The sequence below is a fragment of the Pristiophorus japonicus genome, chromosome 4 (genome assembly GCF_044704955.1).
Source record: "Pristiophorus japonicus isolate sPriJap1 chromosome 4, sPriJap1.hap1, whole genome shotgun sequence".
NCBI classification, from domain to species: domain Eukaryota; kingdom Metazoa; phylum Chordata; class Chondrichthyes; family Pristiophoridae; genus Pristiophorus; species Pristiophorus japonicus.
In genome coordinates, this window is record NC_091980.1 from 291,378,939 (window position 1) to 291,451,027 (window position 72,089).

The following is a 72,089-nucleotide window of genomic DNA, read 5'->3' on the forward strand; positions in this document are numbered from 1 at the left end:
TGACTAACACATGTCTGTTCATTGAGTGATTAACCCACACCTGTTTGTTGAGTGATTAACCCACGCCTGTTCATTGAGTGATTAACCCACACCTGTTCGTTGAGTGTTTAACCCACACCTGTTCTTTGAGTGATTTACAGACGCCTGTTCATTGAGTGATTAATCCATGCCTGTTCATTGAGTGATTAACCCACATCTCTTCATTGAGTGATTAACCCATGCCTGTTCATTGAGTGATTAATCCACGCCTGTTCATTGAATAATTAACCCACACCAGTTCATTGAGTGATTAACCCACACCTGTTCATTGAATGTTTAACCGTCATTTGTTCATTGAGTGATTAACCCATGTCTGTTCATTGAGTGATTAACCCATGCCTGTTCATTGAGTGATTAACTCACACCTGTTCTTTGAGTGATTAACCACGCCTGTTCATTGAGTGATTAACCCACACCTGTTCATTGAGTGATTAACCACGCTTGTTCATTGAGTGATTAATCCACACCTGTTCACTGAGTGATTAACCCATGTCTGTTCATTGAGTGATTAACCCATGTTTGTTCATTGAGTGATTAACCCACGCATGTTCATTGAGTGATTAATCCATGCCTGTTCATTGAGTGATGAACCCATGCCTGTTCATTGAGTGATTAACCCACACCTGTTGTATGAGTGATTAACCACGCCTGTTCATTGAGTGCTTAACCCACACCTGTTCATTGATTGATTAACCTACACCTGTTCATTGAGTGATTAACCCACACCTGTTCATTGAGTGATTAATCCATACCTGTTCATTGAGTGATGAACCCACGTTTGTTCATTGAGTGATTAACCCACGTCTGTTCATTGAGTGATTAATCCGCACCTGTTCATTGAGTGATTAACCCATGCCTGTTCATTGAGTGATTAACCCACACCTGTTGTTTGAGTGATTAACCACGCCTGTTCATTGAGTGATTAACCCACACCTGTTCATTGAATGTTTAACCGTCATTTGTTCATTGAGTGATTAAGCCACGCCTGTTCATTGAGTGATTAACCCATGCCTGTTCATTGAGTGATTAACTCACACCTGTTCTTTGAGTGATTAACCACGCCTGTTCATTGAGTGATTAACCCACACCTGTTCATTGAGTGATTAACCACGCTTGTTCATTGAGTGATTAATCCACACCTGTTCACTGAGTGATTAACCCATGTCTGTTCATTGAGTGATTAACCCATGCCTGTTCATTGAGTGATTAACCCACACCTGTTGTTTGAGTGATTAACTACGCCTGTTCATTGAGTGCTTAACCCACACCTGTTCATTGATTGATTAATCTACACCTGTTCATTGAGTGATTAACCCACACCTGTTCATTGAGTGATTAATCCATACCTGTTCATTGAGTGATTAACCCACGTCTGTTCATTGAATGATTAACCCACGTTTGTTCATTGAGTGATTAACCCATGTCTGTTCACTGAGTGATTAACCCTCGCCTGTTCATTGAGTGATTAACCCACGTCTGTTCACTGAGTGATTAACCCATGCCTGTTCATTGAGTGATTAACCCAGGCATGTTCATTGAATGATTAACACACGTCTGTTCATTGAGTGACTAACACACGTCTGTTCATTGAGTGATGAAACCACACCTGTTCATTGAGTGATTAAACAAGGCCTGTTCATTGAGTGATTAACCCACACCTGTTTGTTGAGTGATAAACCCACGCATGTTCATTGAGTGATTAACACCACACCTGTTCATTGAGTGATTAACCACGCCTGATCATTGAGTGATTAACCCACACCTGTTCATTGAGTGATTAACCACGCCTGTTCATTGAGTGATTAATCCATGCCTGTTCATTGAGTGATTAACCCACACCTGTTCATTGAGTGATTAATCCACGCCTGTTCATGGCGTGATTAACCCATGTCTGTTCATTGAGTGATTAACCCATGTTTGTTCATTGAGTGATTAACCCACGCATGTTCAATGAGTCATTAAGCCACGCCTGTTCATTGAGTGATTAACCCATGCCTGTTCATTGAGTGATTAACCCACACCTGTTGTTTGAGTGATTAACTACGCCTGTTCATTGAGTGCTTAACCCACACCTGTTCATTGATTGATTAATCTACACCTGTTCATTGAGTGATTAACCCACACCTGTTCATTGAGTGATTAATCCATACCTGTTCATTGAGTGATTAACCCACGTCTGTTCATTGAATGATTAACCCACGTTTGTTCATTGAGTGATTAACCCATGTCTGTTCACTGAGTGATTAACCCACGCCTGTTCATTGAGTGATTAACCCACGTCTGTTCACTGAGTGATTAACCCACGCCTGTTCATTGAGTGATTAACCCAGGCATGTTCATTGAATGCTTAACACACGTCTGTTCATTGAGTGACTAACACACGTCTGTTCATTGAGTGATGAAACCACACCTGTTCATTGAGTTATTAAACAAGGCCTGTTCATTGAGTGATTAACCCACACTTGTTTGTTGAGTGATAAACCCACGCATGTTCATTGAGTGATTAACACCACACCTGTTCATTGAGTGATTAACCCACGTCTGTTCACTGAGTGATTAACCCACGCCTGTTCATTGAGTGATTAACCCAGGCATGTTCATTGAATGATTAACACACGGATGTTCATTGAGTGACTAACACATGTCTGTTCATTGAGTGATTAACCCACACCTGTTTGTTGAGTGATTAACCCACGCCTGTTCATTGAGTGATTAACACCACACCTGTTCATTGAGTGATTAACCCACACCTGTTCATTGAGTGTTTAACCCACACCTGTTCTTTGAGTGATTTACCCACGCCTGTTCATTGAGTGATTAATCCATGCCTGTTCATTGAGTGATTAACCCACGTCTCTTCATTGAGTGATTAACCCATGCCTGTTCATTGAGTGATTAATCCACGCCTGTTCATTGAATAATTAACCCACACCAGTTCATTGAGTGATTAACCCACACCTGTTCATTGAATGTTTAACCGTCATTTGTTCATTGAGTGATTAAGCCACGCCTGTTCATTGAGTGATTAACCCATGCCTGTTCATTGAGTGATTAACTCACACCTGTTCTTTGAGTGATTAACCACGCCTGTTCATTGAGTGATTAACCCACACCTGTTCATTGAGTGATTAACCACGCTTGTTCATTGAGTGATTAATCCACACCTGTTCACTGAGTGATTAACCCATGTCTGTTCATTGAGTGATTAACCCATGTTTGTTCATTGAGTGATTAACCCACGCATGTTCATTGAGTGATTAATCCATGCCTGTTCATTGAGTGATGAACCCATGCCTGTTCATTGAGTGATTAACCCACACCTGTTGTATGAGTGATTAACCACGCCTGTTCATTGAGTGCTTAACCCACACCTTTTCATTGATTGATTAACCTACACCTGTTCATTGAGTGATTAACCCACACCTGTTCATTGAGTGATTAATCCATACCTGTTCATTGAGTGATGAACCCACGTTTGTTCATTGAGTGATTAACCCACGTCTGTTCATTGAGTGATTAATCCGCACCTGTTCATTGAGTGATTAATCCACGCCTGTTCATTGAATGATTAAACCATGTTTGTTCATTGAGTGATTAACCCATGTTTGTTATTGAGTGATTAACCCACGCATGTTCATTGAGTGATTAACCCACGTCTGTTCACTGAGTGATTAACCCACGCCTGTTCATTGAGTGATTAACCCAGGCATGTTCATTGAATGATTAACACACGTCTGTTCATTGAGTGACTAACACACACCTGTTCATTCAGTGATTAACCCATGCCTGTTCATTGAGTGATTAACCCACACCTGTTCATTGAGTGATTAACCACGCCTGATCATTGAGTGATTAACCCACACCTGTTCATTGAGTGATTAACCACGCCTGTTCATTGAGTGATTAATCCACACCTGTTCATTGAGTGATTAACCCACACCTGTTCATTGAGTGATTAATCCACGCCTGTTCATGGCGTGATTAACCCATGACTGTTCATTGAGTGATTAACCCATGTTTGTTCATTGAGTGATTAACCCACGCATGTTCATTGAGTCATTAACCCATGCCTGTTCATTGAGTGATTAACCCACACCTGTTGTTTGAGTGATTAACTGCGCCTGTTCATTGAGTGCTTAACCCACACCTGTTCATTGATTGATTAATCTACACCTGTTCATTGAGTGATTAACCCACACCTGTTCATTGAGTGATTAACCCACGCCTGTTCATTGAGTGATTAACCCAGGCATGTTCATTGAATGATTAACACACGTCTGTTCATTGAGTGACTAACACACGTCTGTTCATTGAGTGATGAAACCACACCTGTTCATTGAGTTATTAAACAAGGCCTGTTCATTGAGTGATTAACCCACACCTGTTTGTTGAGTGATAAACCCACGCATGTTCATTGAGTGATTAACACCACACCTGTTCATTGAGTGATTAAACCACGTCTGTTCACTGAGTGATTAACCCACGCCTGTTCATTGAGTGATTAACCCAGGCATGTTCATTGAATGATTAACACACGGATGTTCATTGAGTGACTAACACATGTCTGTTCATTGAGTGATTAACCCACACCTGTTTGTTGAGTGATTAACCCACGCCTGTTCATTGAGTGATTAACACCACACCTGTTCATTGAGTGATTAACCCACACCTGTTCGTTGAGTGTTTAACCCACACCTGTTCTTTGAGTGATTTACCCACGCCTGTTCATTGAGTGATTAATCCATGCCTGTTCATTGAGTGATTAACCCACGTCTCTTCATTGAGTGATTAACCCATGCCTGTTCATTGAGTGATTAATCCACGCCTGTTCATTGAATAATTAACCCACACCAGTTCATTGAGTGATTAACCCACACCTGTTCATTGAATGTTTAACCGTCATTTGTTCATTGAGTGATTAAGCCACGCCTGCTCATTGAGTGATTAACCCATGCCTGTTCATTGAGTGATTAACTCACACCTGTTCTTTGAGTGATTAACCACGCCTGTTCATTGAGTGATTAACCCACACCTGTTCATTGAGTGATTAACCACGCTTGTTCATTGAGTGATTAATCCACACCTGTTCACTGAGTGATTAACCCATGTCTGTTCATTGAGTGATTAACCCATGTTTGTTCATTGAGTGATTAACCCACGCATGTTCATTGAGTGATTAATCCATGCCTGTTCATTGAGTGATGAACCCATGCCTGTTCATTGAGTGATTAACCCACACCTGTTGTATGAGTGATTAACCACGCCTGTTCATTGAGTGCTTAACCCACACCTTTTCATTGATTGATTAACCTACACCTGTTCATTGAGTGATTAACCCACACCTGTTCATTGAGTGATTAATCCATACCTGTTCATTGAGTGATGAACCCACGTTTGTTCATTGAGTGATTAACCCACGTCTGTTCATTGAGTGATTAATCCGCACCTGTTCATTGAGTGATTAATCCACGCCTGTTCATTGAATGATTAAACCATGTTTGTTCATTGAGTGATTAACCCATGTTTGTTATTGAGTGATTAACCCACGCATGTTCATTGAGTGATTAACCCACGTCTGTTCACTGAGTGATTAACCCACGCCTGTTCATTGAGTGATTAACCCAGGCATGTTCATTGAATGATTAACACACGTCTGTTCATTGAGTGACTAACACACGTCTGTTCATTGAGTGATGAAACCACACCTGTTTGTTGAGTGATAAACCTACGCCTGTTCATTGAGTGATTAACACCACACCTGTTCATTGAGTGATTAACCCACGTCTGTTCACTGAGTGATTAACTCACGCCTGTTCAATGAGTGATTAACCCAGGCATGTTCATTGAATGATTAACACAAGTCTGTTCATTGAGTGACTAACACACGTCTGTTCATTGAGTGATGAAACCACAACTGTTCATTGAGTGATTAACGCAGGCTTGTTCATTGAGTGATTAACCCACACCTGTTCTTATAGTGATTAACCACGCCTGTTCATTGAGTGATTAATCCACACCTGTTCATTCAGTGATTAACCCATGCCTGTTCATTGAGTGATTAACCCACACCTGTTCATTGAGTGATTAACCACGCCTGATCATTGAGTGATTAACCCACACCTGTTCATTGAGTGATTAACCACGCCTGTTCATTGAGTGATTAATCCACACCTGTTCATTGAGTGATTAACCCACACCTGTTCATTGAGTGATTAATCCATACCTGTTCATTGAGTGATGAACCCACGTTTGTTCATTGAGTGATTAACCCACGTCTGTTCATTGAGTGATTAATCCGCACCTGTTCTTATAGTGATTAACCACGCCTGTTCATTGAGTGATTAATCCACACCTGTTCATTCAGTGATTAACCCATGCCTGTTCATTGAGTGATTAACCCACACCTGTTCATTGAGTGATTAACCACGCCTGATCATTGAGTGATTAACCCACACCTGTTCATTGAGTGATTAATCCATACCTGTTCATTGAGTGATGAACCCACGTTTGTTCATTGAGTGATTAACCCACGTCTGTTCATTGAGTGATTAACCCACGCCTGTTCATTGAGTGATTAACCCAGGCATGTTCATTGAATGATTAACCCAGGCATGTTCATTGAATGATTAACACACGTCTGTTCATTGAGTGATGAAACCACACCTGTTTGTTGAGTGATAAACCTACGCCTGTTCATTGAGTGATTAACACCACACCTGTTCATTGAGTGATTAACCCACGTCTGTTCACTGAGTGATTAACTCACGCCTGTTCAATGAGTGATTAACCCAGGCATGTTCATTGAATGATTAACACAAGTCTGTTCATTGAGTGACTAACACACGTCTGTTCATTGAGTGATGAAACCACAACTGTTCATTGAGTGATTAACGCAGGCCTGTTCATTGAGTGATTAACCCACACCTGTTCTTATAGTGATTAACCACGCCTGTTCATTGAGTGATTAATCCACACCTGTTCATTCAGTGATTAACCCATGCCTGTTCATTGAGTGATTAACCCACACCTGTTCATTGAGTGATTAACCACGCCTGATCATTGAGTGATTAACCCACACCTGTTCATTGAGTGATTAACCACGCCTGTTCATTGAGTGATTAATCCACACCTGTTCATTGAGTGATTAACCCACACCTGTTCATTGAGTGATTAATCCACGCCTGTTCATGGCGTGATTAACCCATGACTGTTCATTGAGTGATTAACCCATGTTTGTTCATTGAGTGATTAACCCACGCATGTTCATTGAGTCATTAAGCCACGCCTGTTCATTGAGTGATTAACCCATGCCTGTTCATTGAGTGCTTAACCCACACCTGTTCATTGATTGATTAATCTACACCTGTTCATTGAGTGATTAACCCACACCTGTTCATTGAGTGATTAACCCACGCCTGTTCATTGAGTGATTAACCCAGGCATGTTCATTGAATGATTAACACACGTCTGTTCATTGAGTGACTAACACACGTCTGTTCATTGAGTGATGAAACCACACCTGTTCATTGAGTGATTAAACAAGGCCTGTTCATTGAGTGATTAACCCACACCTGTTTGTTGAGTGATAAACCCACGCATGTTCATTGAGTGATTAACACCACACCTGTTCATTGAGTGATTAACCCACGTTTGTTCACTGAGTGATTAACCCACGCCTGTTCATTGAGTGATTAACCCAGGCATGTTCATTGAATGATTAACACACGGATGTTCATTGAGTGACTAACACATGTCTGTTCATTGAGTGATTAACCCACACCTGTTTGTTGAGTGATTAACCCACGCCTGTTCATTGAGTGATTAACACCACACCTGTTCATTGAGTGATTAACGCACACCTGTTCGTTGAGTGTTTAACCCACACCTGTTCTTTGAGTGATTTACCCACGCCTGTTCATTGAGTGATTAATCCATGCCTGTTCATTGAGTGATTAACCCACGTCTCTTCATTGAGTGATTAACCCATGCCTGTTCATTGAGTGATTAATCCACGCCTGTTCATTGAATTATTAACCCACACCAGTTCATTGAGTGATTAACCCACACCTGTTCATTGAATGTTTAACCGTCATTTGTTCATTGAGTGATTAAGCCACGCCTGTTCATTGAGTGATTAACCCATGCCTGTTCATTGAGTGATTAACTCACACCTGTTCTTTGAGTGATTAACCACGCCTGTTCATTGAGTGATTAACACACACCTGTTCATTGAGTGATTAACCACGCTTGTTCATTGAGTGATTAATCCACACCTGTTCACTGAGTGATTAACCCATGTCTGTTCATTGAGTGATTAACCCATGTTTGTTCATTGAGTGATTAACCCACGCATGTTCATTGAGTGATTAATCCATGCCTGTTCATTGAGTGATGAACCCATGCCTGTTCATTGAGTGATTAACCCACACCTGTTGTATGAGTGATTAACCACGCCTGTTCATTGAGTGCTTAACCCACACCTGTTCATTGATTGATTAACCTACACCTGTTCATTGAGTGATTAACCCACACCTGTTCATTGAGTGATTAACCCACGCCTGTTCATTGAGTGATTAACCCAGGCATGTTTATTGAATGATTAACACACGGATGTTCATTGAGTGACTAACACATGTCTGTTCATTGAGTGATTAACCCACACCTGTTTGTTGAGTGATTAATCCACGCCTGTTCATTGAATAATTAACCCACACCAGTTCATTGAGTGATTAACCCACACCTGTTCATTGAATGTTTAACCGTCATTTGTTCATTGAGTGATTAAGCCACGCCTGTTCATTGAGTGATTAACCCATGCCTGTTCATTGAGTGATTAACTCACACCTGTTCTTTGAGTGATTAACCACGCTTGTTCATTGAGTGATTAATCCACACCTGTTCACTGAGTGATTAACCCATGTCTGTTCATTGAGTGATTAACCCATGTTTGTTCATTGAGTGATTAACCCACGCATGTTCATTGAGTGATTAATCCATGCCTGTTCATTGAGTGATGAACCCATGCCTGTTCATTGAGTGATTAACCCACACCTGTTGTATGAGTGATTAACCACGCCTGTTCATTGAGTGCTTAACCCACACCTGTTCATTGATTGATTAACCTACACCTGTTCATTGAGTGATTAACCCACACCTGTTCATTGAGTGATTAACCCACGCCTGTTCATTGAGTGATTAACCCAGGCATGTTCATTGAATGATTAACACACGGATGTTCATTGAGTGACTAACACATGTCTGTTCATTGAGTGATTAACCCACACCTGTTTGTTGAGTGATTAACCCACGCCTGTTCATTGAGTGATTAACACCACACCTGTTCATTGAGTGATTAAACCACACCTGTTCGTTGAGTGTTTAACCCACACCTGTTCTTTGAGTGAGTTACCCACGCCTGTTCATTGAGTGATTAATCCATGCCTGTTCATTGAGTGATTAACCCACGTCTCTTCATTGAGTGATTAACCCATGCCTGTTCATTGAGTGATTAATCCACGCCTGTTCATTGAATAATTAACCCACACCAGTTCATTGAGTGATTAACCCACACCTGTTCATTGAATGTTTAACCGTCATTTGTTCATTGAGTGATTAAGCCACGCCTGTTCATTGAGTGATTAACCCATGCCTGTTCATTGAGTGATTAACTCACACCTGTTCTTTGAGTGATTAACCACGCCTGTTCATTGAGTGATTAACCACGCTTGTTCATTGAGTGATTAATCCACACCTGTTCACTGAGTGATTAACCCATGTCTGTTCATTGAGTGATTAACCCACGCATGTTCATTGAGTGATTAATCCATGCCTGTTCATTGAGTGATGAACCCATGCCTGTTCATTGAGTGATTAACCCACACCTGTTGTATGAGTGATTAACCACGCCTGTTCATTGAGTGCTTAACCCACACCTTTTCATTGATTGATTAACCTACACCTGTTCATTGAGTGATTAACCCACACCTGTTCATTGAGTGATTAATCCATACCTGTTCATTGAGTGATGAACCCACGTTTGTTCATTGAGTGATTAACCCACGTCTGTTCATTGAGTGATTAATCCGCACCTGTTCATTGAGTGATTAATCCACGCCTGTTCATTGAATGATTAAACCATGTTTGTTCATTGAGTGATTAACACCACACCTGTTCATTGAGTGATTAACCCACACCTGTTCGTTGAGTGTTTAACCCACACCTGTTCTTTGAGTGAGTTACCCACGCCTGTTCATTGAGTGATTAATCCATGCCTGTTCATTGAGTGATTAACCCACGTCTCTTCATTGAGTGATTAACCCATGCCTGTTCATTGAGTGATTAATCCACGCCTGTTCATTGAATAATTAACCCACACCAGTTCATTGAGTGATTAACCCACACCTGTTCATTGAATGTTTAACCGTCATTTGTTCATTGAGTGATTAAGCCACGCCTGTTCATTGAGTGATTAACCCATGCCTGTTCATTGAGTGATTAACTCACACCTGTTCTTTGAGTGATTAACCACGCCTGTTCATTGAGTGATTAACCACGCTTGTTCATTGAGTGATTAATCCACACCTGTTCACTGAGTGATTAACCCATGTCTGTTCATTGAGTGATTAACCCACGCATGTTCATTGAGTGATTAATCCATGCCTGTTCATTGAGTGATGAACCCATGCCTGTTCATTGAGTGATTAACCCACACCTGTTGTATGAGTGATTAACCACGCCTGTTCATTGAGTGCTTAACCCACACCTTTTCATTGATTGATTAACCTACACCTGTTCATTGAGTGATTAACCCACACCTGTTCATTGAGTGATTAATCCATACCTGTTCATTGAGTGATGAACCCACGTTTGTTCATTGAGTGATTAACCCACGTCTGTTCATTGAGTGATTAATCCGCACCTGTTCATTGAGTGATTAATCCACGCCTGTTCATTGAATGATTAAACCATGTTTGTTCATTGAGTGATTAACTCATGTTTGTTATTGAGTGATTAACCCACGCATGTTCATTGAGTGATTAACCCACGTCTGTTCACTGAGTGATTAACCCACGCCTGTTCATTGAGTGATTAACCCAGGCATGTTCATTGAATGATTAACACACGTCTGTTCATTGAGTGACTAACACACATCTGTTCATTGAGTGATGAAACCACACCTGTTTGTTGAGTGATAAACCTACGCCTGTTCATTGAGTGATTAACACCACACCTGTTCATTGAGTGATTAACCCACGTCTGTTCACTGAGTGATTAACTCACGCCTGTTCAATGAGTGATTAACCCAGGCATGTTCATTGAATGATTAACACAAGTCTGTTCATTGAGTGACTAACACACGTCTGTTCATTGAGTGATGAAACCACAACTGTTCATTGAGTGATTAACGCAGGCCTGTTCATTGAGTGATTAACCCACACCTGTTCTTATAGTGATTAACCACGCCTGTTCATTGAGTGATTAATCCACACCTGTTCATTCAGTGATTAACCCATGCCTGTTCATTGAGTGATTAACCCACACCTGTTCATTGAGTGATTAACCACGCCTGATCATTGAGTGATTAACCCACACCTGTTCATTGAGTGATTAACCACGCCTGTTCATTGAGTGATTAATCCACACCTGTTCATTGAGTGATTAACCCACACCTGTTCATTGAGTGATTAATCCACGCCTGTTCATGGCGTGATTAACCCATGACTGTTCATTGAGTGATTAACCCATGTTTGTTCATTGAGTGATTAACCCACGCATGTTCATTGAGTCATTAAGCCACGCCTGTTCATTGAGTGATTAACCCATGCCTGTTCATTGAGTGATTAACCCACACCTGTTGTTTGAGTGATTAACTACGCCTGTTCATTGAGTGCTTAACCCACACCTGTTCATTGATTGATTAATCTACACCTGTTCATTGAGTGATTAACCCACACCTGTTCATTGAGTGATTAATCCATACCTGTTCATTGAGTGATTAACCCACGTCTGTTCATTGAATGATTAACCCACGTTTGTTCATTGAGTGATTAACCCATGTCTGTTCACTGAGTGATTAACCCACGCCTGTTCATTGAGTGATTAACCCACGTCTGTTCACTGAGTGATTAACCCACGCCTGTTCATTGAGTGATTAACCCAGGCATGTTCATTGAATGATTAACACACGTCTGTTCATTGAGTGACTAACACACGTCTGTTCATTGAGTGATGAAACCACACCTGTTCATTGAGTGATTAAACAAGGCCTGTTCATTGAGTGATTAACCCACACCTGTTTGTTGAGTGATAAACCCACGCATGTTCATTGAGTGATTAACACCACACCTGTTCATTGAGTGATTAACCCACGTTTGTTCACTGAGTGATTAACCCACGCCTGTTCATTGAGTGATTAACCCAGGCATGTTCATTGAATGATTAACACACGGATGTTCATTGAGTGACTAACACATGTCTGTTCATTGAGTGATTAACCCACACCTGTTTGTTGAGTGATTAACCCACGCCTGTTCATTGAGTGATTAACACCACACCTGTTCATTGAGTGATTAACCCACACCTGTTCGTTGAGTGTTTAACCCACACCTGTTCTTTGAGTGATTTACCCACGCCTGTTCATTGAGTGATTAATCCATGCCTGTTCATTGAGTGATTAACCCACATCTCTTCATTGAGTGATTAACCCATGCCTGTTCATTGAGTGATTAATCCACGCCTGTTCATTGAATAATTAACCCACACCAGTTCATTGAGTGATTAACCCACACCTGTTCATTGAATGTTTAACCATCATTTGTTCATTGAGTGATTAACCCATGTCTGTTCATTGAGTGATTAACCCATGCCTGTTCATTGAGTGATTAACTCACACCTGTTCTTTGAGTGATTAACCACGCCTGTTCATTGAGTGATTAACCCACACCTGTTCATTGAGTGATTAACCACGCTTGTTCATTGAGTGATTAATCCACACCTGTTCACTGAGTGATTAACCCATGTCTGTTCATTGAGTGATTAACCCATGTTTGTTCATTGAGTGATTAACCCACGCATGTTCATTGAGTGATTAATCCATGCCTGTTCATTGAGTGATGAACCCATGCCTGTTCATTGAGTGATTAACCCACACCTGTTGTATGAGTGATTAACCACGCCTGTTCATTGAGTGCTTAACCCACACCTGTTCATTGATTGATTAACCTACACCTGTTCATTGAGTGATTAACCCACACCTGTTCATTGAGTGATTAATCCATACCTGTTCATTGAGTGATGAACCCACGTTTGTTCATTGAGTGATTAACCCACGTCTGTTCATTGAGTGATTAATCCGCACCTGTTCATTGAGTGAGTAATCCACGCCTGTTCATTGAATGATTAAACCATGTTTGTTCATTGAGTGATTAACCCATGTTTGTTCATTGAGTGATTAACCCACGCATGTTCATTGAGTGATTAAGCCACGTCTGTTCATTGAGTGATTAACCCATGCCTGTTCATTGAGTGATTAACCCACACCTGTTGTTTGAGTGATTAACCACGCCTGTTCATTGAGTGATTAACCCACACCTGTTCATTGAATGTTTAACCGTCATTTGTTCATTGAGTGATTAAGCCACGCCTGTTCATTGAGTGATTAACCCATGCCTGTTCATTGAGTGATTAACTCACACCTGTTCTTTGAGTGATTAACCACGCCTGTTCATTGAGTGATTAACCCACACCTGTTCATTGAGTGATTAACCACGCTTGTTCATTGAGTGATTAATCCACACCTGTTCACTGAGTGATTAACCCATGTCTGTTCATTGAGTGATTAACCCATGCCTGTTCATTGAGTGATTAACCCACACCTGTTGTTTGAGTGATTAACTACGCCTGTTCATTGAGTGCTTAACCCACACCTGTTCATTGATTGATTAATCTACACCTGTTCATTGAGTGATTAACCCACACCTGTTCATTGAGTGATTAATCCATACCTGTTCATTGAGTGATTAACCCACGTCTGTTCATTGAATGATTAACCCACGTTTGTTCATTGAGTGATTAACCCATGTCTGTTCACTGAGTGATTAACCCTCGCCTGTTCATTGAGTGATTAACCCACGTCTGTTCACTGAGTGATTAACCCACGCCTGTTCATTGAGTGATTAACCCAGGCATGTTCATTGAATGATTAACACACGTCTGTTCATTGAGTGACTAACACACGTCTGTTCATTGAGTGATGAAACCACACCTGTTCATTGAGTGATTAAACAAGGCCTGTTCATTGAGTGATTAACCCACACCTGTTTGTTGAGTGATAAACCCACGCATGTTCATTGAGTGATTAACACCACACCTGTTCATTGAGTGATTAACCCACGTTTGTTCACTGAGTGATTAACCCACGCCTGTTCATTGAGTGATTAACCCAGGCATGTTCATTGAATGATTAACACACGGATGTTAATTGAGTGACTAACACATGTCTGTTCATTGAGTGATTAACCCACACCTGTTTGTTGAGTGATTAACCCACGCCTGTTCATTGAGTGATTAACACCACACCTGTTCATTGAGTGATTAACCCACACCTGTTCGTTGAGTGTTTAACCCACACCTGTTCTTTGAGTGATTTACCCACGCCTGTTCATTGAGTGATTAACCCACGTCTCTTCATTGAGTGATTAACCCATGCCTGTTCATTGAGTGATTAATCCACGCCTGTTCATTGAATAATTAACCCACACCAGTTCATTGAGTGATTAACCCACACCTGTTCATTGAATGTTTAACCGTCATTTGTTCATTGAGTGATTAAGCCACGCCTGTTCATTGAGTGATTAACCCATGCCTGTTCATTGAGTGATTAACTCACACCTGTTCTTTGAGTGATTAACCACGCCTGTTCATTGAGTGATTAACCCACACCTGTTCATTGAGTGATTAACCACGCTTGTTCATTGAGTGATTAATCCACACCTGTTCACTGAGTGATTAACCCATGTCTGTTCATTGAGTGATTAACCCATGTTTGTTCATTGAGTGATTAACCCACGCATGTTCATTGAGTGATTAATCCATGCCTGTTCATTGAGTGATGAACCCATGCCTGTTCATTGAGTGATTAACCCACACCTGTTGTATGAGTGATTAACCACGCCTGTTCATTGAGTGCTTAACCCACACCTTTTCATTGATTGATTAACCTACACCTGTTCATTGAGTGATTAACCCACACCTGTTCATTGAGTGATTAATCCATTCCTGTTCATTGAGTGATGAACCCACGTTTGTTCATTGAGTGATTAACCCACGTCTGTTCATTGAGTGATTAATCCGCACCTGTTCATTGAGTGATTAATCCACGCCTGTTCATTGAATGATTAAACCATGTTTGTTCATTGAGTGATTAACCCATGTTTGTTATTGAGTGATTAACCCACGCATGTTCATTGAGTGATTAACCCACGTCTGTTCACTGAGTGATTAACCCACGCCTGTTCATTGAGTGATTAACCCAGGCATGTTCATTGAATGATTAACACACGTCTGTTCATTGAGTGACTAACACACATCTGTTCATTGAGTGATGAAACCACACCTGTTTGTTGAGTGATAAACCTACGCCTGTTCATTGAGTGATTAACACCACACCTGTTCATTGAGTGATTAACCCACGTCTGTTCACTGAGTGATTAACTCACGCCTGTTCAATGAGTGATTAACCCAGGCATGTTCATTGAATGATTAACACAAGTCTGTTCATTGAGTGACTAACACACGTCTGTTCATTGAGTGATGAAACCACAACTGTTCATTGAGTGATTAACGCAGGCCTGTTCATTGAGTGATTAACCCACACCTGTTCTTATAGTGATTAACCACGCCTGTTCATTGAGTGATTAATCCACACCTGTTCATTCAGTGATTAACCCATGCCTGTTCATTGAGTGATTAACCCACACCTGTTCATTGAGTGATTAACCACGCCTGATCATTGAGTGATTAACCCACACCTGTTCACTGAGTGATTAACCACGCCTGTTCATTGAGTGATTAATCCACACCTGTTCATTGAGTGATTAACCCACACCTGTTCATTGAGTGATTAATCCACGCCTGTTCATGGCGTGATTAACCCATGACTGTTCATTGAGTGATTAACCCATGCCTGTTCATTGAGTGATTAACCCACACCTGTTGTTTGAGTGATTAACTACGCCTGTTCATTGAGTGCTTAACCCACACCTGTTCATTGATTGATTAATCTACACCTGTTCATTGAGTGATTAACCCACACCTGTTCATTGAGTGATTAATCCATACCTGTTCATTGAGTGATTAACCCACGTCTGTTCATTGAATGATTAACCCACGTTTGTTCATTGAGTGATTAACCCATGTCTGTTCACTGAGTGATTAACCCACGCCTGTTCATTGAGTGATTAACCCACGTCTGTTCACTGAGTGATTAACCCACGCCTGTTCATTGAGTGATTAACCCAGGCATGTTCATTGAATGATTAACACACGTCTGTTCATTGAGTGACTAACACACGTCTGTTCATTGAGTGATGAAACCACACCTGTTCATTGAGTGATTAAACAAGGCCTGTTCATTGAGTGATTAACCCACACCTGTTTGTTGAGTGATAAACCCACGCATGTTCATTGAGTGATTAACACCACACCTGTTCATTGAGTGATTAACCCACGTTTGTTCATTGAGTGATTAACCCACACCTGTTCTTATAGTGATTAAGCACGCCTGTTCATTGAGTGATTAATCCACACCTGTTCATTCAGTGATTAACCCATGCCTGTTCATTGAGTGATTAACCCACACCTGTTCATTGAGTGATTAACCACGCCTGATCATTGAGTGATTAACCCACACCTGTTCATTGAGTGATTAATCCATACCTGTTCATTGAGTGATCAACCCACGTCTGTTCATTGAATGATTAACCCACGTTTGTTCATTGAGTGATTAACCCATGTTTGTTATTGAGTGATTAACCCACGCATGTTCATTGAGTGATTAACCCACGTCTGTTCACTGAGTGATTAACCCACGCCTGTTCATTGAGTGATTAACCCAGGCATGTTCATTGAATGATTAACACACGTCTGTTCATTGAGTGACTAACACACATCTGGTCATTGAGTGATGAAACCACACCTGTTTGTTGAGTGATAAACCTACGCCTGTTCATTGAGTGATTAACACCACACCTGTTCATTGAGTGATAAACCCACGTCTGTTCACTGAGTGATTAACTCACGCCTGTTCAATGAGTGATTAACCCAGGCATGTTCATTGAATGATTAACACAAGTCTGTTCATTGAGTGACTAACACACGTCTGTTCATTGAGTGATGAAACCACAACTGTTCATTGAGTGATTAACGCAGGCCTGTTCATTGAGTGATTAACCCACACCTGTTCTTATAGTGATTAACCACGCCTGTTCATTGAGTGATTAATCCACACCTGTTCATTCAGTGATTAACCCATGCCTGTTCATTGAGTGCTTAACCCACACCTGTTCATTGATTGATTAATCTACACCTGTTCATTGAGTGATTAACCCACACCTGTTCATTGAGTGATTAATCCATACCTGTTCATTGAGTGATTAACCCACGTCTGTTCATTGAATGATTAACCCACGTTTGTTCATTGAGTGATTAACCCATGTCTGTTCACTGAGTGATTAACCCACGCCTGTTCATTGAGTGATTAACCCACGTCTGTTCACTGAGTGATTAACCCACGCCTGTTCATTGAGTGATTAACCCAGGCATGTTCATTGAATGATTAACACACGTCTGTTCATTGAGTGACTAACACACGTCTGTTCATTGAGTGATGAAACCACACCTGTTCATTGAGTGATTAAACAAGGCCTGTTCATTGAGTGATTAACCCACACCTGTTTGTTGAGTGATAAACCCACGCATGTTCATTGAGTGATTAACACCACACCTGTTCATTGAGTGATTAACCCACGTTTGTTCACTGAGTGATTAACCCACGCCTGTTCATTGAGTGATTAACCCAGGCATGTTCATTGAATGATTAACACACGGATGTTCATTGAGTGACTAACACATGTCTGTTCATTGAGTGATTAACCCACACCTGTTTGTTGAGTGATTAACCCATGCCTGTTCATTGAGTGATTAACACCACACCTGTTCATTGAGTGATTAACGCACACCTGTTCGTTGAGTGTTTAACCCACACCTGTTCTTTGAGTGATTTACCCACGCCTGTTCATTGAGTGATTAATCCATGCCTGTTCATTGAGTGATTAACCCACATCTCTTCATTGAGTGATTAACCCATGCCTGTTCATTGAGTGATTAATCCACGCCTGTTCATTGAATAATTAACCCACACCAGTTCATTGAGTGATTAACCCACACCTGTTCATTGAATGTTTAACCGTCATTTGTTCATTGAGTGATTAACCCATGTCTGTTCATTGAGTGATTAACCCATGCCTGTTCATTGAGTGATTAACTCACACCTGTTCTTTGAGTGATTAACCACGCCTGTTCATTGAGTGATTAACCCACACCTGTTCATTGAGTGATTAACCACGCTTGTTCATTGAGTGATTAATCCACACCTGTTCACTGAGTGATTAACCCATGTCTGTTCATTGAGTGATTAACCCATGTTTGTTCATTGAGTGATTAACCCACGCATGTTCATTGAGTGATTAATCCATGCCTGTTCATTGAGTGATGAACCCATGCCTGTTCATTGAGTGATTAACCCACACCTGTTGTATGAGTGATTAACCACGCCTGTTCATTGAGTGCTTAACCCACACCTGTTCATTGATTGATTAACCTACACCTGTTCATTGAGTGATTAACCCACACCTGTTCATTGAGTGATTAATCCATACCTGTTCATTGAGTGATGAACCCACGTTTGTTCATTGAGTGATTAACCCACGTCTGTTCATTGAGTGATTAATCCGCACCTGTTCATTGAGTGATTAATCCACGCCTGTTCATTGAATGATTAAACCATGTTTGTTCATTGAGTGATTAACCCATGTTTGTTCATTGAGTGATTAACCCACGCATGTTCATTGAGTGATTAAGCCACGTCTGTTCATTGAGTGATTAACCCATGCCTGTTCATTGAGTGATTAACCCACACCTGTTGTTTGAGTGATTAACCACGCCTGTTCATTGAGTGATTAACCCACACCTGTTCATTGAATGTTTAACCGTCATTTGTTCATTGAGTGATTAAGCCACGCCTGTTCATTGAGTGATTAACCCATGCCTGTTCATTGAGTGATTAACTCACACCTGTTCTTTGAGTGATTAACCACGCCTGTTCATTGAGTGATTAACCCACACCTGTTCATTGAGTGATTAACCACGCTTGTTCATTGAGTGATTAATCCACACCTGTTCACTGAGTGATTAACCCATGTCTGTTCATTGAGTGATTAACCCATGCCTGTTCATTGAGTGATTAACCCACACCTGTTGTTTGAGTGATTAACTACGCCTGTTCATTGAGTGCTTAACCCACACCTGTTCATTGATTGATTAATCTACACCTGTTCATTGAGTGATTAACCCACACCTGTTCATTGAGTGATTAATCCATACCTGTTCATTGAGTGATTAACCCACGTCTGTTCATTGAATGATTAACCCACGTTTGTTCATTGAGTGATTAACCCATGTCTGTTCACTGAGTGATTAACCCTCGCCTGTTCATTGAGTGATTAACCCACGTCTGTTCACTGAGTGATTAACCCACGCCTGTTCATTGAGTGATTAACCCAGGCATGTTCATTGAATGATTAACACACGTCTGTTCATTGAGTGACTAACACACGTCTGTTCATTGAGTAATGAAACCACACCTGTTCATTGAGTGATTAAACAAGGCCTGTTCATTGAGTGATTAACCCACACCTGTTTGTTGAGTGATAAACCCACGCATGTTCATTGAGTGATTAACACCACACCTGTTCATTGAGTGATTAACCCACGTTTGTTCACTGAGTGATTAACCCACGCCTGTTCATTGAGTGATTAACCCAGGCATGTTCATTGAATGATTAACACACGGATGTTCATTGAGTGACTAACACATGTCTGTTCATTGAGTGATTAACCCACACCTGTTTGTTGAGTGATTAACCCACGCCTGTTCATTGAGTGATTAACACCACACCTGTTCATTGAGTGATTAACCCACACCTGTTCGTTGAGTGTTTAAACCACACCTGTTCTTTGAGTGATTTACCCACGCCTGTTCATTGAGTGATTAATCCATGCCTGTTCATTGAGTGATTAACCCACGTCTCTTCATTGAGTGATTAACCCATGCCTGTTCATTGAGTGATTAATCCACGCCTGTTCATTGAATAATTAACCCACACCAGTTCATTGAGTGATTAACCCACACCTGTTCATTGAATGTTTAACCGTCATTTGTTCATTGAGTGATTAAGCCACGCCTGTTCATTGAGTGATTAACCCATGCCTGTTCATTGAGTGATTAACTCACACCTGTTCTTTGAGTGATTAACCACGCCTGTTCATTGAGTGATTAACCCACACCTGTTCATTGAGTGATTAACCACGCTTGTTCATTGAGTGATTAATCCACACCTGTTCACTGAGTGATTAACCCATGTCTGTTCATTGAGTGATTAACCCATGTTTGTTCATTGAGTGATTAACCCACGCATGTTCATTGAGTGATTAATCCATGCCTGTTCATTGAGTGATGAACCCATGCCTGTTCATTGAGTGATTAACCCACACCTGTTGTATGAGTGATTAACCACGCCTGTTCATTGAGTGCTTAACCCACACCTTTTCATTGATTGATTAACCTACACCTGTTCATTGAGTGATTAACCCACACCTGTTCATTGAGTGATTAATCCATACCTGTTCATTGAGTGATGAACCCACGTTTGTTCATTGAGTGATTAACCCACGTCTGTTCATTGAGTGATTAATCCGCACCTGTTCATTGAGTGATTAATCCACGCCTGTTCATTGAATGATTAAACCATGTTTGTTCATTGAGTGATTAACCCATGTTTGTTATTGAGTGATTAACCCACGCATGTTCATTGAGTGATTAACCCACGTCTGTTCACCGAGTGATTAACCCACGCCTGTTCATTGAGTGATTAACCCATGCCTGTTCATTGAGTGATTAACTCACACCTGTTCTTTGAGTGATTAACCACGCCTGTTCATTGAGTGATTAACCCACACCTGTTCATTGAGTGATTAACCACGCTTGTTCATTGAGTGATTAATCCACACCTGTTCACTGAGTGATTAACCCATGTCTGTTCATTGAGTGATTAACCCATGTTTGTTCATTGAGTGATTAACCCACGCATGTTCATTGAGTGATTAATCCATGCCTGTTCATTGAGTGATGAACCCATGCCTGTTCATTGAGTGATTAACCCACACCTGTTGTATGAGTGATTAACCACGCCTGTTCATTGAGTGCTTAACCCACACCTGTTCATTGATTGATTAACCTACACCTGTTCATTGAGTGATTAACCCACACCTGTTCATTGAGTGATTTACCCACGCCTGTTCATTGAGTGATTAACCCAGGCATGTTCATTGAATGATTAACACACGGATGTTCATTGAGTGACTAACACATGTCTGTTCATTGAGTGATTAACCCACACCTGTTTGTTGAGTGATTAACCCACGCCTGTTCATTGAGTGATTAACACCACACCTGTTCATTGAGTGATTAACCCACACCTGTTCGTTGAGTGTTTAACCCACACCTGTTCTTTGCGTGATTAACCCACGCCTGTTCATTGAGTGATTAATCCATGCCTGTTCATTGAGTGATTAACCCACGTCTCTTCATTGAGTGATTAACCCATGCCTGTTCATTGAGTGATTAATCCACGCCTGTTCATTGAATAATTAACCCACACCAGTTCATTGAGTGATTAACCCACACCTGTTCATTGAATGTTTAATCGTCATTTGTTCATTGAGTGATTAAGCCACGCCTGTTCATTGAGTGATTAACCCATGCCTGTTCATTGAGTGATTAACTCACACCTGTTCTTTGAGTGATTAACCACGCCTGTTCATTGAGTGATTAACCCACACCTGTTCATTGAGTGATTAACCACGCTTGTTCATTGAGTGATTAATCCACACCTGTTCACTGAGTGATTAACCCATGTCTGTTCATTGAGTGATTAACCCATGTTTGTTCATTGAGTGATTAACCCACGCATGTTCATTGAGTGATTAATCCATGCCTGTTCATTGAGTGATGAACCCATGCCTGTTCATTGAGTGATTAACCCACACCTGTTGTATGAGTGATTAACCACGCCTGTTCATTGAGTGCTTAACCCACACCTTTTCATTGATTGATTAACCTACACCTGTTCATTGAGTGATTAACCCACACCTGTTCATTGAGTGATTAATCCATACCTGTTCATTGAGTGATGAACCCACGTTTGTTCATTGAGTGATTAACCCACGTCTGTTCATTGAGTGATTAATCCGCACCTGTTCATTGAGTGATTAATCCACGCCTGTTCATTGAATGATTAAACCATGTTTGTTCATTGAGTGATTAACCCATGTTTGTTATTGAGTGATTAACCCACGCATGTTCATTGAGTGATTAACCCACGTCTGTTCACTGAGTGATTAACCCACGCCTGTTCATTGAGTGATTAACCCAGGCATGTTCATTGAATGATTAACACACGTCTGTTCATTGAGTGACTAACACACATCTGTTCATTGAGTGATGAAACCACACCTGTTTGTTGAGTGATAAACCTACGCCTGTTCATTGAGTGATTAACACCACACCTGTTCATTGAGTGATTAACCCACGTCTGTTCACTGAGTGATTAACTCACGCCTGTTCAATGAGTGAATAACCCAGGCATGTTCATTGAATGATTAACACAAGTCTGTTCATTGAGTGACTAACACACGTCTGTTCATTGAGTGATGAAACCACAACTGTTCATTGAGTGATTAACGCAGGCCTGTTCATTGAGTGATTAACCCACACCTGTTCTTATAGTGATTAACCACGCCTGTTCATTGAGTGATTAATCCACACCTGTTCATTCAGTGATTAACCCATGCCTGTTCATTGAGTGATTAACCCACACCTGTTCATTGAGTGATTAACCACGCCTGATCATTGAGTGATTAACCCACACCTGTTCATTGAGTGCTTAACCACGCCTGTTCATTGAGTGATTAATCCACACCTGTTCATTGAGTGATTAACCCACACCTGTTCATTGAGTGATTAATCCACGCCTGTTCATGGCGTGATTAACCCATGACTGTTCATTGAGTGATTAACCCATGTTTGTTCATTGAGTGATTAACCCACGCATGTTCATTGAGTCATTAAGCCACGCCTGTTCATTGAGTGATTAACCCATGCCTGTTCATTGAGTGATTAACCCGCACCTGTTGTTTGAGTGATTAACTACGCCTGTTCATTGAGTGCTTAACCCACACCTGTTCATTGATTGATTAATCTACACCTGTTCATTGAGTGATTAACCCACACCTGTTCATTGAGTGATTAATCCATACCTGTTCATTGAGTGATTAACCCACGTCTGTTCATTGAATGATTAACCCACGTTTGTTCATTGAGTGATTAACCCATGTCTGTTCACTGAGTGATTAACCCACGCCTGTTCATTGAGTGATTAACCCACGTCTGTTCACTGAGTGATTAACCCACGCCTGTTCATTGAATGATTAACCCAGGCATGTTCATTGAATGATTAACACACGTCTGTTCATTGAGTGACTAACACACGTCTGTTCATTGAGTGATGAAACCACACCTGTTCATTGAGTGATTAAACAAGGCCTGTTCATTGAGTGATTAACCCACACCTGTTTGTTGAGTGATAAACCCACGCATGTTCATTGAGTGATTAACACCACACCTGTTCATTGAGTGATTAACCCACGTTTGTTCACTGAGTGATTAACCCACGCCTGTTCATTGAGTGATTAACCCAGGCATGTTCATTGAATGATTAGCACACGGATGTTCATTGAGTGACTAACACATGTCTGTTCATTGAGTGATTAACCCACACCTGTTTGTTGAGTGATTAACCCACGCCTGTTCATTGAGTGATTAACACCACACCTGTTCATTGAGTGATTAACCCACACCTGTTCGTTGAGTGTTTAACCCACACCTGTTCTTTGAGTGATTTACCCACGCCTGTTCATTGAGTGATTAATCCATGCCTGTTCATTGAGTGATTAACCCACATCTCTTCATTGAGTGATTAACCCATGCCTGTTCATTGAGTGATTAATCCACGCCTGTTCATTGAATAATTAACCCACACCAGTTCATTGAGTGATTAACCCACACCTGTTCATTGAATGTTTAACCGTCATTTGTTCATTGAGTGATTAACCCATGTCTGTTCATTGAGTGATTAACCCATGCCTGTTCATTGAGTGATTAACTCACACCTGTTCTTTGAGTGATTAACCACGCCTGTTCATTGAGTGATTAACCCACACCTGTTCATTGAGTGATTAACCACGCTTGTTCATTGAGTGATTAATCCACACCTGTTCACTGAGTGATTAACCCATGTCTGTTCATTGAGTGATTAACCCATGTTTGTTCATTGAGTGATTAACCCACGCATGTTCATTGAGTGATTAATCCATGCCTGTTCATTGAGTGATGAACCCATGCCTGTTCATTGAGTGATTAACCCACACCTGTTGTATGAGTGATTAACCACGCCTGTTCATTGAGTGCTTAACCCACACCTGTTCATTGATTGATTAACCTACACCTGTTCATTGAGTGATTAACCCACACCTGTTCATTGAGTGATTAATCCATACCTGTTCATTGAGTGATGAACCCACGTTTGTTCATTGAGTGATTAACCCACGTCTGTTCATTGAGTGATTAATCCGCACCTGTTCATTGAGTGATTAATCCACGCCTGTTCATTGAATGATTAAACCATGTTTGTTCATTGAGTGATTAACCCATGTTTGTTCATTGAGTGATTAACCCACGCATGTTCATTGAGTGATTAAGCCACGTCTGTTCATTGAGTGATTAATCCATGCCTGTTCATTGAGTGATTAACCCACACCTGTTGTTTGAGTGATTAACCACGCCTGTTCATTGAGTGATTAACCCACACCTGTTCATTGAATGTTTAACCGTCATTTGTTTATTGAGTGATTAAGCCACGCCTGTTCATTGAGTGATTAACCCATGCCTGTTCATTGAGTGATTAACTCACACCTGTTCTTTGAGTGATTAACCACGCCTGTTCATTGAGTGATTAACCCACACCTGTTCATTGAGTGATTAACCACGCTTGTTCATTGAGTGATTAATCCACACCTGTTCACTGAGTGATTAACCCATGTCTGTTCATTGAGTGATTAACCCATGCCTGTTCATTGAGTGATTAACCCACACCTGTTGTTTGAGTGATTAACTACGCCTGTTCATTGAGTGCTTAACCCACACCTGTTCATTGATTGATTAATCTACACCTGTTCATTGAGTGATTAACCCACACCTGTTCATTGAGTGATTAATCCATACCTGTTCATTGAGTGATTAACCCACGTCTGTTCATTGAATGATTAACCCACGTTTGTTCATTGAGTGATTAACCCATGTCTGTTCACTGAGTGATTAACCCTCGCCTGTTCATTGAGTGATTAACCCACGTCTGTTCACTGAGTGATTAACCCACGCCTGTTCATTGAGTGATTAACCCAGGCATGTTCATTGAATGATTAACACACGTCTGTTCATTGAGTGACTAACACACGTCTTTTCATTGAGTGATGAAACCACACCTGTTCATTGAGTGATTAAACAAGGCCTGTTCATTGAGTGATTAACCCACACCTGTTTGTTGAGTGATAAACCCACGCATGTTCATTGAGTGATTAACACCACACCTGTTCATTGAGTGATTAACCCACGTTTGTTCACTGAGTGATTAACCCACGCCTGTTCATTGAGTGATTAACCCAGGCATGTTCATTGAATGATTAACACACGGATGTTCATTGAGTGACTAACACATGTCTGTTCATTGAGTGATTAACCCACACCTGTTTGTTGAGTGATTAACCCACGCCTGTTCGTTGAGTGTTTAAACCACACCTGTTCTTTGAGTGATTTACCCACGCCTGTTCATTGAGTGATTAATCCATGCCTGTTCATTGAGTGATTAACCCACGTCTCTTCATTGAGTGATTAACCCATGCCTGTTCATTGAGTGATTAATCCACGCCTGTTCATTGAATAATTAACCCACACCAGTTCATTGAGTGATTAACCCACACCTGTTCATTGAATGTTTAACCGTCATTTGTTCATTGAGTGATTAAGCCACGCCTGTTCATTGAGTGATTAACCCATGCCTGTTCATTGAGTGATTAACTCACACCTGTTCTTTGAGTGATTAACCACGCCTGTTCATTGAGTGATTAACCCACACCTGTTCATTGAGTGATTAACCACGCTTGTTCATTGAGTGATTAATCCACACCTGTTCACTGAGTGATTAACCCATGTCTGTTCATTGAGTGATTAACCCATGTTTGTTCATTGAGTGATTAACCCACGCATGTTCATTGAGTGATTAATCCATGCCTGTTCATTGAGTGATGAACCCATGCCTGTTCATTGAGTGATTAACCCACACCTGTTGTATGAGTGATTAACCACGCCTGTTCATTGAGTGCTTAACCCACACCTTTTCATTGATTGATTAACCTACACCTGTTCATTGAGTGATTAACCCACACCTGTTCATTGAGTGATTAATCCATACCTGTTCATTGAGTGATGAACCCACGTTTGTTCATTGAGTGATTAACCCACGTCTGTTCATTGAGTGATTAATCCGCACCTGTTCATTGAGTGATTAATCCACGCCTGTTCATTGAATGATTAAACCATGTTTGTTCATTGAGTGATTAACCCATGTTTGTTATTGAGTGATTAACCCATGTCTGTTCACTGAGTGATTAACCCACGCCTGTTCATTGAGTGATTAACCCACGTCTGTTCACTGAGTGATTAACCCACGCCTGTTCATTGAATGATTAACCCAGGCATGTTCATTGAATGATTAACACACGTCTGTTCATTGAGTGACTAACACACGTCTGTTCATTGAGTGATGAAACCACACCTGTTCATTGAGTGATTAAACAAGGCCTGTTCATTGAGTGATTAACCCACACCTGTTTGTTGAGTGATAAACCCACGCATGTTCATTGAGTGATTAACACCACACCTGTTCATTGAGTGATTAACCCACGTTTGTTCACTGAGTGATTAACCCACGCCTGTTCATTGAGTGATTAACCCAGGCATGTTCATTGAATGATTAGCACACGGATGTTCATTGAGTGACTAACACATGTCTGTTCATTGAGTGATTAACCCACACCTGTTTGTTGAGTGATTAACCCACGCCTGTTCATTGAGTGATTAACACCACACCTGTTCATTGAGTGATTAACCCACACCTGTTCGTTGAGTGTTTAACCCACACCTGTTCTTTGAGTGATTTACCCACGCCTGTTCATTGAGTGATTAATCCATGCCTGTTCATTGAGTGATTAACCCACATCTCTTCATTGAGTGATTAACCCATGCCTGTTCATTGAGTGATTAATCCACGCCTGTTCATTGAATAATTAACCCACACCAGTTCATTGAGTGATTAACCCACACCTGTTCATTGAATGTTTAACCGTCATTTGTTCATTGAGTGATTAACCCATGTCTGTTCATTGAGTGATTAACCCATGCCTGTTCATTGAGTGATTAACTCACACCTGTTCTTTGAGTGATTAACCACGCCTGTTCATTGAGTGATTAACCCACACCTGTTCATTGAGTGATTAACCACGCTTGTTCATTGAGTGATTAATCCACACCTGTTCACTGAGTGATTAACCCATGTCTGTTCATTGAGTGATTAACCCATGTTTGTTCATTGAGTGATTAACCCACGCATGTTCATTGAGTGATTAATCCATGCCTGTTCATTGAGTGATGAACCCATGCCTGTTCATTGAGTGATTAACCCACACCTGTTGTATGAGTGATTAACCACGCCTGTTCATTGAGTGCTTAACCCACACCTGTTCATTGATTGATTAACCTACACCTGTTCATTGAGTGATTAACCCACACCTGTTCATTGAGTGATTAATCCATACCTGTTCATTGAGTGATGAACCCACGTTTGTTCATTGAGTGATTAACCCACGTCTGTTCATTGAGTGATTAATCCGCACCTGTTCATTGAGTGATTAATCCACGCCTGTTCATTGAATGATTAAACCATGTTTGTTCATTGAGTGATTAACCCATGTTTGTTCATTGAGTGATTAACCCACGCATGTTCATTGAGTGATTAAGCCACGTCTGTTCATTGAGTGATTAATCCATGCCTGTTCATTGAGTGATTAACCCACACCTGTTGTTTGAGTGATTAACCACGCCTGTTCATTGAGTGATTAACCCACACCTGTTCATTGAATGTTTAACCGTCATTTGTTTATTGAGTGATTAAGCCACGCCTGTTCATTGAGTGATTAACCCATGCCTGTTCATTGAGTGATTAACTCACACCTGTTCTTTGAGTGATTAACCACGCCTGTTCATTGAGTGATTAACCCACACCTGTTCATTGAGTGATTAACCACGCTTGTTCATTGAGTGATTAATCCACACCTGTTCACTGAGTGATTAACCCATGTCTGTTCATTGAGTGATTAACCCATGCCTGTTCATTGAGTGATTAACCCACACCTGTTGTTTGAGTGATTAACTACGCCTGTTCATTGAGTGCTTAACCCACACCTGTTCATTGATTGATTAATCTACACCTGTTCATTGAGTGATTAACCCACACCTGTTCATTGAGTGATTAATCCATACCTGTTCATTGAGTGATTAACCCACGTCTGTTCATTGAATGATTAACCCACGTTTGTTCATTGAGTGATTAACCCATGTCTGTTCACTGAGTGATTAACCCTCGCCTGTTCATTGAGTGATTAACCCACGTCTGTTCACTGAGTGATTAACCCACGCCTGTTCATTGAGTGATTAACCCAGGCATGTTCATTGAATGATTAACACACGTCTGTTCATTGAGTGACTAACACACGTCTTTTCATTGAGTGATGAAACCACACCTGTTCATTGAGTGATTAAACAAGGCCTGTTCATTGAGTGATTAACCCACACCTGTTTGTTGAGTGATAAACCCACGCATGTTCATTGAGTGATTAACACCACACCTGTTCATTGAGTGATTAACCCACGTTTGTTCACTGAGTGATTAACCCACGCCTGTTCATTGAGTGATTAACCCAGGCATGTTCATTGAATGATTAACACACGGATGTTCATTGAGTGACTAACACATGTCTGTTCATTGAGTGATTAACCCACACCTGTTTGTTGAGTGATTAACCCACGCCTGTTCATTGAGTGATTAACACCACACCTGTTCATTGAGTGATTAACCCACACCTGTTCGTTGAGTGTTTAAACCACACCTGTTCTTTGAGTGATTTACCCACGCCTGTTCATTGAGTGATTAATCCATGCCTGTTCATTGAGTGATTAACCCACGTCTCTTCATTGAGTGATTAACCCATGCCTGTTCATTGAGTGATTAATCCACGCCTGTTCATTGAATAATTAACCCACACCAGTTCATTGAGTGATTAACCCACACCTGTTCATTGAATGTTTAACCGTCATTTGTTCATTGAGTGATTAAGCCACGCCTGTTCATTGAGTGATTAACCCATGCCTGTTCATTGAGTGATTAACTCACACCTGTTCTTTGAGTGATTAACCACGCCTGTTCATTGAGTGATTAACCCACACCTGTTCATTGAGTGATTAACCACGCTTGTTCATTGAGTGATTAATCCACACCTGTTCACTGAGTGATTAACCCATGTCTGTTCATTGAGTGATTAACCCATGTTTGTTCATTGAGTGATTAACCCACGCATGTTCATTGAGTGATTAATCCATGCCTGTTCATTGAGTGATGAACCCATGCCTGTTCATTGAGTGATTAACCCACACCTGTTGTATGAGTGATTAACCACGCCTGTTCATTGAGTGCTTAACCCACACCTTTTCATTGATTGATTAACCTACACCTGTTCATTGAGTGATTAACCCACACCTGTTCATTGAGTGATTAATCCATACCTGTTCATTGAGTGATGAACCCACGTTTGTTCATTGAGTGATTAACCCACGTCTGTTCATTGAGTGATTAATCCGCACCTGTTCATTGAGTGATTAATCCACGCCTGTTCATTGAATGATTAAACCATGTTTGTTCATTGAGTGATTAACCCATGTTTGTTATTGAGTGATTAACCCACGCATGTTCATTGAGTGATTAACCCACGTCTGTTCACTGAGTGATTAACCCACGCCTGTTCATTGAGTGATTAACCCATGCCTGTTCATTGAGTGATTAACTCACACCTGTTCTTTGAGTGATTAACCACGCCTGTTCATTGAGTGATTAACCCACACCTGTTCATTGAGTGATTAACCACGCTTGTTCATTGAGTGATTAATCCACACCTGTTCACTGAGTGATTAACCCATGTCTGTTCATTGAGTGATTAACCCATGTTTGTTCATTGAGTGATTAACCCACGCATGTTCATTGAGTGATTAATCCATGCCTGTTCATTGAGTGATGAACCCATGCCTGTTCATTGAGTGATTAACCCACACCTGTTGTATGAGTGATTAACCACGCCTGTTCATTGAGTGCTTAACCCACACCTGTTCATTGATTGATTAACCTACACCTGTTCATTGAGTGATTAACCCACACCTGTTCATTGAGTGATTAACCCACGCCTGTTCATTGAGTGATTAACCCAGGCATGTTCATTGAATGATTAACACACGGATGTTCATTGAGTGACTAACACATGTCTGTTCATTGAGTGATTAACCCACACCTGTTTGTTGAGTGATTAACCCACACCTGTTCATTGAATGTTTAACCGTCATTTGTTCATTGAGTGATTAAGCCACGCCTGTTCATTGAGTGATTAACCCATGCCTGTTCATTGAGTGATTAACTCACACCTGTTCTTTGAGTGATTAACCACGCCTGTTCATTGAGTGATTAACCCACACCTGTTCATTGAGTGATTAACCACGCTTGTTCATTGAGTGATTAATCCACACCTGTTCACTGAGTGATTAACCCATGTCTGTTCATTGATTGATTAACCCATGTTTGTTCATTGAGTGATTAACCCACGCATGTTCATTGAGTGATTAATCCATGCCTGTTCATTGAGTGATGAACCCATGCCTGTTCATTGAGTGATTAACCCACACCTGTTGTATGAGTGATTAACCACGCCTGTTCATTGAGTGCTTAACCCACACCTTTTCATTGATTGATTAACCTACACCTGTTCATTGAGTGATTAACCCACACCTGTTCATTGAGTGATTAATCCATACCTGTTCATTGAGTGATGAACCCACGTTTGTTCATTGAGTGATTAACCCACGTCTGTTCATTGAGTGATTAATCCGCACCTGTTCATTGAGTGATTAATCCACGCCTGTTCATTGAATGATTAAACCATGTTTGTTCATTGAGTGATTAACCCATGTTTGTTATTGAGTGATTAACCCACGCATGTTCATTGAGTGATTAACCCACGTCTGTTCACTGAGTGATTAACCCACGCCTGTTCATTGAGTGATTAACCCATGCCTGTTCATTGAGTGATTAACTCACACCTGTTCTTTGAGTGATTAACCACGCCTGTTCATTGAGTGATTAACCCACACCTGTTCATTGAGTGATTAACCACGCTTGTTCATTGAGTGATTAATCCACACCTGTTCACTGAGTGATTAACCCATGTCTGTTCATTGAGTGATTAACCCATGTTTGTTCATTGAGTGATTAACCCACGCATGTTCATTGAGTGATTAATCCATGCCTGTTCATTGAGTGATGAACCCATGCCTGTTCATTGAGTGATTAACCCACACCTGTTGTATGAGTGATTAACCACGCCTGTTCATTGAGTGCTTAACCCACACCTGTTCATTGATTGATTAACCTACACCTGTTCATTGAGTGATTAACCCACACCTGTTCATTGAGTGATTAACCCACGCCTGTTCATTGAGTGATTAACCCAGGCATGTTCATTGAATGATTAACACACGGATGTTCATTGAGTGACTAACACATGTCTGTTCATTGAGTGATTAACCCACACCTGTTTGTTGAGTGATTAACCCACGCCTGTTCATTGAGTGATTAACACCACACCTGTTCATTGAGTGATTAACCCACACCTGTTCGTTGAGTGTTTAACCCACACCTGTTCTTTGAGTGATTAACCCACGCCTGTTCATTGAGTGATTAATCCATGCCTGTTCATTGAGTGATTAACCCACGTCTCTTCATTGAGTGATTAACCCATGCCTGTTCATTGAGTGATTAATCCACGCCTGTTCATTGAATAATTAACCCACACCAGTTCATTGAGTGATTAACCCACACCTGTTCATTGAATGTTTAATCGTCATTTGTTCATTGAGTGATTAAGCCACGCCTGTTCATTGAGTGATTAACCCATGCCTGTTCATTGAGTGATTAACTCACACCTGTTCTTTGAGTGATTAACCACGCCTGTTCATTGAGTGATTAACCCACACCTGTTCATTGAGTGATTAACCACGCTTGTTCATTGAGTGATTAATCCACACCTGTTCACTGAGTGATTAACCCATGTCTGTTCATTGAGTGATTAACCCATGTTTGTTCATTGAGTGATTAACCCACGCATGTTCATTGAGTGATTAATCCATGCCTGTTCATTGAGTGATGAACCCATGCCTGTTCATTGAGTGATTAACCCACACCTGTTGTATGAGTGATTAACCACGCCTGTTCATTGAGTGCTTAACCCACACCTTTTCATTGATTGATTAACCTACACCTGTTCATTGAGTGATTAACCCACACCTGTTCATTGAGTGATTAATCCATACCTGTTCATTGAGTGATGAACCCACGTTTGTTCATTGAGTGATTAACCCACGTCTGTTCATTGAGTGATTAATCCGCACCTGTTCATTGAGTGATTAATCCACGCCTGTTCATTGAATGATTAAACCATGTTTGTTCATTGAGTGATTAACCCATGTTTGTTATTGAGTGATTAACCCACGCATGTTCATTGAGTGATTAACCCACGTCTGTTCACTGAGTGATTAACCCACGCCTGTTCATTGAGTGATTAACCCAGGCATGTTCATTGAATGATTAACACACGTCTGTTCATTGAGTGACTAACACACATCTGTTCATTGAGTGATGAAACCACACCTGTTTGTTGAGTGATAAACCTACGCCTGTTCATTGAGTGATTAACACCACACCTGTTCATTGAGTGATTAACCCACGTCTGTTCACTGAGTGATTAACTCACGCCTGTTCAATGAGTGAATAACCCAGGCATGTTCATTGAATGATTAACACAAGTCTGTTCATTGAGTGACTAACACACGTCTGTTCATTGAGTGATGAAACCACAACTGTTCATTGAGTGATTAACGCAGGCCTGTTCATTGAGTGATTAACCCACACCTGTTCTTATAGTGATTAACCACGCCTGTTCATTGAGTGATTAATCCACACCTGTTCATTCAGTGATTAACCCATGCCTGTTCATTGAGTGATTAACCCACACCTGTTCATTGAGTGATTAACCACGCCTGATCATTGAGTGATTAACCCACACCTGTTCATTGAGTGCTTAACCACGCCTGTTCATTGAGTGATTAATCCACACCTGTTCATTGAGTGATTAACCCACACCTGTTCATTGAGTGATTAATCCACGCCTGTTCATGGCGTGATTAACCCATGACTGTTCATTGAGTGATTAACCCATGTTTGTTCATTGAGTGATTAACCCACGCATGTTCATTGAGTCATTAAGCCACGCCTGTTCATTGAGTGATTAACCCATGCCTGTTCATTGAGTGATTAACCCGCACCTGTTGTTTGAGTGATTAACTACGCCTGTTCATTGAGTGCTTAACCCACACCTGTTCATTGATTGATTAATCTACACCTGTTCATTGAGTGATTAACCCACACCTGTTCATTGAGTGATTAATCCATACCTGTTCATTGAGTGATTAACCCACGTCTGTTCATTGAATGATTAACCCACGTTTGTTCATTGAGTGATTAACCCATGTCTGTTCACTGAGTGATTAACCCACGCCTGTTCATTGAGTGATTAACCCACGTCTGTTCACTGAGTGATTAACCCACGCCTGTTCATTGAATGATTAACCCAGGCATGTTCATTGAATGATTAACACACGTCTGTTCATTGAGTGACTAACACACGTCTGTTCATTGAGTGATGAAACCACACCTGTTCATTGAGTGATTAAACAAGGCCTGTTCATTGAGTGATTAACCCACACCTGTTTGTTGAGTGATAAACCCACGCATGTTCATTGAGTGATTAACACCACACCTGTTCATTGAGTGATTAACCCACGTTTGTTCACTGAGTGATTAACCCACGCCTGTTCATTGAGTGATTAACCCAGGCATGTTCATTGAATGATTAGCACACGGATGTTCATTGAGTGACTAACACATGTCTGTTCATTGAGTGATTAACCCACACCTGTTTGTTGAGTGATTAACCCACGCCTGTTCATTGAGTGATTAACACCACACCTGTTCATTGAGTGATTAACCCACACCTGTTCGTTGAGTGTTTAACCCACACCTGTTCTTTGAGTGATTTACCCACGCCTGTTCATTGAGTGATTAATCCATGCCTGTTCATTGAGTGATTAACCCACATCTCTTCATTGAGTGATTAACCCATGCCTGTTCATTGAGTGATTAATCCACGCCTGTTCATTGAATAATTAACCCACACCAGTTCATTGAGTGATTAACCCACACCTGTTCATTGAATGTTTAACCGTCATTTGTTCATTGAGTGATTAACCCATGTCTGTTCATTGAGTGATTAACCCATGCCTGTTCATTGAGTGATTAACTCACACCTGTTCTTTGAGTGATTAACCACGCCTGTTCATTGAGTGATTAACCCACACCTGTTCATTGAGTGATTAACCACGCTTGTTCATTGAGTGATTAATCCACACCTGTTCACTGAGTGATTAACCCATGTCTGTTCATTGAGTGATTAACCCATGTTTGTTCATTGAGTGATTAACCCACGCATGTTCATTGAGTGATTAATCCATGCCTGTTCATTGAGTGATGAACCCATGCCTGTTCATTGAGTGATTAACCCACACCTGTTGTATGAGTGATTAACCACGCCTGTTCATTGAGTGCTTAACCCACACCTGTTCATTGATTGATTAACCTACACCTGTTCATTGAGTGATTAACCCACACCTGTTCATTGAGTGATTAATCCATACCTGTTCATTGAGTGATGAACCCACGTTTGTTCATTGAGTGATTAACCCACGTCTGTTCATTGAGTGATTAATCCGCACCTGTTCATTGAGTGATTAATCCACGCCTGTTCATTGAATGATTAAACCATGTTTGTTCATTGAGTGATTAACCCATGTTTGTTCATTGAGTGATTAACCCACGCATGTTCATTGAGTGATTAAGCCACGTCTGTTCATTGAGTGATTAATCCATGCCTGTTCATTGAGTGATTAACCCACACCTGTTGTTTGAGTGATTAACCACGCCTGTTCATTGAGTGATTAACCCACACCTGTTCATTGAATGTTTAACCGTCATTTGTTTATTGAGTGATTAAGCCACGCCTGTTCATTGAGTGATTAACCCATGCCTGTTCATTGAGTGATTAACTCACACCTGTTCTTTGAGTGATTAACCACGCCTGTTCATTGAGTGATTAACCCACACCTGTTCATTGAGTGATTAACCACGCTTGTTCATTGAGTGATTAATCCACACCTGTTCACTGAGTGATTAACCCATGTCTGTTCATTGAGTGATTAACCCATGCCTGTTCATTGAGTGATTAACCCACACCTGTTGTTTGAGTGATTAACTACGCCTGTTCATTGAGTGCTTAACCCACACCTGTTCATTGATTGATTAATCTACACCTGTTCATTGAGTGATTAACCCACACCTGTTCATTGAGTGATTAATCCATACCTGTTCATTGAGTGATTAACCCACGTCTGTTCATTGAATGATTAACCCACGTTTGTTCATTGAGTGATTAACCCATGTCTGTTCACTGAGTGATTAACCCTCGCCTGTTCATTGAGTGATTAACCCACGTCTGTTCACTGAGTGATTAACCCACGCCTGTTCATTGAGTGATTAACCCAGGCATGTTCATTGAATGATTAACACACGTCTGTTCATTGAGTGACTAACACACGTCTTTTCATTGAGTGATGAAACCACACCTGTTCATTGAGTGATTAAACAAGGCCTGTTCATTGAGTGATTAACCCACACCTGTTTGTTGAGTGATAAACCCACGCATGTTCATTGAGTGATTAACACCACACCTGTTCATTGAGTGATTAACCCACGTTTGTTCACTGAGTGATTAACCCACGCCTGTTCATTGAGTGATTAACCCAGGCATGTTCATTGAATGATTAACACACGGATGTTCATTGAGTGACTAACACATGTCTGTTCATTGAGTGATTAACCCACACCTGTTTGTTGAGTGATTAACCCACGCCTGTTCATTGAGTGATTAACACCACACCTGTTCATTGAGTGATTAACCCACACCTGTTCGTTGAGTGTTTAAACCACACCTGTTCTTTGAGTGATTTACCCACGCCTGTTCATTGAGTGATTAATCCATGCCTGTTCATTGAGTGATTAACCCACGTCTCTTCATTGAGTGATTAACCCATGCCTGTTCATTGAGTGATTAATCCACGCCTGTTCATTGAATAATTAACCCACACCAGTTCATTGAGTGATTAACCCACACCTGTTCATTGAATGTTTAACCGTCATTTGTTCATTGAGTGATTAAGCCACGCCTGTTCATTGAGTGATTAACCCATGCCTGTTCATTGAGTGATTAACTCACACCTGTTCTTTGAGTGATTAACCACGCCTGTTCATTGAGTGATTAACCCACACCTGTTCATTGAGTGATTAACCACGCTTGTTCATTGAGTGATTAATCCACACCTGTTCACTGAGTGATTAACCCATGTCTGTTCATTGAGTGATTAACCCATGTTTGTTCATTGAGTGATTAACCCACGCATGTTCATTGAGTGATTAATCCATGCCTGTTCATTGAGTGATGAACCCATGCCTGTTCATTGAGTGATTAACCCACACCTGTTGTATGAGTGATTAACCACGCCTGTTCATTGAGTGCTTAACCCACACCTTTTCATTGATTGATTAACCTACACCTGTTCATTGAGTGATTAACCCACACCTGTTCATTGAGTGATTAATCCATACCTGTTCATTGAGTGATGAACCCACGTTTGTTCATTGAGTGATTAACCCACGTCTGTTCATTGAGTGATTAATCCGCACCTGTTCATTGAGTGATTAATCCACGCCTGTTCATTGAATGATTAAACCATGTTTGTTCATTGAGTGATTAACCCATGTTTGTTATTGAGTGATTAACCCACGCATGTTCATTGAGTGATTAACCCACGTCTGTTCACTGAGTGATTAACCCACGCCTGTTCATTGAGTGATTAACCCATGCCTGTTCATTGAGTGATTAACTCACACCTGTTCTTTGAGTGATTAACCACGCCTGTTCATTGAGTGATTAACCCACACCTGTTCATTGAGTGATTAACCACGCTTGTTCATTGAGTGATTAATCCACACCTGTTCACTGAGTGATTAACCCATGTCTGTTCATTGAGTGATTAACCCATGTTTGTTCATTGAGTGATTAACCCACGCATGTTCATTGAGTGATTAATCCATGCCTGTTCATTGAGTGATGAACCCATGCCTGTTCATTGAGTGATTAACCCACACCTGTTGTATGAGTGATTAACCACGCCTGTTCATTGAGTGCTTAACCCACACCTGTTCATTGATTGATTAACCTACACCTGTTCATTGAGTGATTAACCCACACCTGTTCATTGAGTGATTAACCCACGCCTGTTCATTGAGTGATTAACCCAGGCATGTTCATTGAATGATTAACACACGGATGTTCATTGAGTGACTAACACATGTCTGTTCATTGAGTGATTAACCCACACCTGTTTGTTGAGTGATTAACCCACGCCTGTTCATTGAGTGATTAACACCACACCTGTTCATTGAGTGATTAACCCACACCTGTTCGTTGAGTGTTTAACCCACACCTGTTCTTTGAGTGATTAACCCACGCCTGTTCATTGAGTGATTAATCCATGCCTGTTCATTGAGTGATTAACCCACGTCTCTTCATTGAGTGATTAACCCATGCCTGTTCATTGAGTGATTAATCCACGCCTGTTCATTGAATAATTAACCCACACCAGTTCATTGAGTGATTAACCCACACCTGTTCATTGAATGTTTAATCGTCATTTGTTCATTGAGTGATTAAGCCACGCCTGTTCATTGAGTGATTAACCCATGCCTGTTCATTGAGTGATTAACTCACACCTGTTCTTTGAGTGATTAACCACGCCTGTTCATTGAGTGATTAACCCACACCTGTTCATTGAGTGATTAACCACGCTTGTTCATTGAGTGATTAATCCACACCTGTTCACTGAGTGATTAACCCATGTCTGTTCATTGAGTGATTAACCCATGTTTGTTCATTGAGTGATTAACCCACGCATGTTCATTGAGTGATTAATCCATGCCTGTTCATTGAGTGATGAACCCATGCCTGTTCATTGAGTGATTAACCCACACCTGTTGTATGAGTGATTAACCACGCCTGTTCATTGAGTGCTTAACCCACACCTTTTCATTGATTGATTAACCTACACCTGTTCATTGAGTGATTAACCCACACCTGTTCATTGAGTGATTAATCCATACCTGTTCATTGAGTGATGAACCCACGTTTGTTCATTGAGTGATTAACCCACGTCTGTTCATTGAGTGATTAATCTGCACCTGTTCATTGAGTGATTAATCCACGCCTGTTCATTGAATGATTAAACCATGTTTGTTCATTGAGTGATTAACCCATGTTTGTTATTGAGTGATTAACCCACGCATGTTCATTGAGTGATTAACCCACGTCTGTTCACTGAGTGATTAACCCACGCCTGTTCATTGAGTGATTAACCCAGGCATGTTCATTGAATGATTAACACACGTCTGTTCATTGAGTGACTAACACACATCTGTTCATTGAGTGATGAAACCACACCTGTTTGTTGAGTGATAAACCTACGCCTGTTCATTGAGTGATTAACACCACACCTGTTCATTGAGTGATTAACCCACGTCTGTTCACTGAGTGATTAACTCACGCCTGTTCAATGAGTGAATAACCCAGGCATGTTCATTGAATGATTAACACAAGTCTGTTCATTGAGTGACTAACACACGTCTGTTCATTGAGTGATGAAACCACAACTGTTCATTGAGTGATTAACGCAGGCCTGTTCATTGAGTGATTAACCCACACCTGTTCTTATAGTGATTAACCACGCCTGTTCATTGAGTGATTAATCCACACCTGTTCATTCAGTGATTAACCCATGCCTGTTCATTGAGTGATTAACCCACACCTGTTCATTGAGTGATTAACCACGCCTGATCATTGAGTGATTAACCCACACCTGTTCATTGAGTGCTTAACCACGCCTGTTCATTGAGTGATTAATCCACACCTGTTCATTGAGTGATTAACCCACACCTGTTCATTGAGTGATTAATCCACGCCTGTTCATGGCGTGATTAACCCATGACTGTTCATTGAGTGATTAACCCATGTTTGTTCATTGAGTGATTAACCCACGCATGTTCATTGAGTCATTAAGCCACGCCTGTTCATTGAGTGATTAACCCATGCCTGTTCATTGAGTGATTAACCCGCACCTGTTGTTTGAGTGATTAACTACGCCTGTTCATTGAGTGCTTAACCCACACCTGTTCATTGATTGATTAATCTACACCTGTTCATTGAGTGATTAACCCACACCTGTTCATTGAGTGATTAATCCATACCTGTTCATTGAGTGATTAACCCACGTCTGTTCATTGAATGATTAACCCACGTTTGTTCATTGAGTGATTAACCCATGTCTGTTCACTGAGTGATTAACCCACGCCTGTTCATTGAGTGATTAACCCACGTCTGTTCACTGAGTGATTAACCCACGCCTGTTCATTGAATGATTAACCCAGGCATGTTCATTGAATGATTAACACACGTCTGTTCATTGAGTGACTAACACACGTCTGTTCATTGAGTGATGAAACCACACCTGTTCATTGAGTGATTAAACAAGGCCTGTTCATTGAGTGATTAACCCACACCTGTTTGTTGAGTGATAAACCCACGCATGTTCATTGAGTGATTAACACCACACCTGTTCATTGAGTGATTAACCCACGTTTGTTCACTGAGTGATTAACCCACGCCTGTTCATTGAGTGATTAACCCAGGCATGTTCATTGAATGATTAGCACACGGATGTTCATTGAGTGACTAACACATGTCTGTTCATTGAGTGATTAACCCACACCTGTTTGTTGAGTGATTAACCCACGCCTGTTCATTGAGTGATTAACACCACACCTGTTCATTGAGTGATTAACCCACACCTGTTCGTTGAGTGTTTAACCCACACCTGTTCTTTGAGTGATTTACCCACGCCTGTTCATTGAGTGATTAATCCATGCCTGTTCATTGAGTGATTAACCCACATCTCTTCATTGAGTGATTAACCCATGCCTGTTCATTGAGTGATTAATCCACGCCTGTTCATTGAATAATTAACCCACACCAGTTCATTGAGTGATTAACCCACACCTGTTCATTGAATGTTTAACCGTCATTTGTTCATTGAGTGATTAACCCATGTCTGTTCATTGAGTGATTAACCCATGCCTGTTCATTGAGTGATTAACTCACACCTGTTCTTTGAGTGATTAACCACGCCTGTTCATTGAGTGATTAACCCACACCTGTTCATTGAGTGATTAACCACGCTTGTTCATTGAGTGATTAATCCACACCTGTTCACTGAGTGATTAACCCATGTCTGTTCATTGAGTGATTAACCCATGTTTGTTCATTGAGTGATTAACCCACGCATGTTCATTGAGTGATTAATCCATGCCTGTTCATTGAGTGATGAACCCATGCCTGTTCATTGAGTGATTAACCCACACCTGTTGTATGAGTGATTAACCACGCCTGTTCATTGAGTGCTTAACCCACACCTGTTCATTGATTGATTAACCTACACCTGTTCATTGAGTGATTAACCCACACCTGTTCATTGAGTGATTAATCCATACCTGTTCATTGAGTGATGAACCCACGTTTGTTCATTGAGTGATTAACCCACGTCTGTTCATTGAGTGATTAATCCGCACCTGTTCATTGAGTGATTAATCCACGCCTGTTCATTGAATGATTAAACCATGTTTGTTCATTGAGTGATTAACCCATGTTTGTTCATTGAGTGATTAACCCACGCATGTTCATTGAGTGATTAAGCCACGTCTGTTCATTGAGTGATTAATCCATGCCTGTTCATTGAGTGATTAACCCACACCTGTTGTTTGAGTGATTAACCACGCCTGTTCATTGAGTGATTAACCCACACCTGTTCATTGAATGTTTAACCGTCATTTGTTTATTGAGTGATTAAGCCACGCCTGTTCATTGAGTGATTAACCCATGCCTGTTCATTGAGTGATTAACTCACACCTGTTCTTTGAGTGATTAACCACGCCTGTTCATTGAGTGATTAACCCACACCTGTTCATTGAGTGATTAACCACGCTTGTTCATTGAGTGATTAATCCACACCTGTTCACTGAGTGATTAACCCATGTCTGTTCATTGAGTGATTAACCCATGCCTGTTCATTGAGTGATTAACCCACACCTGTTGTTTGAGTGATTAACTACGCCTGTTCATTGAGTGCTTAACCCACACCTGTTCATTGATTGATTAATCTACACCTGTTCATTGAGTGATTAACCCACACCTGTTCATTGAGTGATTAATCCATACCTGTTCATTGAGTGATTAACCCACGTCTGTTCATTGAATGATTAACCCACGTTTGTTCATTGAGTGATTAACCCATATCTGTTCACTGAGTGATTAACCCTCGCCTGTTCATTGAGTGATTAACCCACGTCTGTTCACTGAGTGATTAACCCACGCCTGTTCATTGAGTGATTAACCCAGGCATGTTCATTGAATGATTAACACACGTCTGTTCATTGAGTGACTAACACACGTCTGTTCATTGAGTGATGAAACCACACCTGTTCATTGAGTGATTAAACAAGGCCTGTTCATTGAGTGATTAACCCACACCTGTTTGTTGAGTGATAAACCCACGCATGTTCATTGAGTGATTAACACCACACCTGTTCATTGAGTGATTAACCCACGTTTGTTCACTGAGTGATTAACCCACGCCTGTTCATTGAGTGATTAACCCAGGCATGTTCATTGAATGATTAACACACGGATGTTCATTGAGTGACTAACACATGTCTGTTCATTGAGTGATTAACCCACACCTGTTTGTTGAGTGATTAACCCACGCCTGTTCATTGAGTGATTAACACCACACCTGTTCATTGAGTGATTAACCCACACCTGTTCGTTGAGTGTTTAACCCACACCTGTTGTTTGAGTGATTAACTACGCCTGTTCATTGAGTGCTTAACCCACACCTGTTCATTGATTGATTAATCTACACCTGTTAATTGAGTGATTAACCCACACCTGTTCATTGAGTGATTAATCCATACCTGTTCATTGAGTGATTAACCCACGTCTGTTCATTGAATGATTAACCCACGTTTGTTCATTGAGTGATTAACCCATGTCTGTTCACTGAGTGATTAACCCTCGCCTGTTCATTGAGTGATTAACCTACGTCTGTTCACTGAGTGATTAACCCACGCCTGTTCATTGAGTGATTAACCCAGGCATGTTCATTGAATGATTAACACACGTCTGTTCATTGAGTGACTAACACACGTCTGTTCATTGAGTGATGAAACCACACCTGTTCATTGAGTGATTAAACAAGGCCTGTTCATTGAGTGATTAACCCACACCTGTTTGTTGAGTGATAAACCCACGCATGTTCATTGAGTGATTAACACCACACCTGTTCATTGAGTGATTAACCCACGTTTGTTCACTGAGTGATTAACCCACGCCTGTTCATTGAGTGATTAACCCAGGCATGTTCATTGAATGATTAACACACGGATGTTCATTGAGTGACTAACACATGTCTGTTCATTGAGTGATTAACCCACACCTGTTTGTTGAGTGATTAACCCATGCCTGTTCATTGAGTGATTAACACCACACCTGTTCATTGAGTGATTAACCCACACCTGTTCGTTGAGTGTTTAACCCACACCTGTTCTTTGAGTGATTTACCCACGCCTGTTCATTGAGTGATTAATCCATGCCTGTTCATTGAGTGATTAACCCACGTCTCTTCATTGAGTGATTAACCCATGCCTGTTCATTGAGTGATTAATCCACGCCTGTTCATTGAATAATTAACCCACACCAGTTCATTGAGTGATTAACCCACACCTGTTCATTGAATGGTTAACCGTCATTTGTTCATTGAGAGATTAAGCCACGCCTGTTCATTGAGTGATTAACCCATGCCTGTTCATTGAGTGATTAACTCACACCTGTTCTTTGAGTGATTAACCACGCCTGTTCATTGAGTGATTAACCCACACCTGTTCATTGAGTGATTAACCACGCTTGTTCATTGAGTGATTAATCCACACCTGTTCACTGAGTGATTAACCCATGTCTGTTCATTGAGTGATTAACCCATGTTTGTTCATTGAGTGATTAACCCACGCATGTTCATTGAGTGATTAATCCATGCCTGTTCATTGAGTGATGAACCCATGCCTGTTCATTGAGTGATTAACCCACACCTGTTGTATGAGTGATTAACCACGCCTGTTCATTGAGTGCTTAACCCACACCTGTTCATTGATTGATTAACCTACACCTGTTCATTGAGTGATTAACCCACACCTGTTCATTGAGTGATTAATCCATACCTGTTCATTGAGTGATGAACCCATGTTTTTTCATTGAGTGATTAACCCACGTCTGTTCATTGAGTGATTAATCCGCACCTGTTCATTGAGTGATTAATCCACGCCTGTTCATTGAATGATTAAACCATGTTTGTTCATTGAGTGATTAACCCATGTTTGTTCATTGAGTGATTAACCCACGCATGTTCATTGAGTGATTAAGCCACGTCTGTTCATTGAGTGATTAACCCATGCCTGTTCATTGAGTGATTAACCCACACCTGTTGTTTGAGTGATTAACCACGCCTGTTCATTGAGTGCTTAACCCACACCTGTTCATTGATTGATTAATCTACACCTGTTCATTGAGTGATTAACCCACACCTGTTCATTGAGTGATTAATCCATACCTGTTCATTGAGTGATTAACCCACGTCTGTTCATTGAATGATTAACCCTCGTTTGTTCATTGAGTGATTAACCCACGTCTGTTCACTGAGTGATTAACCCACGCCTGTTCATTGAGTGATTAACCCACGTCTGTTCACTGAGTGATTAACCCACGCCTGTTCATTGAGTGATTAACCCACGTCTGTTCACTGAGTGATTGACCCACGCCTGTTCATTGAGTGATGAACCCAGGCATGTTCATTGAATGATTAACACACGTCTGTTCATTGAGTGACTAACACATGTCTGTTCATTGAGTGATGAAACCACACCTGTTCATTGAGTGACTAACCCAGGCCTGTTCATTGAGTGATTAACACCACACCTGTTTGTTGAGTGATAAACCCACGCCTGTTCATTGAGTGATTAACACCACACCTGTTCATTGAGTGATTAACCCACGTCTGTTCACTGAGTGATTAACCCACGCCTGTTCATTGAGTGATTAACCCAGGCATGTTCATTGAATGATTAACACAAGTCTGTTCATTGAGTGACTAACACACGTCTGTTCATTGAGTGATGAAACCACACCTGTTCATTGAGTGATTAACGCAGGCCTGTTCATTGAGTGATTAACCCACACCTGTTCGTTGAGTGATTAACCCACACCTGTTCATTGAGTGATTAACCCACGCCTGTTCATTGAGTGATTAATCCACGCCTGTTCATTGAGTGATTAACCCACACCTGTTCTTTGAGTGATTAACCACGCCTGTTCATTGAGTGATTAACCCACAGCTGTTCATTAAGTGATTAACCCAAGCCTGTTCATTGAGTGATTAACCCACACCTGTTCATTGAGTGATTAACCACGCCTGTTCATTGAGTGATTAACCCACACCTGTTCATTGAGTGATTAACCACGCCTGTTCATTGAGTGATTAATCCACACCTGTTCATTGTGTGATTAACCCACACCTGTTCATTGAGTGATTAACCCACACCTGTTCATTGCGTGATGAACCCATGTCTGTTCATTGAGTGATTAACCCATGTTTGTTCATTGAGTGATTAACCCACGCATGTTCATTGAGTGATTAAGCCACGCCTGTTCATTGAGTGATTAACCCACGTCTGTTCACTGAGTGATTAACCCAGGCCTGTTCATTGAGTGATTAATCCACACCTGTTCACAGAGTGATTAACCCACACCTGTTCATTGAGTGATTAATCCACACCTGTTCATTGCGTGATTAACCCATGTCTGTTCATTGAGTGATTAACCCATGTTTGTTCATTGAGTGATTAACCCAGGCATGTTCATTGAATGATTAACACACGGCTGTTCATTGAGTGACTAACACATGTCTGTTCATTGAGTGATTAACCCACACCTGTTCATTGAGTGATCAACACCACACCTGTTCATTGAGTGATTAACCCACGTCTGTTCACTGAGTGATTAACCCACGCTTGTTCATTGAGTGATAAACCCAGGCATGTTCATTGAATGATTAACACACGGCTGTTCATTGAGTGACTAACACATGTCTGTTCATTGAGTGATTAACCCACACCTGTTTGTTGAGTGATTAACCCACGCCTGTTCATTGAGTGATTAACACCACACCTGTTCATTGAGTGATTAACCCACACCTGTTCGTTGAGTGATTTATCCACGCCTGTTCATTGAGTGATTAATCCATGCCTGTTCATTGAGTGATTAACCCACGTCTCTTCATTGAGTGATTAACCCATGCCTGTTCATTGAGTGATTAATCCACGCCTGTTCATTGAATAATTAACCAACACCAGTTCATTGAGTGATTAACCCACGTATGCTCATTGAGTGATTAACCCGCACCTGTTCATTGAATGCTTAACCCTCGTTTGTTCATTGAGTGATTAACCCACGCATGTTCATTGAGTGATTAACCCATGCCTCTTCATTGAGTGATTAACCCACACCTGTTCTTTGAGTGATTAACCACGCCTGTTCATTGAGTGATTAACCCACACCTGTTCATTGAGTGATTAACCCACACCTGTTCATTGAGTGATTAACCACGCCTGTTCATTGAGTGATTAACCCACACCTGTTCATTGAGTGGTTAACCCACACCTGTTCATTGAGTGATTAATCCACACCTGTTCATTGAGTGATTAACCCACACCTGTTCATTGATTGATTAATCTACACCTGTTCATTGAGTGATTAACTCACAACTGTTCATTGAGTGATTAACCCATGTCTGTTCACTGAGTGATTAACCCACGCCTGTTCATTGAGTGATAAACCCACGTCTGTTCACTGAGTGATTAACCCACGCCTGTTCATTGAGTGATTAACCCAGGCATGTTCATTGAATGATTAACACACGTCTGCTCATTGAGTGACTAACACACGTCTGTTCATTGAGTGATGAAAGCACACCTGTTCATTGAGTGATTAACCCAGGCCTGTTCATTGAGTGATTAACCCACACCTGTTTGTTGAGTGATAAACCCAAGCCTGTTCATTGAGTGATTAACACCACACCTGTTCATTGATTGATTAATCTACACCTGTTCATTGAGTGATTAACCCACACCTGTTCATTGAGTGATGAAAGCACACCTGTTCATTGAGTGATTAACCCATGCCTGTTCATTGAGTGATTAACCCACACCTGTTGTTTGAGTGATTAACCATGCCTGTTCATTGAGTGCTTAACCCACACCTGTTCATTGATTGATTAATCTACACCTGTTCATTGAGTGATTAACCCACACCTGTTCATTGAGTGATTAATCCATACCTGTTCATTGAGTAATTAACCCACGCCTGTTCATTGAGTGATAAACCCACGTCTGTTCACTGAGTGATTAACCCACGCCTGTTCATTGAGTGATTAACCCAGGCATGTTCATTGAATGATTAACACACGTCTGTTCATTGAGTGACTAAGACACGTCTGTTCATTGAGTGATGAAACCACACCTGTTCATTGAGTGATTAACCCAGGCCTGTTCATTGAGTGATTAACCCACACCTGTTTGTTGAGTGACAAACCCACGGCTGTTCATTGAGTGATTAACACCACACCTGTTCATTGAGTGATTAACCCACGTCTGTTCATTGAATGATTAACCCACGTTTGTTCATTGAGTGATTAACCCACGTCTGTTCACTGAATGATTAACCCACGCCTATTCATTGAGTGATTAACGCACGTCTGTTCACTGAGTGATTAACCCACGCCTGTTCATTGAGTGATTAACCCAGGCATGTTCATTGAGTGATTAACCCACACCTGTTTGTTGAGTGATAAACCCACGCCTGTTCATTGAGTGATTAACACCACACCTGTTCATTGAGTGATTAACATACGTCTGTTCACTGATTGATCAACCCACGCCTGTTCATTGAGTGATTAACCCATGCCTGTTCATTGAGTGATTAACCCACACCTGTTCTTTGAGTGATTAACCACGCCTGTTCATTGAGTGATTAACCCACACCTGTTCATTGAGTGATTAACCATGCTTGTTCATTGAGTGATTAATCCACACCTGTTCATTGATTGATTAACCCACACATGTTCATTGAGTGATTAAACCACACTTGTTCATTGCGTGATTAACCCATATCTGTTCATTGAGTGATTAACCCATGTTTGTTCATTGAGTGATTAATCCACGCATGTTCATTGAGTGATTAATCCATGCCTGTTCATTGAGTGATGAACCCATGCCTGTTCATTGAGTGATTAACCCACACCTGTTGTATGAGTGATTAACCACGCCTGTTCATTGAGTGCTTAACCCACACCTGTTCATTGATTGATTAATCTACACCAGTTCATTGAGTGATTAACCTACACCTGTTCATTGAGTGATTAATCCATACCTGTTCATTGAGTGATTAACCCATGTTTGTTCATTGAGTGATTAACCCACGTCTGTTCATTGAGTGATTAATCCGCACCTGTTCATTGAGTGATTAATCCACGCCTGTTCATTGAATGATTAAACCATGTTTGTTCATTGAGTGATTAACCCATGTATGTTCATTGAGTGATTAACCCACGCATGTTCATTGAGGGATTAAGCCACGCCTATTCATTGAGTGATTAACCCATGCCTGTTCATTGAGTGATTAACCCACACCTGTTGTTTGAGTGATTAACCACGCCTGTTCATTGAGTGCTTAACCCACACCTGTTCATTGATTGATTAATCTACACCTGTTCATTGAGTGATTAACCCACACCTGTTCATTGAGTGATTAATCCATATCTGTTCATTGAGTGATTAACCCACGTCTGTTCATTGAATGATTAACCCACGTTTGTTCATTGAGTGATTAACCCACGTCTGTTCCTGAGTGATTAACCCACGGCTGTTCATTGAGTGATTAACCCAGGCATGTTCATTGAATGATTAACACAAGTCTGTTCATTGAGTGACTAACACACGTCTGTTCATTGAGTGATGAAACCACACCTGTTCATTGAGTGATTAACGCAGGCCTGTTCATTGAGTGATTAACCCACACCTGTTCGTTGAGTGATTAACCCACACCTGTTCATTGAGTGATTAACCCACGCCTGTTCATTGAGTGATTAATCCACGCCTGTTCATTGAGTGATTAACCCACACCTGTTCTTTGAGTGATTAACCACGCCTGTTCATTGAGTGATTAACCCACAGCTGTTCATTAAGTGATTAACCCAAGCATGTTCATTGAGTGATTAACCCACACCTGTTCATTGAGTGATTAACCACGCCTGTTCATTGAGTGATTAACCCACACCTGTTCATTGAGTGATTAACCACGCCTGTTCATTGAGTGATTAATCCACACCTGTTCATTGAGTGATTAACCCACACCTGTTCATTGAGTGATTAACCCACACCTGTTCATTGCGTGATTAACCGATGTCTGTTCATTGAGTGATTAACCCATGTTTGTTCATTGAGTGATTAACCCACGCATGTTCATTGAGTGATTAAGCCACGCCTGTTCATTGATTGATTAACCCACACCTGTTGTTTGAGTGATTAACTACGCCTGTTCATTGAGTGCTTAACCCACAACTGTTCATTGATTGATTAATCTACACCTGTTCATTGAGTGATTAACTCACACCTGTTCATTGAGTGATTAATCCATACCTATTCATTGAGTGATTAACCCACGTCTGTTCATTGAGTGATCAACACCACACCTGTTCATTGAGTGATTAACCCACGTCTGTTCACTGAGTGAGTAACCCATGCCTGTTCATTGAGTGATAAACCCAGGCATGTTCATTGAATGATTAACACACGGCTGTTCATTGAGTGATTAACCCACACCTGTTGTTTGAGTGATTAACCACGCCTGTTCATTGAGTGATTAACCCACACCTGTTCATTGAATGTTTAACCGTCATTTGTTCATTGAGTGATTAAGCCACGCCTGTTCATTGAGTGATTAACCCATGCCTGTTCATTGAGTGATTAACTCACACCTGTTCTTTGAGTGATTAACCACGCCTGTTCATTGAGTGATTAACCCACACCTGTTCATTGAGTGATTAACCACGCTTGTTCATTGAGTGATTAATCCAAACCTGTTCACTGAGTGATTAACCCATGTCTGTTCATTGAGTGATTAACCCATGCCTGTTCATTGAGTGATTAACCCACACCTGTTGTTTGAGTGATTAACTACGCCTGTTCATTGAGTGCTTAACCCACACCTGTTCATTGATTGATTAATCTACACCTGTTCATTGAGTGATTAACCCACACCTGTTCATTGAGTGATTAATCCATACCTGTTCATTGAGTGATTAACCCACGTCTGTTCATTGAATGATTAACCCACGTTTGTTCATTGAGTGATTAACCCATGTCTGTTCACTGAGTGATTAACCCTCGCCTGTTCATTGAGTGATTAACCCACGTCTGTTCACTGAGTGATTAACCCACGCCTGTTCATTGAGTGATTAACCCAGGCATGTTCATTGAATGATTAACACACGTCTGTTCATTGAGTGACTAACACACGTCTGTTCATTGAGTGATGAAACCACACCTGTTCATTGAGTGATTAAACAAGGCCTGTTCATTGAGTGATTAACCCACACCTGTTTGTTGAGTGATAAACCCACGCATGTTCATTGAGTGATTAACACCACACCTGTTCATTGAGTGATTAACCCACGTTTGTTCACTGAGTGATTAACCCACGCCTGTTCATTGAGTGATTAACCCAGGCATGTTCATTGAATGATTAACACACGGATGTTCATTGAGTGACTAACACATGTCTGTTCATTGAGTGATTAACCCACACCTGTTTGTTGCGTGATTAACCCACGCCTGTTCATTGAGTGATTAACACCACACCTGTTCATTGAGTGATTAACCCACACCTGTTCGTTGAGTGTTTAACCCACACCTGTTCTTTGAGTGATTTACCCACGCCTGTTCATTGAGTGATTAATCCATGCCTGTTCATTGAGTGATTAACCCACGTCTCTTCATTGAGTGATTAACCCATGCCTGTTCATTGAGTGATTAATCCACGCCTGTTCATTGAATAATTAACCCACACCAGTTCATTGAGTGATTAACCCACACCTGTTCATTGAATGTTTAACCGTCATTTGTTCATTGAGTGATTAAGCCACGCCTGTTCATTGAGTGATTAACCCATGCCTGTTCATTGAGTGATTAACTCACACCTGTTCTTTGAGTGATTAACCACGCCTGTTCATTGAGTGATTAACCCACACCTGTTCATTGAGTGATTAACCACGCTTGTTCATTGAGTGATTAATCCACACCTGTTCACTGAGTGATTAACCCATGTCTGTTCATTGAGTGATTAACCCATGTTTGTTCATTGAGTGATTAACCCACGCATGTTCATTGAGTGATTAATCCATGCCTGTTCATTGAGTGATGAACCCATGCCTGTTCATTGAGTGATTAACCCACACCTGTTGTATGAGTGATTAACCACGCCTGTTCATTGAGTGCTTAACCCACACCTGTTCATTGATTGATTAACCTACACCTGTTCATTGAGTGATTAACCCACACCTGTTCATTGAGTGATTAATCCATACCTGTTCATTGAGTGATGAACCCATGTTTGTTCATTGAGTGATTAACCCACGTCTGTTCATTGAGTGATTAATCCGCACCTGTTCATTGAGTGATTAATCCACGCCTGTTCATTGAATGATTAAACCATGTTTGTTCATTGAGTGATTAACCCATGTTTGTTCATTGAGTGATTAACCCACGCATGTTCATTGAGTGATTAAGCCACGTCTGTTCATTGAGTGATTAACCCATGCCTGTTCATTGAGTGATTAACCCACACCTGTTGTTTGAGTGATTAACCACGCCTGTTCATTGAGTGCTTAACCCACACCTGTTCATTGATTGATTAATCTACACCTGTTCATTGAGTGATTAACCCACACCTGTTCATTGAGTGATTAATCCATACCTGTTCATTGAGTGATTAACCCACGTCTGTTCATTGAATGATTAACCCTCGTTTGTTCATTGAGTGATTAACCCACGTCTGTTCACTGAGTGATTAACCCACGCCTGTTCATTGAGTGATTAACCCACGTCTGTTCACTGAGTGATTAACCCACGCCTGTTCATTGAGTGATTAACCCACGTCTGTTCACTGAGTGATTGACCCACGCCTGTTCATTGAGTGATGAACCCAGGCATGTTCATTGAATGATTAACACACGTCTGTTCATTGAGTGACTAACACATGTCTGTTCATTGAGTGATGAAACCACACCTGTTCATTGAGTGACTAACCCAGGCCTGTTCATTGAGTGATTAACACCACACCTGTTTGTTGAGTGATAAACCCACGCCTGTTCATTGAGTGATTAACACCACACCTGTTCATTGAGTGATTAACCCACGTCTGTTCACTGAGTGATTAACCCACGCCTGTTCATTGAGTGATTAACCCAGGCATGTTCATTGAATGATTAAAACAAGTCTGGTCATTGAGTGACTAACACAGGTCTGTTCATTGAGTGATGAAACCACACCTGTTCATTGAGTGATTAACGCAGGCCTGTTCATTGAGTGATTAACCCACACCTGTTCGTTGAGTGATTAACCCACACCTGTTCATTGAGTGATTAACCCACGCCTGTTCATTGAGTGATTAATCCACGCCTGTTCATTGAGTGATTAACCCACACCTGTTCTTTGAGTGATTAACCACGCCTGTTCATTGAGTGATTAACCCACAGCTGTTCATTAAGTGATTAACCCAAGCCTGTTCATTGAGTGATTAACCCACACCTGTTCATTGAGTGATTAACCACGCCTGTTCATTGAGTGATTAACCCACACCTGTTCATTGAGTGATTAACCACGCCTGTTCATTGAGTGATTAATCCACACCTGTTCATTGTGTGATTAACCCACACCTGTTCATTGAGTGATTAACCCACACCTGTTCATTGCGTGATGAACCCATGTCTGTTCATTGAGTGATTAACCCATGTTTGTTCATTGAGTGATTAACCCACGCATGTTCATTGAGTGATTAAGCCACGCCTGTTCATTGAGTGATTAACCCACGTCTGTTCACTGAGTGATTAACCCAGGCCTGTTCATTGAGTGATTAATCCACACCTGTTCACAGAGTGATTAACCCACACCTGTTCATTGAGTGATTAATCCACACCTGTTCATTGCGTGATTAACCCATGTCTGTTCATTGAGTGATTAACCCATGTTTGTTCATTGAGTGATTAACCCAGGCATGTTCATTGAATGATTAACACACGGCTGTTCATTGAGTGACTAACACATGTCTGTTCATTGAGTGATTAACCCACACCTGTTCATTGAGTGATCAACACCACACCTGTTCATTGAGTGATTAACCCACGTCTGTTCACTGAGTGATTAACCCACGCTTGTTCATTGAGTGATAAACCCAGGCATGTTCATTGAATGATTAACACACGGCTGTTCATTGAGTGACTAACACATGTCTGTTCATTGAGTGATTAACCCACACCTGTTTGTTGAGTGATTAACCCACGCCTGTTCATTGAGTGATTAACACCACACCTGTTCATTGAGTGATTAACCCACACCTGTTCGTTGAGTGATTTATCCACGCCTGTTCATTGAGTGATTAATCCATGCCTGTTCATTGAGTGATTAACCCACGTCTCTTCATTGAGTGATTAACCCATGCCTGTTCATTGAGTGATTAATCCACGCCTGTTCATTGAATAATTAACCAACACCAGTTCATTGAGTGATTAACCCACGTATGCTCATTGAGTGATTAACCCGCACCTGTTCATTGAATGCTTAACCCTCGTTTGTTCATTGAGTGATTAACCCACGCATGTTCATTGAGTGATTAACCCATGCCTCTTCATTGAGTGATTAACCCACACCTGTTCTTTGAGTGATTAACCACGCCTTTTCATTGAGTGATTAACCCACACCTGTTCATTGAGTGATTAACCCACACCTGTTCATTGAGTGATTAACCACGCCTGTTCATTGAGTGATTAACCCACACCTGTTCATTGAGTGATTAACCCACACCTGTTCATTGAGTGATTAATCCACACCTGTTCATTGAGTGATTAACCCACACCTGTTCATTGATTGATTAATCTACACCTGTTCATTGAGTGATTAACTCACAACTGTTCATTGAGTGATTAACCCATGTCTGTTCACTGAGTGATTAACCCACGCCTGTTCATTGAGTGATAAACCCACGTCTGTTCACTGAGTGATTAACCCACGCCTGTTCATTGAGTGATTAACCCAGGCATGTTCATTGAATGATTAACACACGTCTGCTCATTGAGTGACTAACACACGTCTGTTCATTGAGTGATGAAAGCACACCTGTTCATTGAGTGATTAACCCAGGCCTGTTCATTGAGTGATTAACCCACACCTGTTTGTTGAGTGATAAACCCAAGCCTGTTCATTGAGTGATTAACACCACACCTGTTCATTGATTGATTAATCTACACCTGTTCATTGAGTGATTAACCCACACCTGTTCATTGAGTGATGAAAGCACACCTGTTCATTGAGTGATTAACCCATGCCTGTTCATTGAGTGATTAACCCACACCTGTTGTTTGAGTGATTAACCATGCCTGTTCATTGAGTGCTTAACCCACACCTGTTCATTGATTGATTAATCTACACCTGTTCATTGAGTGATTAACCCACACCTGTTCATTGAGTGATTAATCCATACCTGTTCATTGAGTAATTAACCCACGTCTGTTCATTGAATGATTAACCCACGTTTGTTCATTGAGTGATTAACCCACGTCTGTTCACTGAATGATTAACCCACGCCTATTCATTGAGTGATTAACGCACGTCTGTTCACTGAGTGATTAACCCACGCCTGTTCATTGAGTGATTAACCCAGGCATGTTCATTGAGTGATTAACCCACACCTGTTTGTTGAGTGATAAACCCACGCCTGTTCATTGAGTGATTAACACCACACCTGTTCATTGAGTGATTAACACACGTCTGTTCACTGAGTGATCAACCCACGCCTGTTCATTGAGTGATTAACCCATGCCTGTTCATTGAGTGATTAACCCACACCTGTTCTTTGAGTGATTAACCACGCCTGTTCATTGAGTGATTAACCCACACCTGTTCATTGAGTGATTAACCATGCTTGTTCATTGAGTGATTAACCCACACCTGTTCATTGAGTGATTAACCCACACATGTTCATTGAGTGATTAAACCACACTTGTTCATTGCGTGATTAACCCATATCTGTTCATTGAGTGATTAACCCATGTTTGTTCATTGAGTGATTAATCCACGCATGTTCATTGAGTGATTAATCCATGCCTGTTCATTGAGTGATGAACCCATGCCTGTTCATTGAGTGATTAACCCACACCTGTTGTATGAGTGATTAACCACGCCTGTTCATTGAGTGCTTAACCCACACCTGTTCATTGATTGATTAATCTACACCAGTTCATTGAGTGATTAACCTACACCTGTTCATTGAGTGATTAATCCATACCTGTTCATTGAGTGATTAACCCATGTTTGTTCATTGAGTGATTAACCCACGTCTGTTCATTGAGTGATTAATCCGCACCTGTTCATTGAGTGATTAATCCACGCCTGTTCATTGAATGATTAAACCATGTTTGTTCATTGAGTGATTAACCCACGCATGTTCATTGAGGGATTAAGCCACGCCTATTCATTGAGTGATTAACCCATGCCTGTTCATTGAGTGATTAACCCACACCTGTTGTTTGAGTGATTAACCACGCCTGTTCATTGAGTGCTTAACCCACACCTGTTCATTGATTGATTAATCTACACCTGTTCATTGAGTGATTAACCCACACCTGTTCATTGAGTGATTAATCCATATCTGTTCATTGAGTGATTAACCCACGTCTGTTCATTGAATGATTAACCCACGTTTGTTCATTCAGTGATTAACCCACGTCTGTTCCTGAGTGATTAACCCACGGCTGTTCATTGAGTGATTAACCCAGGCATGTTCATTGAATGATTAACACAAGTCTGTTCATTGAGTGACTAACACACGTCTGTTCATTGAGTGATGAAACCACACCTGTTCATTGAGTGATTAACGCAGGCCTGTTCATTGAGTGATTAACCCACACCTGTTCGTTGAGTGATTAACCCACACCTGTTCATTGAGTGATTAACCCACGCCTGTTCATTGAGTGATTAATCCACGCCTGTTCATTGAGTGATTAACCCACACCTGTTCTTTGAGTGATTAACCACGCCTGTTCATTGAGTGATTAACCCACAGCTGTTCATTAAGTGATTAACCCAAGCATGTTCATTGAGTGATTAACCCACACCTGTTCATTGAGTGATTAACCACGCCTGTTCATTGAGTGATTAACCCACACCTGTTCATTGAGTGATTAACCACGCCTGTTCATTGAGTGATTAATCCACACCTGTTCATTGAGTGATTAACCCACACCTGTTCATTGAGTGATTAACCCACACCTGTTCATTGCGTGATTAACCGATGTCTGTTCATTGAGTGATTAACCCATGTTTGTTCATTGAGTGATTAACCCACGCATGTTCATTGAGTGATTAAGCCACGCCTGTTCATTGAGTGATTAACACCACACCTGTTCATTGATTGATTAACCCACACCTGTTGTTTGAGTGATTAACTACGCCTGTTCATTGAGTGCTTAACCCACAACTGTTCATTGATTGATTAATCTACACCTGTTCATTGAGTGATTAACTCACACCTGTTCATTGAGTGATTAATCCATACCTATTCATTGAGTGATTAACCCACGTCTGTTCATTGAGTGATCAACACCACACCTGTTCATTGAGTGATTAACCCACGTCTGTTCACTGAGTGAGTAACCCACGCCTGTTCATTGAGTGATAAACCCAGGCATGTCATTGAATGATTAACACACGGCTGTTCATTGAGTGATTAACCCACGTCTGTTCATTGAGTGATTAACCCGCACCTGTTCATTGAATGTTTAACCGTCGTTTGTTCATTGAGTGATTAAGCCACGCCTGTTCATTGAGTGATTAACCCATGCCTGTTCATTGAGTGATTAACTCACACCTGTTCTTTGAGTGATTAACCACGCCTGTTCATTGAGTGATTAACCCACACCTGTTCATTGAGTGATTAACCACGCTTGTTCATTGAGTGATTAATCCACACCTGTTCACAGAGTGATTAACCCACACCTGTTCATTGAGTGATTAATCCACACCTGTTCATTGCGTGATTAACCCATGTCTGTTCATTGAGTGATTAACTCATGTTTGTTCATTGAGTGATTAACCCACGCATGTTCATTGAGTGATTAACTCACACCTGTTCTTTGAGTGATTAACCACGCCTGTTCATTGAGTGATTAACCCACACCTGTTCATTGAGTGATTAACCACGCTTGTTCATTGAGTGATTAATCCACACCTGTTCACAGAGTGATTAACCCACACCTGTTCATTGAGTGATTAATCCACACCTGTTCATTGCGTGATTAACCCATGTCTGTTCATTGAGTGATTAATCCACGCCTGTTGATTGAATGATTAAACCATGTTTGTTCATTGAGTGATTAACCCATGTTTGTTCATTGAGTGATTAACCCACGCATGTTCATTGAGTGATTAAGCCACGCCTGTTCATTGAGTGATTAACCCATGCCTGTTCATTGAGTGATTAACCCACACCTGTTCATTGAGTGTTTAATCCATACCTGTTCATTGAGTGATGAACCCACGTTTGTTCATTGAGTGATTAACCCATGTCTGTTCATTGAGTGATTAATCCGCACCTGTTCATTGAGTGATTAATCCACGCCTGTTGATTGAATGATTAAACCATGTTTGTTCATTGAGTGATTAACCCATGTTTGTTCATTGAGTGATTAACCCACGCATGTTCATTGAGTGATTAAGCCACGCCTGTTCATTGAGTGATTAACCCATGCCTGTTCATTGAGTGATTAACCCACACCTGTTGTTTGAGTGATTAACCACGCCTGTTCATTGAGTGCTTAACCCACACCTGTTCATTGATTGATTAATCTACACCTGTTCATTGAGTGATTAACCCACACCTGTTCATTGAGTGATTAATCCATACCTGTTCATTGAGTGATTAACCCACGTCTGTTCATTGAATGATTAACCCTCGTTTGTTCATTGAGTGATTAACCCATATCTGTTCACTGAGTGATTAACCCACGCCTGTTCATTGAGTGATTAACCCACGTCTGTTCACTGAGTGATTAACCCACGCCTGTTCATTGAGTGATTAACCCACGTCTGTTCACTGAGTGATTAACCCACGTCTGTTCATTGAGTGATTAACCCAGGCATGTTCATTGAATGATTAACACACGTCTGTTCATTTAGTGACTAACACACGTCTGTTCATTGAGTGATGAAACCACACCTGTTCATTGAGTGACTAACCCAGGCCTGTTCATTGAGTGATTAACACCACACCTGTTTGTTGAGTGATAAACCCACGCCTGTTCATTGAGTGATTAACACCACACCTGTTCATTGAGTGGTTAACCCACGTCTGTTCACTGAGTGATTAACCCACGCCTGTTCATTGAGTGATTAACCCAGGCATGTTCATTGAATGATTAACACAAGTCTGTTCATTGAGTGACTAACACACGTCTGTTCATTGAGTGATGAAACCACACCTGTTCATTGAGTGATTAACGCAGGCCTGTTCATTGAGTGATTAACCCACACCTGTTCGTTGAGTGATTAACCCACACCTGTTCATTGAGTGATTAACCCACGCCTGTTCATTGAGTGATTAATCCACGCCTGTTCATTGAGTGATTAACCACGCCTGTTCATTGAGTGATTAACCCACAGCTGTTCATTAAGTGATTAACCCACACCTGTTCATTGAGTGATTAACCCACACCTGTTCATTGCGTGATTAACCCATGTCTGTTCATTGAGTGATTAACCCATGTTTGTTCATTGACTGATTAACCCACGCATGTTTATTGAGTGATTAAGCCACGCCTGTTCTTTGAGTGATTAACCCATGCCTGTTCATTGAGTGATTAACCCACACCTGTTGTTTGAGTGATTAACTACGCCTGTTCATTGATTGCTTAACCCACAACTGTTCATTGATTGATTAATCTACACCTGTTCATTGAGTGATTAACTCACACCTGTTCATTGAGTGATTAATCCATACCTATTCATTGAGTGATTAACCCACATCTGTTCATTGAATGATTAACCCACGTTTGTTCATTGAGTGATTAACCCACGTCTGTTCACTGAGTGATTAACCCACGCCTGTTCATTGAGTGATTAACCCACGTCTGTTCACTGAGTGATTAACCCACGCCTGTTCATTGAGTGATCAACCCACACCTGTTTGTTGAGTGATAAACCCACACCTGTTCATTGAGTGATCAACACCACACCTGTTCATTGAGTGATTAACCCACATCTGTTCACTGAGTGATTAACCCACGCCTGTTCATTGAGTGATAAACCCAGGCATGTTCATTGAATGATTAACACACGGCTGTTCATTGAGTGACTGACACATGTCTGTTCATTGAGTGATTAACCCACACCTGTTTGTTGAGTGATTAACCCACGCCTGTTCATTGAGTGATTAACACCACACCTGTTCATTGAGTGATTAACCCACACCTGTTCGTTGAGTGTTTAACCCACACCTGTTCATTGAGTGATTTACCCACGCCTGTTCATTGAGTGATTAATCCATGCCTGTTCATTGAGTGATTAACCCACGTCTCTTCATTGAGTGATTAACCCATGCCTGTTCATTGAGTGATTAACCACGCCTGTTCATTGAGTGATTAACCCACACCTGTTCATTGAGTGATTAACCCACACCTGTTCATTGAGTGATTAATCACGCCTGTTCATTGAGTGATTAACCCACACCTGTTCATTGAGTGATTAATCCACACCTGTTCATTGAGTGATTAATCCGCACCTGTTCATTGAGTGATTAATCCAAGCCTGTTCATTGAATGATTAACCCACGTTTGTTCATTGAGTGATTAACCCATGTTTGTTCATTGAGTTATTAACCCACGCATGTTCATTGAGTGATTAAGCCACGCCTGTTCACTGAGTGATTAACCCACGCCTGTTCATTGAGTGATTAACCCAGGCATGTTCATTGAATGATTAACACACGTCTGCTCATTGAGTGACTAACACACGTCTGTTCATTGAGTGATGAAAGCACACCTGTTCATTGAGTGATAAACCCAGGCATGTTCATTGAGTGATTAACCCACACCTTTTTGTTGAGTGATAAACCGCACCTGTTCATTGAATGCTTAACCCTCGTTTGTTCATTGAGTGATAAACCCACGTTTGTTCATTGAGTGATTAACCCATGTCTGTTCACTGAGTGATTAACCCACGCCTGTTCACTGAGTGATTAACCCAGGCATGTTCATTGAGTGATTAACCCACACCTGTTTGTTGAGTGATAAACCCACGCCTGTTCATTGAGTGATTAACACCACACCTGTTCATTGAGTGATTAACCCACGTCTGTTCACTGAGTGATTAACCCACGCCTGTTCATTGAGTGATTAACCCATGCCTGTTCATTGAGTGATTAACCCACACCTGTTCTTTGAGTGATTAACCACGCCTGTTCATTGAGTGATTAGCATGCTTGTTCATTGAGTGATTAATCCACACCTGTTCATTGAGTGATTAACCCACACCTGTTCATTGAGTGATTAATCCACACCTGTTCATTGCGTGATTAACCCATATCTGTTCATTGAGTGATTAACCCACGCCTGTTCATTGAGTGATTAACCCACGTCTGTTCACTGAGTGATTAATCCATACCTGTTCATTGAGTGATTAACCCACGTCTGTTCATTGAATGATTAACCCACGTTTGTTCATTGAGTGATTAACCCATGTCTGTTCACTGAGTGATTAACCCACGCCTGTTCATTGAGTGATAAACCCACGTCTGTTCACTGAGTGATTAACCCACGCCTGTTCATTGAATGATTAACCCAGGCATGTTCATTGAATGATTAACACACGTCTGCTCATTGAGTGACTAACACACGTCTGTTCATTGAGTGATCAAAGCACACCTGTTCATTGAGTGATTAACCCAGGCCTGTTCATTGAGTGATTAACCCACACCTGTTTGTTGAGTGATAAACCCACACCTGTTCATTGAGTGATCAACACCACACCTGTTCATTGAGTGATTAACCCACGTCTGTTCACTGAGTGATTAACCCACGCCTGTTCATTGAGTGATAAACCCAGGCATGTTCATTGAATGATTAACACACGGCTGTTCATTGAGTGACGAACACATGTCTGTTCAATGAGTGATTAACCCACACCTGTTTGTTGAGTGATTAACCCACACCTGTTCATTGAGTGATTAACACCACACCTGTTCATTGAGTGATTAACCCACACCTGTTCGTTGAGTGTTTAACCCACACCTGTTCATTGAGTGATTTACCCACGCCTGTTCATTGAGTGATTAAACCATGTTTGTTCATTGAGTGATTAACCCATGTTTGTTCATTGAGTGATTAACCCACGCATGTTCATTGAGTGATTAAGCCACGCCTGTTCATTGAGTGATTAACCCATGCCTGTTCATTGAGTGATTAACCCACACCTGTTGTTTGAGTGATTAACCACGCCTGTTCATTGAGTGCTTAACCCACACCTGTTCATTGATTGATTAATCTACACCTGTTCATTGAGTGATTAACCCACACCTGTTCATTGAGTGATTAATCCATATCTGTTCATTGAGTGATTAACCCACGTCTGTTCATTGAATGATTAACCCACGTTTGTTCATTCAGTGATTAACCCACGTCTGTTCCTGAGTGATTAACCCACGGCTGTTCATTGAGTGATTAACCCAGGCATGTTCATTGAATGATTAACACAAGTCTGTTCATTGAGTGACTAACACACGTCTGTTCATTGAGTGATGAAACCACACCTGTTCATTGAGTGATTAACGCAGGCCTGTTCATTGAGTGATTAACCCACACCTGTTCGTTGAGTGATTAACCCACACCTGTTCATTGAGTGATTAACCCACGCCTGTTCATTGAGTGATTAATCCACGCCTGTTCATTGAGTGATTAACCCACACCTGTTCTTTGAGTGATTAACCACGCCTGTTCATTGAGTGATTAACCCACAGCTGTTCATTAAGTGATTAACCCAAGCATGTTCATTGAGTGATTAACCCACACCTGTTCATTGAGTGATTAACCACGCCTGTTCATTGAGTGATTAACCCACACCTGTTCATTGAGTGATTAACCACGCCTGTTCATTGAGTGATTAATCCACACCTGTTCATTGAGTGATTAACCCACACCTGTTCATTGAGTGATTAACCCACACCTGTTCATTGCGTGATTAACCGATGTCTGTTCATTGAGTGATTAACCCATGTTTGTTCATTGAGTGATTAACCCACGCATGTTCATTGAGTGATTAAGCCACGCCTGTTCATTGAGTGATTAACACCACACCTGTTCATTGATTGATTAACCCACACCTGTTGTTTGAGTGATTAACTACGCCTGTTCATTGAGTGCTTAACCCACAACTGTTCATTGATTGATTAATCTACACCTGTTCATTGAGTGATTAACTCACACCTGTTCATTGAGTGATTAATCCATACCTATTCATTGAGTGATTAACCCACGTCTGTTCATTGAGTGATCAACACCACACCTGTTCATTGAGTGATTAACCCACGTCTGTTCACTGAGTGAGTAACCCACGCCTGTTCATTGAGTGATAAACCCAGGCATGTCATTGAATGATTAACACACGGCTGTTCATTGAGTGATTAACCCACGTCTGTTCATTGAGTGATTAACCCGCACCTGTTCATTGAATGTTTAACCGTCGTTTGTTCATTGAGTGATTAAGCCACGCCTGTTCATTGAGTGATTAACCCATGCCTGTTCATTGAGTGATTAACTCACACCTGTTCTTTGAGTGATTAACCACGCCTGTTCATTGAGTGATTAACCCACACCTGTTCATTGAGTGATTAACCACGCTTGTTCATTGAGTGATTAATCCACACCTGTTCACAGAGTGATTAACCCACACCTGTTCATTGAGTGATTAATCCACACCTGTTCATTGCGTGATTAACCCATGTCTGTTCATTGAGTGATTAACTCATGTTTGTTCATTGAGTGATTAACCCACGCATGTTCATTGAGTGATTAACTCACACCTGTTCTTTGAGTGATTAACCACGCCTGTTCATTGAGTGATTAACCCACACCTGTTCATTGAGTGATTAACCACGCTTGTTCATTGAGTGATTAATCCACACCTGTTCACAGAGTGATTAACCCACACCTGTTCATTGAGTGATTAATCCACACCTGTTCATTGCGTGATTAACCCATGTCTGTTCATTGAGTGATTAATCCACGCCTGTTGATTGAATGATTAAACCATGTTTGTTCATTGAGTGATTAACCCATGTTTGTTCATTGAGTGATTAACCCACGCATGTTCATTGAGTGATTAAGCCACGCCTGTTCATTGAGTGATTAACCCATGCCTGTTCATTGAGTGATTAACCCACACCTGTTCATTGAGTGTTTAATCCATACCTGTTCATTGAGTGATGAACCCACGTTTGTTCATTGAGTGATTAACCCATGTCTGTTCATTGAGTGATTAATCCGCACCTGTTCATTGAGTGATTAATCCACGCCTGTTGATTGAATGATTAAACCATGTTTGTTCATTGAGTGATTAACCCATGTTTGTTCATTGAGTGATTAACCCACGCATGTTCATTGAGTGATTAAGCCACGCCTGTTCATTGAGTGATTAACCCATGCCTGTTCATTGAGTGATTAACCCACACCTGTTGTTTGAGTGATTAACCACGCCTGTTCATTGAGTGCTTAACCCACACCTGTTCATTGATTGATTAATCTACACCTGTTCATTGAGTGATTAACCCACACCTGTTCATTGAGTGATTAATCCATACCTGTTCATTGAGTGATTAACCCACGTCTGTTCATTGAATGATTAACCCTCGTTTGTTCATTGAGTGATTAACCCATATCTGTTCACTGAGTGATTAACCCACGCCTGTTCATTGAGTGATTAACCCACGTCTGTTCACTGAGTGATTAACCCACGCCTGTTCATTGAGTGATTAACCCACGTCTGTTCACTGAGTGATTAACCCACGTCTGTTCATTGAGTGATTAACCCAGGCATGTTCATTGAATGATTAACACACGTCTGTTCATTTAGTGACTAACACACGTCTGTTCATTGAGTGATGAAACCACACCTGTTCATTGAGTGACTAACCCAGGCCTGTTCATTGAGTGATTAACACCACACCTGTTTGTTGAGTGATAAACCCACGCCTGTTCATTGAGTGATTAACACCACACCTGTTCATTGAGTGGTTAACCCACGTCTGTTCACTGAGTGATTAACCCACGCCTGTTCATTGAGTGATTAACCCAGGCATGTTCATTGAATGATTAACACAAGTCTGTTCATTGAGTGACTAACACACGTCTGTTCATTGAGTGATGAAACCACACCTGTTCATTGAGTGATTAACGCAGGCCTGTTCATTGAGTGATTAACCCACACCTGTTCGTTGAGTGATTAACCCACACCTGTTCATTGAGTGATTAACCCACGCCTGTTCATTGAGTGATTAATCCACGCCTGTTCATTGAGTGATTAACCACGCCTGTTCATTGAGTGATTAACCCACAGCTGTTCATTAAGTGATTAACCCACACCTGTTCATTGAGTGATTAACCCACACCTGTTCATTGCGTGATTAACCCATGTCTGTTCATTGAGTGATTAACCCATGTTTGTTCATTGACTGATTAACCCACGCATGTTTATTGAGTGATTAAGCCACGCCTGTTCTTTGAGTGATTAACCCATGCCTGTTCATTGAGTGATTAACCCACACCTGTTGTTTGAGTGATTAACTACGCCTGTTCATTGATTGCTTAACCCACAACTGTTCATTGATTGATTAATCTACACCTGTTCATTGAGTGATTAACTCACACCTGTTCATTGAGTGATTAATCCATACCTATTCATTGAGTGATTAACCCACATCTGTTCATTGAATGATTAACCCACGTTTGTTCATTGAGTGATTAACCCACGTCTGTTCACTGAGTGATTAACCCACGCCTGTTCATTGAGTGATTAACCCACGTCTGTTCACTGAGTGATTAACCCACGCCTGTTCATTGAGTGATCAACCCACACCTGTTTGTTGAGTGATAAACCCACACCTGTTCATTGAGTGATCAACACCACACCTGTTCATTGAGTGATTAACCCACATCTGTTCACTGAGTGATTAACCCACGCCTGTTCATTGAGTGATAAACCCAGGCATGTTCATTGAATGATTAACACACGGCTGTTCATTGAGTGACTGACACATGTCTGTTCATTGAGTGATTAACCCACACCTGTTTGTTGAGTGATTAACCCACGCCTGTTCATTGAGTGATTAACACCACACCTGTTCATTGAGTGATTAACCCACACCTGTTCGTTGAGTGTTTAACCCACACCTGTTCATTGAGTGATTTACCCACGCCTGTTCATTGAGTGATTAATCCATGCCTGTTCATTGAGTGATTAACCCACGTCTCTTCATTGAGTGATTAACCCATGCCTGTTCATTGAGTGATTAACCACGCCTGTTCATTGAGTGATTAACCCACACCTGTTCATTGAGTGATTAACCCACACCTGTTCATTGAGTGATTAATCACGCCTGTTCATTGAGTGATTAACCCACACCTGTTCATTGAGTGATTAATCCACACCTGTTCATTGAGTGATTAATCCGCACCTGTTCATTGAGTGATTAATCCAAGCCTGTTCATTGAATGATTAACCCACGTTTGTTCATTGAGTGATTAACCCATGTTTGTTCATTGAGTTATTAACCCACGCATGTTCATTGAGTGATTAAGCCACGCCTGTTCACTGAGTGATTAACCCACGCCTGTTCATTGAGTGATTAACCCAGGCATGTTCATTGAATGATTAACACACGTCTGCTCATTGAGTGACTAACACACGTCTGTTCATTGAGTGATGAAAGCACACCTGTTCATTGAGTGATAAACCCAGGCATGTTCATTGAGTGATTAACCCACACCTTTTTGTTGAGTGATAAACCGCACCTGTTCATTGAATGCTTAACCCTCGTTTGTTCATTGAGTGATAAACCCACGTTTGTTCATTGAGTGATTAACCCATGTCTGTTCACTGAGTGATTAACCCACGCCTGTTCACTGAGTGATTAACCCAGGCATGTTCATTGAGTGATTAACCCACACCTGTTTGTTGAGTGATAAACCCACGCCTGTTCATTGAGTGATTAACACCACACCTGTTCATTGAGTGATTAACCCACGTCTGTTCACTGAGTGATTAACCCACGCCTGTTCATTGAGTGATTAACCCATGCCTGTTCATTGAGTGATTAACCCACACCTGTTCTTTGAGTGATTAACCACGCCTGTTCATTGAGTGATTAGCATGCTTGTTCATTGAGTGATTAATCCACACCTGTTCATTGAGTGATTAACCCACACCTGTTCATTGAGTGATTAATCCACACCTGTTCATTGCGTGATTAACCCATATCTGTTCATTGAGTGATTAACCCACGCCTGTTCATTGAGTGATTAACCCACGTCTGTTCACTGAGTGATTAATCCATACCTGTTCATTGAGTGATTAACCCACGTCTGTTCATTGAATGATTAACCCACGTTTGTTCATTGAGTGATTAACCCATGTCTGTTCACTGAGTGATTAACCCACGCCTGTTCATTGAGTGATAAACCCACGTCTGTTCACTGAGTGATTAACCCACGCCTGTTCATTGAATGATTAACCCAGGCATGTTCATTGAATGATTAACACACGTCTGCTCATTGAGTGACTAACACACGTCTGTTCATTGAGTGATCAAAGCACACCTGTTCATTGAGTGATTAACCCAGGCCTGTTCATTGAGTGATTAACCCACACCTGTTTGTTGAGTGATAAACCCACACCTGTTCATTGAGTGATCAACACCACACCTGTTCATTGAGTGATTAACCCACGTCTGTTCACTGAGTGATTAACCCACGCCTGTTCATTGAGTGATAAACCCAGGCATGTTCATTGAATGATTAACACACGGCTGTTCATTGAGTGACGAACACATGTCTGTTCAATGAGTGATTAACCCACACCTGTTTGTTGAGTGATTAACCCACACCTGTTCATTGAGTGATTAACACCACACCTGTTCATTGAGTGATTAACCCACACCTGTTCGTTGAGTGTTTAACCCACACCTGTTCATTGAGTGATTTACCCACGCCTGTTCATTGAGTGATTAATCCATGCCTGTTCATTGAGTGATTAACCCACGTCTCTTCATTGAGTGATTAACCCATGCCTGTTCATTGAGTGATTAATCTACCCCAGTTCATTGAGTGATTAACCCACACCTGTTCATTGAGTGATTAATCCATACCTGTTCATTGAGTGATTAACCCACGTTTGTTCATTGAGTGATTAACCCACGTCTGTTCATTGAGTGATTAATCCGCACCTGTTCATTGAGTGATTAATCCACGCCTGTTCATTGAGTGATTAACCCACGCATGTTCATTGAGTGATTAAGCCACGCCTGTTCATTGAGTGTTTAACCGCACCTGTTCATTGAATGCTTAACCCTCGTTTGTTCATTGAGTGATTAACCCACGTTTGTTCATTGAGTGATTAACCCATGTCTGTTCACTGAGTGATTAACCCACGCCTGTTCATTGAGTGATTAACCCACGTCTGTTCACTGAGTGATTAACCCACGCCTGTTCATTGAGTGATTAACCCAGGCATGTTCATTGAATGATTAACCCACGTTTGTTCATTGAGTGATTAACCCACGTCTGTTCACTGAGTGATTAACCCACGCCTGTTCACTGAGTGATTAACCCAGGCATGTTCATTGAGTGATAAACACACACCTGTTTGTTGAGTGATGAACCCACGCCTGTTCATTGAGTGATTAACACCACACCTGTTCATTGAGTGATTAACCCACGTCTGTTCACTGAGTGATTAACCCACGCCTGTTCATTGAGTGATTAACCCATGCCTGTTCATTGAGTGATTAACCCACACCTGTTCTTTGAGTGATTAACCACACCTGTTCATTGAGTGATTAAGCATGCTTGTTCATTGAGTGATTAATCCACACCTGTTCATTGAGTGATTAACCCACACCTGTTCATTGAGTGATTAATCCACACCTGTTCATTGCGTGATTAACCCATATCTGTTCATTGAGTGATTAACCCATGTTTGTTCATTGAGTGATTAACCCACGCATGTTCATTGAGTGATTAATCCATGCCTGTTCATTGAGTGATGAACCCATGCCTGTTCATTGAGTGATTAACCCACACCTGTTGTATGAGTGATTAACCACGCCTGTTCATTGAGTGCTTAACCCACACCTGTTCATTGATTGATTAATCTACCCCAGTTCATTGAGTGATTAACCCACACCTGTTCATTGAGTGATTAATCCATACCTGTTCATTGAGTGATTAACCCACGTTTGTTCATTGAGTGATTAACCCACGTCTGTTCATTGAGTGATTAATCCGCACCTGTTCATTGAGTGATTAATCCACGCCTGTTCATTGAGTGATTAACCCACGCATGTTCATTGAGTGATTAAGCCACGCCTGTTCATTGAGTGATTAACCCATGCCTGTTCATTGAGTGATTAACCCACACCTGTTCATTGAGTGTTTAATCCATACCTGTTCATTGAGTGATGAACCCACGTTTGTTCATTGAGTGATTAACCCATGTCTGTTCATTGAGTGATTAATCCGCACCTGTTCATTGAGTGATTAATCCACGCCTGTTGATTGAATGATTAAACCATGTTTGTTCATTGAGTGATTAACCCATGTTTGTTCATTGAGTGATTAACCCACGCATGTTCATTGAGTGATTAAGCCACGCCTGTTCATTGAGTGATTAACCCATGCCTGTTCATTGAGTGATTAACCCACACCTGTTGTTTGAGTGATTAACCACGCCTGTTCATTGAGTGCTTAACCCACACCTGTTCATTGATTGATTAATCTACACCTGTTCATTGAGTGATTAACCCACACCTGTTCATTGAGTGATTAATCCATACCTGTTCATTGAGTGATTAACCCACGTCTGTTCATTGAATGATTAACCCTCGTTTGTTCATTGAGTGATTAACCCATATCTGTTCACTGAGTGATTAACCCACGCCTGTTCATTGAGTGATTAACCCACGTCTGTTCACTGAGTGATTAACCCACGCCTGTTCATTGAGTGATTAACCCACGTCTGTTCACTGAGTGATTAACCCACGTCTGTTCATTGAGTGATTAACCCAGGCATGTTCATTGAATGATTAACACACGTCTGTTCATTTAGTGACTAACACACGTCTGTTCATTGAGTGATGAAACCACACCTGTTCATTGAGTGACTAACCCAGGCCTGTTCATTGAGTGATTAACACCACACCTGTTTGTTGAGTGATAAACCCACGCCTGTTCATTGAGTGATTAACACCACACCTGTTCATTGAGTGGTTAACCCACGTCTGTTCACTGAGTGATTAACCCACGCCTGTTCATTGAGTGATTAACCCAGGCATGTTCATTGAATGATTAACACAAGTCTGTTCATTGAGTGACTAACACACGTCTGTTCATTGAGTGATGAAACCACACCTGTTCATTGAGTGATTAACGCAGGCCTGTTCATTGAGTGATTAACCCACACCTGTTCGTTGAGTGATTAACCCACACCTGTTCATTGAGTGATTAACCCACGCCTGTTCATTGAGTGATTAATCCACGCCTGTTCATTGAGTGATTAACCACGCCTGTTCATTGAGTGATTAACCCACAGCTGTTCATTAAGTGATTAACCCACACCTGTTCATTGAGTGATTAACCCACACCTGTTCATTGCGTGATTAACCCATGTCTGTTCATTGAGTGATTAACCCATGTTTGTTCATTGACTGATTAACCCACGCATGTTTATTGAGTGATTAAGCCACGCCTGTTCTTTGAGTGATTAACCCATGCCTGTTCATTGAGTGATTAACCCACACCTGTTGTTTGAGTGATTAACTACGCCTGTTCATTGATTGCTTAACCCACAACTGTTCATTGATTGATTAATCTACACCTGTTCATTGAGTGATTAACTCACACCTGTTCATTGAGTGATTAATCCATACCTATTCATTGAGTGATTAACCCACATCTGTTCATTGAATGATTAACCCACGTTTGTTCATTGAGTGATTAACCCACGTCTGTTCACTGAGTGATTAACCCACGCCTGTTCATTGAGTGATTAACCCACGTCTGTTCACTGAGTGATTAACCCACGCCTGTTCATTGAGTGATCAACCCACACCTGTTTGTTGAGTGATAAACCCACACCTGTTCATTGAGTGATCAACACCACACCTGTTCATTGAGTGATTAACCCACATCTGTTCACTGAGTGATTAACCCACGCCTGTTCATTGAGTGATAAACCCAGGCATGTTCATTGAATGATTAACACACGGCTGTTCATTGAGTGACTGACACATGTCTGTTCATTGAGTGATTAACCCACACCTGTTTGTTGAGTGATTAACCCACGCCTGTTCATTGAGTGATTAACACCACACCTGTTCATTGAGTGATTAACCCACACCTGTTCGTTGAGTGTTTAACCCACACCTGTTCATTGAGTGATTTACCCACGCCTGTTCATTGAGTGATTAATCCATGCCTGTTCATTGAGTGATTAACCCACGTCTCTTCATTGAGTGATTAACCCATGCCTGTTCATTGAGTGATTAACCACGCCTGTTCATTGAGTGATTAACCCACACCTGTTCATTGAGTGATTAACCCACACCTGTTCATTGAGTGATTAATCACGCCTGTTCATTGAGTGATTAACCCACACCTGTTCATTGAGTGATTAATCCACACCTGTTCATTGAGTGATTAATCCGCACCTGTTCATTGAGTGATTAATCCAAGCCTGTTCATTGAATGATTAACCCACGTTTGTTCATTGAGTGATTAACCCATGTTTGTTCATTTAGTTATTAACCCACGCATGTTCATTGAGTGATTAAGCCACGCCTGTTCACTGAGTGATTAACCCACGCCTGTTCATTGAGTGATTAACCCAGGCATGTTCATTGAATGATTAACACACGTCTGCTCATTGAGTGACTAACACACGTCTGTTCATTGAGTGATGAAAGCACACCTGTTCATTGAGTGATAAACCCAGGCATGTTCATTGAGTGATTAACCCACACCTTTTTGTTGAGTGATAAACCGCACCTGTTCATTGAATGCTTAACCCTCGTTTGTTCATTGAGTGATAAACCCACGTTTGTTCATTGAGTGATTAACCCATGTCTGTTCACTGAGTGATTAACCCACGCCTGTTCACTGAGTGATTAACCCAGGCATGTTCATTGAGTGATTAACCCACACCTGT